Source organism: Lampetra fluviatilis, chromosome 50 (assembly GCF_964198595.1).
Source record: "Lampetra fluviatilis chromosome 50, kcLamFluv1.1, whole genome shotgun sequence".
NCBI lineage: Eukaryota > Metazoa > Chordata > Hyperoartia > Petromyzontiformes > Petromyzontidae > Lampetra > Lampetra fluviatilis.
Genome location: NC_136324.1, coordinates 7,462,033 through 7,514,113, shown reverse-complemented (window position 1 = coordinate 7,514,113; position 52,081 = coordinate 7,462,033). Strand labels below are relative to the sequence as shown.

The following is a 52,081-nucleotide window of genomic DNA, read 5'->3' as shown; positions in this document are numbered from 1 at the left end:
ATGTTCACGATAATCCAAGATCGTGTTCGGGTCCCTATCCGTACGCTGCACGGAGATTTCACTGCACGGAGATTTCACTGCACGGATATTTCACTGCACGGAGATTTCACTGCACGGAGATTTCACTGCACGGAGTTTTCACTGCACGGAGTTTTCACTGCACGGAGATTTCACTGCACGGAGATTTCACTGCACGGAGATTTCGCTGCACGGAGATTTCACTGCACGGAGATTTCACTGCACGGAGATTTCACTGCACGGAGTTTTTACTGCACGGAGATTTCGCTGCACGGAGATTTCGCTGCACGGAGATTTCACTGCACGGAGTTTTCACTGCACGGAGATTTCACTGCACGGAGTTTTCACTGCACGGAGATTTCACTGCACGGAGATTTCACTGCACGGAGATTTCACTGCACGGAGATTTCACTGCACGGAGTTTTCACTGCACGGAGATTTCGCTGCACGGAGATTTCGCTACACGGAGATTTCACTGCACGGAGATTTCGCTGCACGGAGATTTCACTGCACGGAGATTTCACTGCACGGAGATTTCACTGCACGGAGTTTTCACTGCACGGAGATTTCACTGCACGGAGATTTCACTGCACGGAGATTTCACTGCACGGAGATTTCGCTGCACGGAGATTTCGCTGCACGGAGATTTCACTGCACGGAGATTTCACTGCACGGAGTTTTCACTGCACGGAGATTTCACTGCACGGAGATTTCGCTGCACGGAGATTTCGCTGCACGGAGATTTCGCTGCACGGAGATTTCACTGCACAGAGATTTCGCTGCACGGAGATTTCACTGCACGGAGATTTCACTGCACAGAGATTTCGCTGCACGGAGATTTCACTGCACGGAGATTTCGCTGCACGGAGATTTCACTGCACGGAGTTTTCACTGCACGGAGATTTCGCTGCACGGAGATTTCGCTGCACGGAGATTTCGCTGCACGGAGATTTCACTGCACAGAGATTTCGCTGCACGGAGATTTCACTGCACGGAGATTTCACTGCACAGAGATTTCGCTGCACGGAGATTTCACTGCACGGAGATTTCGCTGCACGGAGATTTCACTGCACGGAGATTTCACTGCGTACATTTCCTGGGGAGCAGAAGACGCCCCCACTAACGTGGGTGTTTTCCTGAAGAAGAATATGTTAAACACATTAGTTTGTTGAATTTGATTTCCTCTTGGGCACGTTCCATCCTTTGGCTGCTACTCGGTTATTATTCTCGACCACCGGTTATCATCCTTGCTCGTGGTGTGTTCCTGTCCAAGCACACTCACTTTTTTTTGTTAACAGTTTGGCTCGTTTAACACGTCGGCTTTCACGACCAATATCATCCATAATAGAGGTTTTTTTTGGGTTAGATTGCGTAAATATATAAATGTGTCACTACCCGACACAGCCAACTAGTAAGGGTTGTCACGTAAACAGAACGTGCCAATTCGTCACTAGTACAGCACACCGGTGTGTTGGAGAGCCAAGCCACAACATTTACAATCTGAGCACGACGTTTCGCCAGTAATTACAACTAGCTTCATCAGGCGACAGCCAGATTTGTGGAGAAGTCCACCTGTTTCGTTCCTTATATAGAGGCGTACATGTGGTGACCACGCTTCTGCGCTCTTGAATCAACGCACATTATGCATGCGCATTATGCGGGCCCTTTGATCTTGTCTTTCAGTTCCATTGTGTGTATTAAGATTGCCCTACCAACGCTAATCCCTATTGAAGTATGGTGACCTGTATAGGCATGCATTTAAACAATGACCGCAGAAGTTTGGTCAGCACATGAAGCTAATTGTAATTACTGGCGAAACGTCGTACTCAGATTGTAAATGCTGTGGCTTGGCTCTCCAACACGCCGGTGTGGTGCTGTACTAGTACACTACACTATACACTACACTATACACTACTGTACTACTACACTACTATACACTACACTATACACTACACTACTATACACTACTATACACTTCACTACACTATACACTACACTACTATGCACTACACTACTATACACTACACTACACACTAGTGCTGTACTAGTGACGAATTGACCACGTTCTGTTTACGTGACAACCCTTACTAGTTGGCTGTGTCGTGCAGTGGCCAGTTTAACGACACTTTAATATATTTACGCGATCTAACCCGAAAAAAACCCTCTTACGGAGGAATTTGGCTCGTGTCATTAGGCCTGCGTGCGTTCTGTAATCCGTGCGTTCCTTTTGTTGTCATCTCCATGCAGTTTCCCAGCACGCGTCTCCCTTGTGGTGGCGCACGCCTGGTCGTCCGGCACACGCGGAGGCGAGGGTTGGTGGACCACGCACATCCCTGCAAAACCCGCCGTGCTGCGAGGCCGCCATCTACCGGCCTGACCAGCGCATCGCGATATAGCAATGGGTACATTTACATCCGTATGCCATCGGTACACATGATGAAGTTGTCTCCCTGGGTGTGCTGCTTTGCTGAGATCTTAGCAGTTCAACAATAACCCCCCCCCCCGGTCTGAAAGCACGAAAGCCCAAAACGTATGAACCAAAGGTCCTTTCCAGGACCAACCCACCAAGATAATCGGTTCCTAGCACTCAGTATTTATCACCGCAATTTTGAAGGCTTATCCAGAGCAAAATGTGAGGTATATGTAAAAAAATTACTTAAAATGCACCTGATGACGGACGCTTGTGTTGCGCCCGAAACGTCGTGATTTATTTTATTTTCTACCTACGTGACTTTACCGAAAGAACCAAAGAGTATGGATTCAGTCACGAAAGCTTCAAATGAAGATATAAGAATAGGGTTTACCCTTTTTGGAAATAAAATCGCCTTTTGGCGTTCTCTGGTTTAAGACCGGTTGAGACTAGGCCCAAAAGAAGGCTGTCTGGTGTAGATCAATCAGTTTCAAACACAATGCACACATTACCAGAGCATGTTTTTTTGCATGTGGTTAATGCAGACATGATTCCTTGAAAAAGGGTTCCATTTGGTGTTTGAACATCTTAACACCTGTTTTATTTCCAGAAAGTGCACAACCTATTCTTATATTACAAAACTATACGAAACTATGTTTTATTGTACCAGGTAAAGCCACTCTTTTTCAGAAGTGACCTTGCCACAAATGATAGCTCAACAAAGTGGCTCATGTGGAAATGTCTAGCAGCCAGATACTCTTAAACAATAAAAACCGGGCATCCCAAATTCGCTTCCTGTTCACGGCCAACACCACTGACGATTATCTGAACCAGTGCTGAGCCTTTCCTACGATCAACTCAGCCTTCCATGAAAACATAATCCCAGGGGATACAAAGACGGCCGGGAGTTGTGTTGGCCACCAACCCCCTTTTGTGTGCCGTGTCGGCCCTTAATATGCGCTAACAGCATTTGCACCCCCAACAGTCTATTAAGGGCTATACGGAGGGGAGGGGAAGAGGTAGGGGATGGGATATTTGACGCGTGAGGACCACCCCTGCCTGGGTTGGTCGCGTGGTTGGCTGAGCCAGGCTGAGCCAGGCTGATGAGCCAGGCTTCGCCTCGTCCCCTGTGAGCCCGGGCTCTCACTCGACCGCTGTGCTCTCTCCCAGGTAAGAACGGGGCAGTTGATGTCGCTCGCTCGCTCACTCACAGCCAATTGATAATCGAGTGACTGATTGATTGCGTGTCGGTGACGGTCAATGAATGTGTTCAGTGAATGTCAATGCATGAATTAATTCATCCATCGAGAGTCAACGCATTTCAATACACTATTGTAGTTTGATGAATGCATGCTCGTTAATATGTGAATTCATTAATGAACGAATTACTTTCATTGAATGATTGGAAACTATTAGAACATGTTTACACATCGATTGTTAATCAATGGGTATCAGTGGATAGTTACGTCAGTGATTACATGGCTATGATCGACACTGAATCCACAAGTGGCGATAATTTAATACTGAATTACCGTCAGTGAATGAATATCAATGAACACACGGATGGAAATGGAGTGAATGAAAAATGAATGTCAATGAATAAATGCATTACTCTCCCACGTGTAATGACAGTATCGTCCGTCTTGACGCAGACACACACACACACACCGTTGTCAACAGCAACAACAATAGCAACAGCGTGCCTGCCGTGTGTGTGTGTGGGGAGCGTTAGCCCAGTGGTTAGCACTGCTCTGCAAACCCGGCGACAAGATTTCGATTCCCATTAACCTGGTGCGGTGTGTAAACATCGTCACTGGGGAGACAAAGGCGGTCGGGCGTGGCCCTGGCCACGCACCCCCTCGTGTACCGTTCCGGCCTTCGTAGGTGCTCGCTAACAGCACTTGCCCCTACAGTCTGTTAAGGCTATACGGGGGATCTTTGTCTTTGTTTGAAACAGAGATGCATACATTGTGATGTATTGTTATTATTGCATTGCCTCGACCATAGCCACAGCGTAACAATACTCGTGATACATCACGAGTATTCATCTTCTTGGTTCTTTCGGTAAAGTCACGTAGAAGGGAAGTAATACAATAATAAAAATAAAACATAATAAAATAATTCTCACGACGTTTCGGCCACAACGCAAGCAGCCGTCCTCAGGCAAGCAGCCGTCCTCAGGCAAGCAGCCGTCCTCAGGTGAGGACGGCTGCTTGCGTTGTGGCCGAAACGTCGTGAGAATTATTTTATTATGTTTTATTTTTATTATTTTATTACTTCCCTTCTACGTGACTTTACCGAAAGAACCAAGAAGATGAATCCCTGCAGTCACGAAAGCTTTAAATCGAAATTCATTAGTATTGTTACTCTGTGCAATGCGAACCGTCGCCCAATGGGGACAGAACTTGCAGCGCCTTATCATATTAGTGCCTCGTGGAAATCCCACGTGCCTGCCATGGAAATGTGGGATTTCCCACCACTGGTTCCGCTCACACCGGAGGATATTGTTGTTGGAGCATTGAGAGAGAGAGAGGGAGAGAGGGCTGTTGTGGCTTTGACGTGTCCCAGAGTGAAAGCCCATCTGGTTATGGGATTGTACCAAGCTGCCTTATCGGCTTAGTCTCCCTCTGTTCTCCACGCGATTACACAGAGCCGGAACCTCGTGGCCCTGGGTGCTGCAACTTGCAACGACTGTGCGGCAGGAGTGCAGCAGGTTAGCGAACTCTAAGAAGGACGTGCAGGGACGTGTAACAGAAGTGCGGCGAGTGTGCGAGGTTACGCAATTCCGCAAAGAGCAATAGCCTCCAGCAACGATTGGTACGTCGTCTTTTCGTGCAGCCAGGCGTGCGGCAGGTTTGGCAAATGTGCAGTGTGCATCAAGTGCAGCAGGCTACCACAAATGCAGCAGTGCTTGCGCGATGCAACAGATGTGCATGGACGGGTTGCAACAGGCTGGTGTGCATGATCAGGTGCCTGCAAAGTGTGTAGCCGGGCTGCAGGATTTAAGGAGGGGTGGGGGTACATCCCATTTTGGCATGTAGGTAGGCAAGTTGTGCTGGGTGCAGTGGCAGTGCAGCAGGGTCATACTGGTAGTAGCCTCCTGGTTACACCAGCCCACAGGGGATTATTGTGTCCGACCGTCCGTCGTGCAGGGAGGGGCTGGGTGGGGAGGGAGGGGCTGGGTGGGGAGGGAAGGGTGGGGAGGGTGGTGCTGGGTGGGGAGGGTGGCGAGGGGCTGGGTGGGGAGGGGCTGGGTGGGGAGGGTGGGGCTGGGTGGGGGGTGGGGAGGGTGTGGGCTGGGTGGGGAGGGGCTGGTCACCCCGTGGTGCCCTTATAAACTCAACTCACGCCGACTTGTGCCCGCCCTCACAGTCGGGCATATTTGCGGAATACACCACGCCGCCGTTGACCCTGGCCATTGACCGAGCAACCCAACGTTCCTACCAGCTCCCTCCGCAGGAATGTGTTATTGCTGTGGTTAATGTACAGGGTACTGCAGGGCTAACGTAAAACAGCAGGGTGCAGTGGCAGTGCGACAGGGTCTACATTGCTGTGGCTGTTGTGCAGGGTGCAGCATAGCTCAGCTAAATCTGCGGGGTGCAGTGGAAATTGCTGGGTGCCGGCTGGTGAGCTTCATAATCCAATGCGTCCATCGGCAGAATAAAGCTCCTCTTTGCGTGAGCCGTAAGGGCTCACTGTGGATTTCCCACTGCCGTGGGTCAAGCGTCTATCAAGGTAATGGCCCCACTCTTGGACGTTTCCATAAATGCCCATAATTCTTCTAGACGATTGCAGACGAGCCCGGCGGTAATAAACTATTAACATAATTGACACTCGTCGATTGAAGTAAAGGCCCGTTGAAGCTTCTTTACACATTTCGTTTTTAAAAATGAATAGTGAGCATCAGCAGCAATTTTTTTTTACATCCGCTACCTCGTTGTCTGTACGGTGCTGTGCTTCTATGCTCCCGTGTCAATGCTGCTTGCATTCTGGCATTCACCAACCCGTACTGACCAGCGTGGTGAAGTATGGTCAAATGACCGGTACGGTATGGGGAGGGCCCTCATCTAGCACAGTGGCAAGATGTTAACTACCTTGCCTGGTGTACAGGAGGTTCGTGGGGTCGATCCCGATCCTGACGCCTGCTGCTGTATATGTGGAGTTTGCATGTTCTCCCTGTATTCGCGTGGATTTTTTTCTCCAGGTCCTCCGTTTAGAGCATTCGGCCAGCTGCTCTAAATTGAAACGTGATAAGCCACTTTTCTATGTATGTTGAACTTCTTTCGCACCGTACGTAGCCAACCGTGCTAATCGGAGGTGCGAGGTCGCTTTTAAAAAGAAGAGCTATTTAGCTCAGTGGGGTCTTACCGGGTAAAATAAAAAAAAAATGTTAGCAATGGATTGATGAAAGGCAGCCGTGGTGCTGCTACGCTGCTCCTTTTGCTCGCGTGGAATTTATAGCGGTTTCTCTATTTAGATCGCGCGGGGCATCTGAAACGTTAAGATTCGCGGCTTAGAGGAATACAGATTTTGTTCCCTCTCGGACGCGTTCCATTCTCTGACTGCCGCTCCGTCACAATCCTCGACCATCGGACATCACTTCCTTCGAGTCATAACGTGTGCTGCCTGATGAAGCCCACTTTACTTTTCTTAAAACGTTTTAATAATTTTTAAGTTTTAATACAATTGACCTTGCGTGTGCATAAGAAAGTTTTTGTTTGGGGGGGGGGGGGGTTAGATCGCGTAAATATAAATGTGTCGTTAATCCACCACCACCCGACACAGCCAATCAGTAAGGTTGGCCACGTTAACAAAACGTGCCAATTGGTTACTATCTTAATTTTCTCTAACCCCCCTCCCTCTCTCTGCCTCCGCCCCCCCCCCCCCTGTCTATTTAAGGCCGCCCCACAGAGACGATCACCCCTCTCTGTTACCTGTGTTGCTCTCGCTATGTATGTATCTTGGTGATATCTGTCTGCTAATATGTCTGTCTATAGTTTTCTGGTTAGATATTGTCGCTATTTCATTATACCTGATGATGATTGCTTGTGTTGCAATCGAAACGTCGTATTCTATTATTTAATTTAATTTATTATTTTATCTTTAGACGTGACTTAACCGAAAGAACCAAATAATAATTGGTTACTACTTCAGCCCACTGGTGTGTTGGAGAGTAAATCCACAACATTTACAATTTGAGTACGACGTTTCGCTGGTATTTACATCCAGCATCATCATGGGATTTTGTCTGAAAAACTATGCTGATTGGCTGTGTCGGGTGGTGGTGGGTTAACGACATTTGTATATTTACGCGATCTAACCCAAAAAAACACTTTATTATAAATAATATTGATACGCGAAAGCCGACGTGTAAATCTTGCTCATGTTCTCTGATCCACGGGTTCTTCTTCATGTCTCTCAGTGTAATTCCAAGCGTGCACCTTTCAATACTCCTGTTTTTGTTCCGTAAATTTTCATCAATGACCCTGTTTCTGAACCGCATGCCATGCAAGGTACCCCTGTCACAGTGGGTACACATGTCACAGTAGGTACACACTGATCAACAACAAACACAATGATGACATACAATGCAATTCACGACGACCGTTTAATGTCCTTCCCCCAAAGCCCCTCTTCATATCAGGCCAAACTCGCCTCCCCGGGTCAGCATGGAGGACGACCGTTGCTTCACCAATCGCTTCGACGACCACGCGGGCTCGCCGCTGCCCGGCAGCTCGCGCGAGGCCCTGCTGCCCCTCGTCACGGCCATGCTGGACTCCATCGCCGGGCAGGCCCCCCCGGGCAGCGGCGAGGGCGACGGCGGAGTCGGTGGGAAGCGCGCGGCGACGGTGTCGGTAGCGCCGGAGGGCGGGTTGTACCGCGGGCCGGCGGGCATGGCCCTGGCGCTGGCGTTTGCGACGGCGCCCGACAGCAGCCTCCTGCCCGGGCTGGACGCGGAGCGGCGGGAGAGGTACGCGGACGCGGCGCGCAGGCTCGCCGAGGCGTCCGTGGAGTACGCCGAGAAGATGGAGGGAAGAGCGACCTGCACGGGAGCGGCTGCCATCAGCAGCGGTGGGGCAGAGTGGTGTCTACGCGCGTGTGCGCGTGTGTGATTGCGTGCGGTGGTGCAACGGTTAGCGCGCTGCGGTACAAACCCGGCGACCTGGGTTCGATTCCCACTCACGGCCGAGACCAGTGACCAATATTCGAACTGGTCCTGGGCCTCCCCTAGGTCGGCTCAGCCTCAAATGAGTAGCTGGTGTGGCTTCCCACCACCTCGTGTGCCGTTCCGGGCTTCATAGGTGCTCGCTAACAGCACTTGCCCCAACAGTCTGTTAAAGGCTATATGGGGGATCTTTATCTTTGATGCGTGCGTGTGTGATCTGTGGAGTGGGACATGCTTATTTGACTTTTTAGTGTTTTTTTCTTTCTGTCGTCTTTTCCACATTTATGGTGGATGCCAGCAACATCAAATCTGTAAATGATGAATAATGAAACCCAAACTTTGGACCGTACAGTAAACCCACTGTGCTCTGCACTTCTTCAATGGAGGAGGAACAGCAAAACTACACAACTCTCTCCTGAAGCCCTCGACATTGGCATTTAGCTCCTGAAATTATTGCCAATAGCAAGAATATGACAAAAAAATGCTAACAGAAATTGGTGAATATACTCTATTGATGAATATTAATGAAAAGGCAACTGGCCTGAAGTTGTCTAACTCTTCAGTTAGACAAGTCGGCCACATTTGCTTATATTTATTTCGAGTGATGACATAAGACAACAGGACCATGATGCAGCTCTTGGGGAATTGGCGCCAACGATCCGATAGCCGCCGCTCTGCTTGTCATCCGCACCTCCGATCAGCATGGTTGGCTACGTACGGCGAGAAAGAAGTTCAACATACACACGTACATCTTCTTGGTTCTTTCGGTAAAGTCACGTAGAAGGGAAATAATAAAATAATAAAAAGAAAACATAATAAAATAAAATAATACAATAATACAATAATAATATAATAAAGTAATATATTATTATGTTTTATTTTGAATAAATTTTTTATTATTTTATTATTTCCCTTCTACGTGACTTTACCGAAAGAACCAAGAAGATGAATCCCTGCAGTCACGAAAGCTTTAAATCGAAAGATACACACGTACATTTGACTGACCGGCCCCCTCACCCTCTGACCTCTGACCCCAACACCCCCCCCAAACCCCCGACCGACCGACGGCCACCGCCCTCAGCCAGCAACGGGGAGCGCGAGAGCGGCTCTGAGACGAGCGCGTCGTTCCTGCTGGGCGGCGCGGGCGCCTTCGTGGCGGCGGCGTTGGCGAGCGGCGCAGCGGGCCGGGCGGCTGCCGCCGTGGCCTACGCGCAGAGCTTCGCGCGGCTGCACCGCGAGCTGCCGCGATCCGTCACCGTGCGGCCGCACCGCCTCGGCTCCGACGAACTCTTCGTGGGTCGCGCCGGCATCCTATGCGGCGCCCTGCTGCTCAAGCGCCGGCTCGGCATCGAGGTGAGAGCGGCGGGTCCGTCCGACCGCCTAGCTGAACATTTGGCGTCATCTGGTCCAACACCGTGTGAGACTAGGCTCTAAGAAAAGCTGTCTCGGGTGTGGATCAATTAATTTCACAAGGACAGTGCATACATTATCAGAGTTGTGTTTTTTTTGTTTGCATTCCGGCCGCAGGTATTGTGGTCAATGCAAATATGACTCGTTGTAAAGAAAAAAGGTCTCAGTTTTGTTGCCAGATAACAGGGTAAAAAAACCGAATTATCAAATGCATTTCTCTTCACTGCCCTCTGCTGCTCACTACGTGTAGCCCTTCTGCTTTCGTACGGCTGGTGATGTAGATGCAGAGCAACTACAACAGTTTCACATTCTGATGGTCAGGCCAGACAACCGCGTCAAGAGCAGCGGAGTGTAGACCAGCTATAACTATAAGCCCAGCTGTGACGATATGCATGTATGGTCGGCACCCATTCAAGCACTTTTCAGATTCAACTCATCCCTAGCTTCTGCACGTTGGTGACATCGGGCACATTTCCATGCGACATTTATCGTCACTTTCGTTATGTCCCACACTATTGAGTTGCTCTTCCCTCCAGCATCAATAGTTCACTTGTGGGAAGTCCACCGCAGTTGCCTCCGAGATTGACTCGCCCCAACCACAGGAGTGGGCAATTTCCACCACTTGCTCGTTCGAGTGTGTAAATAGAAGACGAGCAATGCCTCAGTGCGCCTATGAATGGTAACATCACTTTGGCTGTCATCGTCCGAATCAGAATCTGTATTTATAGGTACGGGAGGAATCCGATGAGCTACAGAGCTATTTTTCACAGATGTCCTAGAATTAGGGTCGCAGCCTATTCCACAGACTACACCCGAAAATGTTTCTCAGACAGCCGAGGTCAGGGGGTTGGTAACCAGAATAACAACAAGAGACATTTTCAATCTTGATTTGAAGCTTTCGTGACTGCAGGAATCCATACTCTTTGGTTCTTTCGGATAAAGTCACGTAGATAGAAATACATTAAAATGAAACAAAACACGAGGTTTCGATTGCAACACAAGCAATCATCAGGTGAGAAAACCACAACAAGAAAAAAAATTCGAATTCGAAAAAAAACGTTCAATATTTCAAGAGCCGGAATGAACTGTGTGACGAATACGAGTCGGTGGGTCCTTAATAAGATAACTGTCACGAAGCAGCCCTTCAAAGAGCCACCAACGCACGCGGCTCCAGAGCCGCAGGTTGTCAACTCCTGGCCTCGGTCTATCAACACTTGTGCAGTGTACAGCAGCAAAGTTCAACACAAAGCCAGTTGCAGATCTCGGTACAAACAAATTTCTGCCACCCAAACACAGAGCGCCACGGTGGCGAGATGTTAACTACCTCGCCTGGTATGCAGGAGGTCATGGGTCCGATCCTGACCCTGACGCCTGCTGCTGTATATTTGGATTCTAGATTTGAAGCTTTCGTGACTGCAAGTAGAAATAATAATAGAAATAAAATAATAATTATTTTATTTTATTTCCATTATAATTCATATTATTGTTATGTTTTATTATTTATTTTTACCTACGTGACTTTACCGAAAAAACCTAAGAGTATGTATATTTGGAGTTTGTATGTCTCTCCCCGTGGTCGTGTGAATTTTTGTCCGGGTTCTCTGGTTTTCCCCTCCACATTTTAGACGCAACATGCATTTAGAACATTTGGCTGGTGTAAATTTGCACGCGATAAGCCACTTCGTTGAGCTATCATTTGTGGCCAGGTCACTTCTGAAAAAGAGCTGTTTACCTCAGTAGGCCTTACCTGGTAAGAACAAAAGTTTAGTTTAGTTTCAGATACCAATTCCCGGACTGTCCAGGACTGCTTGGGTCAAACCTGGATAGCTGACAACTCTACCTATGCCTTGAATAAGTACCTGGTTGCAATGTACACGAATCAGCACTGGGAAGACAAAGGTGGCCGAGCGCTATACTTGCCACACCCACCTCCTCGGGTTGGTTATCATAGGTGCTCACAAACAGCACTTTCCACAACAATCTATGTCGCTTTAGTTATTGTCTATGCTTTCTTGTATGTGTGTACTGTATGTATGTATCCCTGTACAGTACAGCTGTTCCTCGTTATTCGCGAGGGATACATTCCGGAGATGATCGCGAATAGAACATTTCGTAGATAATGATATTGGCATTAAATAACTATAAAAAATAAGCTATTAAATACATGGGAATTATCATAAACAGGACCCTGCGGGGTGGGCTGGTAGGAATAATACTAATACCGGTACAGGGATATCGACCGCACACACACGCGCACACACACACACGCACATACGCGCACACACGCACATACACACCGCACGCACACACACACACGTGCACGCACACGTAATGAAGTTGTGTTGCTACGCTTCCAGTTCGCCGTGAATAACGATCCGAAGCCCAATAGCGCCCATTCATCACGCCGCTCGAGTGGGCCGGACACGCACACACGCACGCACACACGCACACAGTCACACATATACACGCACACACAGACACGCACACACACGCGCATACACACGCACACGCACGCACGCAAACACACACACACACACGCGCATACACACGCACACACACACACATACACACACGCACGCACGCGCACACACGCGCACACACACACACGCACCTCTCACCTGCAAGGCAGCGGTCGCCGCTTCTCCTCCCACATCTCTCGTCGCGGCAGCTGTAACGATGGTGCAAGTTTGTTTTTATCATCAATTCCTCCTCCACCCCTCCCCGCCACTGTTCACCCACCAGAATAAATGAGTTCGCCCATAGTCAGTCGATCAAAAAGTTTCGCCGTGAGGCGCCGGAAGCGACGGCCATCTTGTTTAATTCACAGATCGCAGGGGGAGCGGGCGGCCATCTTGTCGGACATACGGACGGACGGACAAACGGACGCAGACGGACGGACGGACGATATAATCTATTGGTGGTCTGGTCCACTTCGTTCCTACCAGTATAACAGTCTCTTTATCTACCATCACTTTATCTCGTCACTTTATCTCTCTCTCTGTGTCTATGCAATCGTGAAGAGTTCCAGATGCTTTTACGCGGACAGCCAAAATCGCGGATAGCACGTTCGTGAATAACGAGGGATTACCGTGTATTTATATCCCTGTGTGTGTATATCCCTGTGTGTATATCCCTGTGTGTGTATGTCCCTGTGTGTATATCCGGTCAGTCGACCCGTGGCACCTGGGTCTGCCCCGTGACCTCCTGTCAGCGGGCGTTCGACACTTCACGTGGCCTCAGGGTGCACATGGCCTGGCACAAGCGTCGTGGTGACGTCACCGCCACTTAGTGGCGAATGGCGGTTGTTGTTGTTGTTGTATATCCCTGTGTGTGTATATCCCTGTGTGTATATCCCTGTGTGTGTATATCCCTGTGTGTGTATATCCCTGTGTGTGTATGTCCCTGTGTGTGTATGTCACCGTGTGTGTATATCCCTGTGTGTGTATGTCACCGTGTGTGTATGTCACCGTGTGTATATCCCTGTGTGTGTATGTCACCGTGTGTGTATATCCCTGTGTGTATATGTCCCTGTGTGTGTATATCCCTGTGTGTGTATGTCCCTGTGTGTGTATATCCCTGTGTGTGTATATCCCTGTGTGTATGTCCCTGTATGTGTATGTCCCTGTGTGTGTATATCCCTGTGTGTATATCACTCTGTGTGTGTATGTCCCTGTGTGTATATCCCTGTGTGTATATCCCTGTCTGTGTATGTCCCTGTGTGTGTATATCCCTGTGTGTATATCCCTGTGTGTGTATATCCCTGTGTATGTATATCCCTGTGTGTGTATGTCCCTGTGTGTATACATCCCTGTGTGTATACGGCAATTGTATCCTAGAGTGGTCACGGATGAGGAACGACACCTCCAATGCCACGTGTTCCGCTGTTTGCCCGGGTTGCCGTCGCCATGGCAACCAGCGATTTGCTCCGGTTGCCGTGGCAACAGGTCCCATTCCCTAATCTTTGGTTCTTTCGGTAAAGTCACGTAGGTATTAAATAAAATAAAATAAATCACGACGTTTCGGGCGCAACACAAGCGTCCATCATCAGGTGGGAAAGCATGGCCTGCTGCTGAGGCAGACTGTTTTAAAAAGGTTTGAAATGGGGTTGAGTACACACATTTCAAACCTTTTTAAACATATTCTTGGTTCATCGTCTTGGTTCTTTCGGTAAAGTCACAACGCAAGCGTTGTGGCCGAAACGTCGTGAGAATAATTTTATTATGTTTTATTTTTATTATTTTATTATTTTCCTTCTACGTGACTTTACCGAAAGAACCAAGACGATGAATCCCTGCAGTCACGAAAGCTTTAAATCGAAATATTCTTGGTTCTTTCGGTAAAGTCACGTAGAAGGGAAATAATAAAATAATAAAAAATTTACAATAACATTTTCACGACGTTTCGATTGCAACACAAGCAATCATCATCAGGTGTGAAAACCACAGCAAGAAAATTAGCATTTTGTTTTTTTAAACATGTTCTTGCTGTGGTTTTCACACCTGATGATGATTGCTTGTGTTGCAATCGAAACGTCGTGATTTATTTTATTTTCTACCTACGTGACTTTACCGAAAGAACCAAAGAGCATGGATTCCTGCAGTCACGAAAGCTTCAAATCAAGATTAAGGTCCATTCCCTTCACGCCAGATTCGCCGGCGTGCAGGAGAAAATAAGTTCACATTACGGAGCGCATCGACCGTGGGTTTGTGATTTGTATGCCGGGATTACATCGTCACATCTCTCGAACGGGCGTATGAAACGTGTTCTTTATAAATCCTTTATATTAAGTTCACTTGCTTGCTTGCTTGCGCGCTTACGACCGTGCAAATCTTTCGGTCGTTTTTTAACCCACTTCCCGTGATCCAATCGAGCTGACATTTTGCACACAGACTCGTTGTGCGTGACAATTTATTTTCGTGAAAAAAAAATTCAAAAATTTTCCACTTTTGGGAGAAAAAAAATTTCAAATTTTATTTAAAATACCAATGTGATAAAAATGAAACTCTTGCTCAAGAAAAACAGAAATGAATAATAAAATAAAACCGATGCCACGCATATAAAGGATTTATAGTGAGAAACTTTGTTTTTACGGGTTAATTTTTTTTGCGTGATGTTTTTGGTTTCATTTTAGGCCGGTTTTTTATTCTTCTGTAAATTATACATTTTAATTCAGTGCTGTATCGCGATTTAACTGTGTCTGGGGGGAATTACATCCTCATCCGAAATGATGGACCCTGTGCCATAGTAATGTGGAATTTGCACCACTGGGTCTGGATTGTGACACTGATATCAGCGGCATTTCATTCTGCATTAGAGCAGCAAGCCACTTTCACTTGGACACATGTCATTATAAAAATGTTCATGATGTGGCTGATAAGGCACACAACTGTTCACTAACACATTCCTGCGGAGGGAGCTGGTAGGAACGTTGGGTTGCTCGGTCAATGGCCAGGGTCAACGGCGGCGTGGTGTATTCCGCAAATGTGGCCGACTGTGAGGGCGGGCACAGGCCGGCGTGAGTAGGTTAAACGTTGAGTTTTATAAGGGCACCACGGGGTGACCAGCCCCTCCGCACCCAGCCCCACCCCTCCCACCCCCCACCCAGCCCCACCCTCCCCACCCAGCCCCACCCTCCCCACCCTAACACCCAGCCCCTCCCCACCCTCCCCACCCAGCCCCTCCCCACCAGCCCCTCCCCACAATCCCCTCCCCACCCAGCCCCTCCCCAGTTTCGGGTGGTGGCGGGTTTAACGACACATTTAGATTTACGCGATCTCACTTTAAAAAAACCTCTATTGATCAAATGATGGCGTTATACAATTGCCATGCCATCAGTCATTCCGAAACACCTTTTGCAAAGCACTAATTTTGTGATTATTATATATTTACAACGTTTAATAATAGAGTTCGTTTTGTCGTAAACATTATCAAAATTGTTTTTAATATACATAAACAATTAAATTAGTGCCGATAATCATGATATAATGATATATATTTTATAAACTGACGATTAGATTATCATGGGATTTCGTATTGTACGACATCGTAGTATTGTCGTATCGCATACACTCGAGTTGCCATCTTATTTCTCGGTCAGCAATTGAGTCTGTTATCAAAACTCTGCAGTCCACTTTGACAAAGTTCAACGCAACATCGGTGCCAGATCTCGGAACAAATCAACTCCTGCCACCCGAACACAGACGCCAATCCCGGACTGTCCGAGTCAAACCCGATCAAAACTCGGATAGATTGCAACCCGAGTGGCAATCCTCATGTCCACCGCTATCCTTCGGTGCCTTGTGCGTGTGTGTCTTTTGATATTGTGCCCTAGATCCTGACGGACGAGGAGACCTCTACCGTGTGCCAGGCCATCGTGGACTCGGGCAAGGAGTACGCGGCACGCAAACGCAAGCCCGTGCCTCTCATGTACGCCTACTACGGCACCGAATACCTCGGCACGTTGCATCGCAGTCCCTTCTCACCTGAGCACCTGCGCTACCACACACGGCTAGTGCATGTATGCATGTGTGTTGACATATTAGTGGGGAGCGACACACACGTGACGATTATCTGAACCAGTCATAGGCCTACCCTAGGTCGACTCAGCCTCAAATGAGTACCTGGTTTCGTGTGTAAGCATCGCTACTGGGGAGAGAAAGGCGTCCGGGTGTAGTGTTGGCCACTCACCCCCTCGTGTGCCGTGCCGGCCTTCATAGGTGCTCGCTAAGAGCACTTGCCCTGACAGTCTGTTCAGGCTATACGGGGGATCTTTGTGTTTATTTTGTTGAACTATGACCACAACATTGCCCTGCCATCACTTCTCATCTTGCTCCACCTTTTCTTGCCTGGAGTCTTCGCCAGCCAGGAATCGTCTGTATGTATCTACGTTGAACTTCTTTCGCACCGTACATAGCCAACCGTGCTAGTCGGAGGTGCGGGGGGAAGGGCAACAAACTAAACACAAAACGCAGTTCCAAAGAAATTAGTTTTCAATCTAAGTTTAAAAGTGCATGGCTCCAGTGGCTTGGTGTCAAACTCAGTCGCTGCCCATTCAGTGTCGTGTCCATTGGACTTCACGGCCACCAGCACCTGTGATAATGATGATCATTTCGTATGGCCAAGGAAGAGCAGCTCCCTTATCTGATATTTATAGAGCTAAAATTTATATGGTGAGTACGGATGGGGTATGGGGAGGAAGGTGAGTGGGTACATGAATTACGGTGGATACCTTGGGATGGAGGGAAGGATGGGCCAGGGAAGAAGAGGTGGGTCTTGAGGGAGGAGTGGAAACGAGACAGGGAGGACGCTCACTTAATGTGGAGGGGAAGTTTGTTCCAGTACAAGGGGGCAAGTACGGAAAAGGATCGGAAACGGGGATTGTGCACAAGGATAAGGGGGGACGGTTAGGAGTATAGGAGGAGAGATTGAGAGCGGGCGGGAGGGGATATAAAAGGAGACGAGGGAATTCTAGATTTGAAGCTTTCGTGACTGCAAGAATTCATACTTTTAGGTTTTTTCGGTAAAGTTACCCACGTGACTTTACCGAAAAAACCTAAGAGTATGAGATGAGGGAAGCGTATATACGGTGGTGCCAGGCCATGGAGAGATTTATATATTACCTGTGTAAGAGATTAATTTATAAGCGATTTACCCATTCAGTGTTGTCGTTGTTGTTGGAGAGTTTGTGAATTGCAGATACACCACATTCTAGTTTATTTTTGAAGTTACATGGTCCACGAGGTGCACCCATAACACTCTTTGGTGTCTTCGGTAAAGTCACGTAGGTGAAAATAATAATAAAATAAAATAAAAAAGTTAAAACAACTAAATTGTGAAAACAACTAAATTAAAAGACAATTTAGTTGTTTGAACTTTTTTATTTCATTATTATTTTCATCGACGTGACTTTACCGAAAGAACCAAAGAGTATCGATCCTTGCTGTCACGAAAACTTCAAATCTAGAATGCATCCATAACGCCTAGGCACGCGTCCCATAAACTACCCAGTCCGTGTCTTCCACGTGTGCAGTTGCAATTCTACACATCGAGAATAGAACACCTCCTATAGCCTCATCTACAGAGCAGCGGTTTCCAGGCTCTGGTCCACAAGACCGTGGGAAGTGGAACTGCTGTAGAAACGCTTGTTTTGTTTTTGTAACAAAGCACGAACTTTTCTACTGCACGGTGGTTCTGAAGAACGATTCGAGGACTGACAGTAGCACGTGGGTCCAAAATATGTTGAGAACCACCACTCTCTGTCAGTGGTTGTCAACCTTTTTGAACCCACAAGGCCGCGGGAAGTGGACTATACGATTTGGCGTCATTTTCCATTTTGAAAAAAAACCAAAAGCTATTGGTGGCATGGTCGTCCAGGGAAACACGTTTGAGGGTTGATCGTGAGAAGAAACTCATTCAGACAGAACAATCCAGCGCAGGCTGGCAACAAATAAGAGTCACGTTCAACGCAAAAGGTGATGCGATCTTATTTGCAGACAACCGTCACGAGACACGCTTCCTCGAACAGCCTGGCATGTTTTCAACTCACAAACCAACAGCGCCAGCAATTACAATTTGCAGAGCGTATTGCGTTTAAACGCTAGGGGTCAGGGCAGGGAAAGACGCGAGAGAGGAGAGAGACCGACTTAGCCCGGGTATGGACCCGACGTATGTATTTCTAGATTTGAAGCTTTCGTGACTGCAAGGATTCATACTCTTAGGTTTTTTCGGTAAAGTCACGTAGGTAAAAAATGAAATTTTAATTAATAAAAGTAATAATATAAATAAAATAAAATAATAAATCACGACGTTTCGGAGGCAACACAAGTCTTCGTCATCAGGTGGGACCGTCACAGCTAGATTTACTGTATCAAGTGAGGCAAAGATTCCAAGATACAAGCTCTTAAATACAAGTTAAGGGGGGAGGAGGGGGGGAGGGGCTTATCTGAATGTGGTAGCCAATGAATGGAACGTATTGGGAGGGGGGGGGGGGCTACGTATGTATGTTGAACTTCTTTTGCACCGTACGTAGCCAGCCGTGCAGGCGTTCGCAGTTGAATAGGCTTCACCCTTACTGGCAATAAAACAGGAAGTGTTAAGATGTTCAAACACCAAATAGAAACCTCTTGCAAGGCATCAGATGTGCATTAGCCACACGTGCTTGTGGCAAAACATGAAAACGAACATGCTCTGATAATATACGCAGCGTCTTTGAAACGGATTCGCCTACACCTGAGACGGCCTTCTTCATGGCCTCGTCTCACCGGTGTCAGACCAAAGATTGCCAAAAGGCGGACAGTCCAAAGACAATGCAAGTATTACAACATTTGTAACTCGAGCAGGAAAATATATTTGGCACCTTTTTGGCAGTATCAAAAATGACGCCTTGCGTAGAGCTATCTATTTGGTGTTTGAACATCTTAAGACCTATATTCTTGGTTCTTTCGGTAAAGTCACGTAGAAGGGAAATAATATAAATATAAAACAATAAAAAATTATCACGACGTTTCGACTGCAACACAAGCAATCATCATCAGGTGTGATTGCTTGTGTTGCAGTCGAAACGTTGTGAGAATTTTTATTGTTTTATATTTATATTATTTTATTATTTCCCTTCTACGTGACTTTACCGAAAGAACCAAGAATATGAATCCCTGCAGTCACGAAAGCTTTAAATCAAAATTTTAATCTTAAGACCTGTTTTATTGCTAGAAAGGGTAAAGCCTATTCTTCTTTTTCAGTATTTTTTTGATAGTGGCAAAAAAGGTACCATCATGCATTACCACCTGACGATGGACGCTCGTGTTGCGCCCGAAACGTCGTGATTTATTTTATTTTCATACCTACGTGACTTTACCGAAAAAAAACAAAGAGTAAGGTACCATAGACACCATACACCCCGTTCCACATCAGACGGCAGCAGCGGCCGGCAGCGCTCGAGCCGATTTGTTCACTTCCTGATGAAGCTCCCGGCACGTGGAGCGAAACGCCGGACATCGTGACGAACAGTACGCGGTACGACCTGGCAACGCGTCGAAGAGCTGAGGAGTCGTTTTTGTTGTTGTCTTTGAACAAGTAGAATGATTTCTCCTGACATCTCACGGGAAATCCAACGAGTGTGCGCCCAAGCCTCCCAAACCACAAACACAATTCCACCCTCTGCAGTGACCCCTTATAGCAATGCAGCGGCATCAGTCTCCAATCGCCCAGGTGCAAAGAATTAAATGTTTGGGGGGGCCCCACCTGTGCCTCCTCCGGGGACCGCTGGTCCTGTGCAGTTGCACCGCCTGTACACTTCATAGCTACACTCCCCACTCCCACCCTCACCAACCCTACCCCAGGCTCAACCCAACAACAATGGGAGGTAGTTGGGGGGAAAAAAAAAAATATTTTCTGGAATTCAGCCCCTGACAGCTTCGGCTGATCTTCTTGGTTCTTTCGGTAAAGTCACGTAGAAGGGAAGTAATACAATAATAAAAATAAAACATAATAAAACAATTCTCACGGTCACACTCGACGGCGAGAATTGTTTTATTATGTTTTATTTTTTATTATTGTATTACTTCCCTTCTACGTGACTTTACCGAAAGAACCAAGAAGATGAATCCCTGCAGTCACGAAAGCTTTAAATCGAAATTTAGCTTCGGCTGAATTTAATGCTGGACTAAGCCACTGGGAAACCGAGTGAGTGTGCCCGGTGCTCCCTTACCAACCAGCGCAGCCGAGCACCGGAGCGTCCGATGCGTTAATGGGGCCGTGTGAGAGCGCGCACGTGTGCTGGCGGCGCTGTGGTTTACAGGCGCAGCTCACGGCCTCTCCTCCATCCTCCTCATGCTGCTCTCCTACCAGCAGCACCTCGACGCCGAAGACCGAGAGCTCGTGTGGAGGACCCTGGACTTCCTGGCCGAGCAGGAGCGCGACGGGAACTGGGCGGCTGAGCTCATGGAGCCCGCGGCGCACGACAAGAGCCTGGTCCACTGGTGTCACGGCGCGCCAGGTCAGAGTGCGTCGCGGGCCGATCGATCAATTGGCCGGTCGGCTCAAGCTCGCGAGTTTGACCGGCACGAGGGGCACGCTGGGTGGCGGTCGCGGTGGTGGCGGTGGCGGTGACTACGTTGCACGCGGCCTGGAATGCCAGCACTGTGGAGGCGGCAGCGAGGGTCGGTGGGTCGCGTAAATGCGGTGACACTCCCTTGCGGTGGGTCGTCAAGGATGGAGCCACCGCCTGAAGAGAGAAGGCGGCACAGGAAAGCGTGGACTCTGCATGCGTGGGTTGTTCTCCCACGCGTATGAACACCAATAGGTACATTTAAACAAAAAAATGCCTGCAAAAATCTTATTCTATACGCGCCTCGGTGTTTGTGGATTGTGTGGCGTTGCGTGATACAGTTGCATAAATTACGCTACTATATAAACGCAATGTTATCATCTGGGGCAGCGTGCGTAGGCACATTTGTAAGTATATTGACCTTTCGCACCACATGTAGACGACCGTGCTAATCGGAGGTACTAAAGTATGCGCATCTGTCGCTGCCACGGTTTATGAGGTGGCTACGTACGGTGCGAAAGAAGTTCAAAATACATAACGGAAGATCCCACGCCAGGGATCTGCTGCGTCGTCGGCTCTTTTGCGAGGAGGCGGCGGCGTTTGTTCGCGACTTCTTGTGAACCCCACTTGGGTGCTCCAAGCTTCATCATCATCGTGGTGGTCCAAGGCGTAAGCGAGGTGCGGTGGCATCAGCGCCTGTGGCCATGGTGACGCCCCGATCACGTGCAAATTATACTGGTAAGAACCTCTTGGTTACACCAGCCCGCAGGGGATTATTGTGTCTGTCCGTCCGTCGTGCAGGGAGGGGCTGGGTGGGGAGGGAGGGGAGGGGCTGGGTGGGGAGGGAGGGTGGAGAGGGGCTGGGTGGGGGGTGGAAGGGGTGGGGCTGGGTGGGGAGGGGCTGGTCACCCCGTGGTGCCCTTATAAAACTCAACGTTTAACCTACTCACGCCGGCTTGTGCCCGCCCTCACAGTCGGGCATATTTGCGGAATACACCACGCCGCCGTTGACCCTGGCCATTGACCGAGCAACCCAACGTTCCTACCAGCTCCCTCCGCAGGAATGTGTTTTTCTGCTGCAGCTGCCGCGCTGACAATGGTGCACAAGGACAAATAACAAACAAAAACCCAACAAGTTCGTCAACGATAACACTCCGTGTGTGGCCTTACAAGGTAAACGTGTATGATGGGCAACGTTTCGGAGAATGGCCTTTTTTCAGAGCACACAAAGAGACACCTGTTGTGAGGAAGAACCGTTGCCCGAAACGTCATCTATTCAACATCATCGTCATCATCATCATGACTATCCATACGCAGGGAGCCCGTAGTCGGTGTTCGTCATTTGTTTCCACTTTCCTCTCTGTCTTGTAGTGCAAATGTGCTCAAGTAGGGCCACATTTTTAGGGCACCAATCTCTTATGATGTCGTCTTTAAGCCATTCTCCGTTAGGTCTTCCTCTCTTTACGGTTCCTTACATTTTTTTCCGAACAACAACAACACCACACTTTTAATTGTACTGTTGTTGTTCATTCTACACGTGTCCGAATAGTGCCAGTTCCCTTCTCATCACCGTCTGCAATCAGGTCTTCTTCTATGTGCAACCGTTTATCTTAATTCTACCAGTCACCTATTATATTATAAATATTTTAAATTTAAGGTCACGATTTATTCCTATCGATGAATGTGTTGGGTTTTTCTTAATTGGTGCAGCATTATTCTACGGTGCAAAATCTTTCTTTTTTAAAAATCTGCCCACTGCTGGTTCAAGTATTGACTGTGGCAATACCAGTTTTCCATAATAGAGGCTTTTGGGTTAGATCGCGTAAATATAAATGTGTCGTTTAATCCGCCACCACCTGATACAGCCTATAAGTAAGGTTTGTCAAGTAAAAAAACATGCCAATTCGCTACTAGTACAGCCCACCGGTGTGTTGGAGAGTAAACCCACAACATTTACAATTATATTAATTACAAGGACAGCACACCGGCTTGTTTGAGAGTAAACCCACAACATTTACAACACCATTTCTTCTTCCCTGGCTGGACTGCATCGCATCCCCTACATTTGGGTTTCCTTCGAGTGGCAAGGGTGAGGGAGGTTGCAGTCGTGCGTTTGGATTATTTTTTGTGGTGTCGCCACAAATAGGCACGCAATTTCAATCTCGCCTACGGAAAAAAAACACACGTGCCCAAAAGGTATTGTGGGCCCTACCCGTGGAAGACACGAATGAATGAATGAAATAGCATTTGCGATCGTCCTTTACAGCTCCATCGGATGTTTACGTAGCAGGTCAGGCACTGCCCATTATAAGGTCCCATTGTAAGATGATTGGTGAAACCGTTTGTAAAAGTTACCGAACTCATGCTACCAGCGTCAATTTTAATTTGTGCATATAATTGCGATTGTGGCCACGCAACCCAAGCTAGGGACCATGTATTGAACCCACAGAGAGACGTAGATATTGATACAGATACGTAGAGACACATAGAGATGCATGGAAACTCAGAGCGATACATAGAGACATATATAGATGTATATATACTCATAGGGATACACAGGCAAACATTTAAGACAAAGCCACAGTGGACCAAATAGTAAACCCACTTTCGTCTACGCTCCTTCAACGGAGGAAGAACACCAACAAAAAACGAACTCTTCCCCAAAGCCCTCTTATCCTGGCGAGCAGATCTCCACATTGGCATTTAGCTCCTGAGCATATTGCCGTCATACGCAAGATTATAAGAGAATATAATTCACGATATTATCTCACGTGAATAATAGTGTGGCTTTAAAAGAAAAAAATATACATACAGTAGGTGATGTTTTGGGCCATAGCCCTTCTTCATATCCCAACATGAGCTTTGTAACTTTACAATCGACAATGCTTATCACGCAAATTCTGTCGGCAAATTATGACGTTATTTAACCGGCACGTTCGGCAATTCCTCCGAAAATAACGTTTCACGAAGCGTCATGCAGTTATTTATGAAATTAATTGTCACATTTGTCATTTCACATTTTTTTTATATCAGGAAATAAAATATGAAGAAGGGAGTAATGATAACCACGAAACGATGATGTTTTGCAAAACGGATGACACGATTATCGTGGGGTTTAAAATTATATCAAGTATCGTAGCATCACAGCGTCGTGTTTCCATCATTCTGAGTTGTCATTGCAGTGATTGGCGCAAACCAAAACTCTCTTAGAATGAACAAAAAAAACACTCCAACACATTCGTCAATAATGCTGTGACCTTAAAATACAAAGTTAGAATTTGTCGACGTTTCAGGCAATGGCCCTTCTTTGCCACCTGCTATTTTTTCCTTTTAAGGATGTTGTTATTGACGGAGCGTGTTGAGTTTATTTGTTGATATTTGTGCTTGTGCACCACCGCCAGTGCGGCAGCATTGACCACGCAATTTGTCGGAAGGGAACATTGCGATGGGGAAGAAGCAGCGAGGATTTCAGAAATTGATTCGCCAATCCATACCGCCGGAACGGTAATCATGCATACTGAGCGCACGAGTGTCCTTGAGAGAAAAGCCATTTGAAAGAACGACTGGCAGAAGTGGATAAGGACTTAGCGCTGACCTCAAGTGGTCTCTTGGCATTAATGAGCCAATATTGACCACGGAGATAATGATTATGACCCTGAAAGGGAATCTGAATAATTATTCCCGGAGTGACTTACTTGGGCGTGGGGGGGGGATCGTGCGCATCAACCTCCCCACACCGCTGAAGATGGTCGTGGCATCGCACGGGTGCGGTGCTCGCAATTCACCCAAACCGCGTTTCACAGCCACCAGCGCCGTTTTGCTGCCAGGTTCGTCGCGATTTAAAGCGCGGCGACTCGCCGGCACGCGCTCGCACGGTAACGGCGCGCGGCGAGCCCCGGTGACCGCGCGCGGATTAACGGGCAAGTGGATTGAGTGTGCTTTTTCGGGCCATTCAATTACTGGGCACTTTGGTCCGGCCTGATTTGGTCCATAAACGGGCGCGGCTTACCAAGGTATACATTATACATTAACGGAGAGCGGAGCAAAGTCGTGTGCTTGCCTTGTGAGTCGGACTGAACTCAAAACACCATGCTTCTGTATAAAGAATTAGGCAAATTAATATTTTTGTTTTATTTAACGACAAGCCCTCTGTTTATATTAATCATCATCCATAATAATAATCATCATCCATAAGAGGTTTTTTTGGGGTTAGATCGCGTAAATATAAAAGTGTCGTTAAACCCGCCACCACCCGACACAGCCAACTTGTAAAGTTTGTCACGTATGTAATAACACGCTGGTCCTTTTATTTCACTTCTTGCAGTTCACAAACACTCCCCGTTGCTGGCCGGCAACGGGAAGCGGGCAGACAGCCACCAGAGACACACCGCCATGTGGCACCCGGAGCCCCACTCGCGCGTGGCCTCTCTCTCTCTTCGTTCCGTGTCTGACCACGTGTCTCTCCTCTCTCCCCTTATTTAACGCCTGGGTCACGTGGTACACTCCAGCCAATCCTCAACAGCCTGCGCCGAATGTTCCAGATTCCCCATCAACTCCCGGGACCACGCCCCTGACTTGTCTTCCCATTGGCTGAGGCCAAGACCAGCAAAACCAATCACCTAACTGACATCCCGTGATCACGCCGAGGCCATGCAACCAGGCTCTCCCCCCATTGGCTGTAAAGCGGGACCGGCAAAGCCGATCACCACGTGAATCCGACATAGGCTCTTATTACACGTATACAAAACGTGCCAATTCGTTTAAATTTTAAATGTTTATAGTTTACTCTCCAATACACAGGCGGTGTGCTGTACTAGTAACGAATTGCCACTTTTGTTTACATGACAAACCTTACTAGTTGGCCATGTGATCTAACCTAAAAAACTCCCCACTATTATGGATAATATTGCTCGCGAAAATTACACTTTAAACTCAATAATAATCTTAATAATGTCGTTTAGCAGTGGCAGAGTGGTTTGTGCACTGCACTATGAACCCGGCGATCTGGGTTCGTATTGCCGGCCACGGCAAACATCAGTTGCGAGTGATTTCTGAACCATTCCTGGGCATCTGCCTTCACCAGCCCGTGCTGACCAGCAAGGCGAAGTATTATTTTATCTTTATACGTGACTTAACTGAAAGAACCAAAGAATAATTCCTGCAGTCACGAAAGCTCCAAAATTGAGATTGTGGTCAAGCAACCACTATGACCGACATGATGTGGGGAGGCCCTCATTCAGCAGTGGATTGTCAAACGCCTGTAAATGAATCATCGTAATTGTCAATTTAATTCGAATTTCATATCGCTTGAGTTGTTGCTCTGCAGACCGAGAGATTTATGATCAATGTTCAATCGTCGGGTTGATGATGGCATCACTCACCATTTCTCAATTAACGGAGTAGGTCGCGTGAAGGCTGGCATCTCCCACTCGAAAATTATAGTTGTAAAATTATAGCTGTGGCTCTACATCACCATCAGCCATGCGAAGAATAAGATGTTATATGACAATTTAGAAATGTCCTATATACAGCAGATCTCATTTGGTAAGACCAGCAGAGGTCCCAATTGTGAGTTCAATTCTTTGGCATGTGTCGTGACGGATATTTCAAGATCCGACTACGTAGGTCCAGTGCTTGCTGAGCTGCATTGGCTTCCGGTTGCCGAACAAAAACGTTCTAAGGTCGGACTCATTACACACAAAGTCATTGCCAAAAATGAACCACAATACATTGCTGATGTCTTCAAGGAGCATAAACCATCAAGCAAACTCCGGTCATCCTCGCATCGGCTTTTGGCTAACCATGTGAATGTCACGGACTGTTGTGAAGGTCACTGAACTTGTGAGGGTCACTGACTGTGTGGAGGTTACTGACCTTGTGAAGGTCACTGAACTTGTGAAGGTCATTGCACGCTTTCAGATGCGCTTCTGAAGCCGTCTGGAACGCTCATCCTTTCGATATTAGGAAGCCACTGGAGCAATGCACTTTAAACCTAGATTCAAAACTCGTTTCTTCAGAACTGCTTTTCTAGTGTTTAGTTTGTTGTCCTTTCCCCTGACCTCCGATTAGCGCGGTTGGCTATGTATGGTACCTAATAAGTTCAACATACACACATACAACATACACACATACAACATACACATATACAACATACACACATACAACATACACACATACAACATACACACATACAACATACACACATACAACATACACACATACAACATACACACAACTCCTGGCTGGGGAAGACTCAAGGTGAGGTGGACCAACATGAGAAGTGAGGCAGGGCAATGTTATGAACTATAAAACTATTTTTTTTATTTTACCAGGTAAGGCCCACTGAGCTATATAGCTCTTTTTCAGAAGCGACCTGGCCACAAATGAAAGCTCAACGAAGTGGCCTTATCACGTGGAAATGTATATCAGCCAAATAATCTAAATGCATGTTTCTAAATGTGGAGGGATAAACCGGAGCACCCGCAGAAAATCCACACGACCACGGGGAGAACACGCAAACTCCAAATACACAGCAACCGTCAGGATCGGGATCGAACCCACGACCTCCTGTTAATCGGGCGAGGTAGTTAACATCTCGCCACCGTGGTCATAGAGTCCATGCCTGAGAGCTGCTGAGACTGGAGCGTCACTGTGGCGGTGATCCGGGTGCACAGTTCCAGAACAACAACAAAAACAACTCCTGACAAACACAGAAACGTTCACCACTGGAAGTTGACCAGAGGAAACTGGAGCGTGGACTGACGTGAATGAGCAGTCTCGCGATTGGCTGTCGAAACGCCCGGAGATTAAATTGCTTCGGGTTCGGAGAAGCGTGCTCTTGTGGCGAGATCTTTCCTTACCCACGATAATTGTTGATCTATTTAGGCAAAAGCATGGGCAGATAAACAGCATTAAATTGTGAATGATAAACCTGCTCATCGAAATGTGTTCGTGACATTTTGGTGCCCGCTGTGGTGAGCACGCGCGCCGTTCTCGTATTTCTCGCCGTGCCGCTGATGCCGAATGCTGAGCAACAGCTGTAGATTGTACATTGAAGTGGTTGAGTCAGATAATTGCATCGGCAGTAGCGGAGCGCACCGCTGGGATGGTGCCGCATTCGAAAGAATTTGTGAATCGGCAATTGAGTCGTAATACGCTTCATGGTGGTGCTCTGGACGACCGATTCTTTTTTTTTTCTATTTCTTGTCCTCGTCAGCTTTTATGGCAAATGTGTTCGCGGACAAGTTTAATCGACTAACGTATTTATCGAGGCGTTTGGGCAAGGGTGTCGGTCTGAAGTGGTCGTTCGCTCGGATGCATCGGGAGGCAGACTCCAGTAGGTCCTGCGTCTCTCGCGAAGTGAAGGCAAAAGATCATTGCTCTGATTGGCTTGGCCTGCACTGCGGAATTGCGAGGCCTTTCGCTCTCCGACTTCTGCACCGGTCGGTGACGTGGGTGAGGCAGGAGTGTGTGCTCACCCCTTACACTTTTCGACGCTTGCAGTAAGCATGATGCTCAGCTCTCGGTCTGCACGGGGCCTCGTTTGGTCGAGTGAAGGTCACTGACCTTGTGAAGGTCACTGACCATGTGAAGGTCACGGACTGTTGTGAAGGTCACTGAACTTGTGAGGGTCACTGACTGTGTAAAAGTTACTGATCTTGTGAAGGTCACTGACTGTGTGGACGTTACTGACCTTGTGAAGGTCACCGAACTTGTGAAGGTCACTGACTGTGAAAGTTACTGACCTTGTAAAGGTCACTGACTGTGTGAAGGTCACTGGCCTTGTGAAGGTCACTGGCCTTGTGAAGGTCACTGACTGTGAACGTTACTGACCTTGTGAAGGTCACTGACTGTGGACGTTACTGAACTTGTGAAGGTCACTGGCCTTGTGAAGGTCACTGGCCTTGTGAAGGTCACTGACTGTGTGAAGATCACTGACTGCGTGAAGGTCACTGACCTTGTGAAGGTCACTGTGTGAAGGTCACTGGCCTTGTGAAGGTCACTGACCGTGCAAAGGTCACTTCACGCTTTGCTGCGGTGCTCCCACAGGTGTGGCGTACGTGTTTGCCAAGGCGTACCTGCTGTCGGGCGAGGCACGCTACCTGGCGGTGTGCGTGCGCTGCGCCGAGACCGCCTGGCGACGGGGCCTTCTGAAGAAGGGGCCGGGCATCTGTCACGGCGTGGCCGGGAGCGCCTACGTCTTCCTGCTGCTCCACCGGCTCACGGGAGACCCCAAGTACCTGTACCGCGCGCATAGGTAAAGTCGGCACACGCGCGTGCATGCGTGCTCTCCGGATTGTAAGAAGCGCAGCAAAACGAAAAGTGAAAACACCAATACAAACGCCGTTCGCCACTAAGTGACGGTGACGTCACCACGGCGCCTGTGCCAGGCCAAGTGCGCTTTGAGGCCACGTGACGTGTCGAAGGTTCGCTGACAGGTCAACCCAGGTGCCCTGGGCTGGCTGAGAGGACTGGCAGATGCACCAGCTGTGCCCCCTACCGTGCCAAAAATACACACACGCACTCGTGCGTACGGTGTAACCAGTGTTGGCCAAAACATCGCCAAATGCTGAAATTTTTACCCTGTACGCGTCCTCTGCAATATCGACGTTATTGTTTCGTGTTCCATGCCGGCTTTCATAGCTTCCCCGCTAGCACCATTTGCCCCAACAATCCGCTAAAGGCCATACGGGGCGACTTTGTGTTTGCTGCAGGTTTGCGGAGTTCATGTTCTCCGAGGAGTTCAAGGCGGGGTCACAGCCGTTGGACGCCCCGTTCAGCCTCTTCGAAGGCCTGGCCGGAACAGCTTGCTTCTTCCTCGATTTGCTGCAGCCGGATAAAGCCGAGTTCCCCATATTCAGTGTCTTCACGCCGTGAGGTCAAGTGCACCGTGGCCGCTACTTTGTGGCGCAGAGCGAGAAATGACGCCACGCGTAAGGAAGGTGAAAGTCTGTGCCACGCTGGGTGCCACGGTTTAAAGCTTTCGTGACTGCAGGGGTTCAGCTTCTTGGTTCTTTCGGTAAAGTCACGTAGAAGGGAAATAATAAAATAATAAAATAAAAATAAAATAAAACATAATAAAATTATTCTCACGACGTTTCGGCCACAACGCAAGCAGCCGTCCTCAGGTGAAGAACAGGTCTGTCGGATAGACAGCGTCTGAATGAGAAATACTCAAGCCAAGCTTGGTGGTGTTCATTCAGATGCTGTCTTTCCGACAGACCTGTTCTTCACCTGAGGACGGCTGCTTGCGTTGTGGCCGAAACGTCGTGAGATTTATTTTATGATGTTTTATTTTTAACATTTTATTATTTCCCTTCTACGTGACTTTACCGTAAGAACGAAGAAGAGGGTGCCACGGTGTCTCTCTCCCCGTGGTTTCTTCTCCGGTTCCTCCGGTTTTTCCCTCCACATTTAGAATCAACATGCGTGGAGAAGAGTTGGCTGGGATACATTTCCACGTGGTGCTAAGGCACTTCGTTGAGCTATCCTTCGTAGCCTGGTCGCTTCTGAACAAGAGCTGCATAGTTCAGTGGGTCTTACCTGGTCAAGTAAAAGTAGTTTTATAGAAATCTGCGGAAGCTTTACTGCTCCCCCCTTTGGGCAACAACGCCAGACTTCGGTTATCACGTGGGTTGCCATGATATGATGTTTCACGGTACGATATAAATGGTCATGTGGTGATCATGATGATGATTATCGTGATATTAGTTTCCCAAAACGTTGTGTGCTTTGCTGTACTTCCAAAACATTCTTCAACCGCAGTTCATTGAACATAACCCAGCCAAGATGGAACGTGGGACCAACGTTGTGGGAACGTTGCTCTAGTGGTTCCAACCACATGCCAATGTTGGCCTCATATTGGTGTAATAAGACTCTTTGAGACGACTTCTGGAATCCGTCTTTTATTCACTTCGTGTTACATCTACTTCACGCTGCTGGTAGACAACGCGAAGGGACAGATAGACCGAGAGAGACGCACTGCCACGTGGCAACTCGGAGCCCCGCTCTCGCGTGGCTCCTTCCTCCGTTGGTTCCCGTTCTGACCACGTGTCGTTGCTCTCTACCCCTATTTAATCCCCGGGTCACGTGGTACGCTTCAGCCAATCCTCGTTAGCCTGCATCGAATCTTCCAGGCTCCCTCTTCAGCTCCCGGGACCACGCCCCTGACTCATCTCCCCATTGGCTGAGGCCAAAGCCAGCAGAACCAATCTCCATAGCTGTCACCCTTCCATCACGTCAGGGCCATGCCCCCAGGCTTCCCCCCATTGGCTGTAAACCAGGACCGGCAGAGCCAGTCACCATGACAAGGTGTGATACGTCAGTGAGCCGGATATATTCTCATATTACATTGGCATTGGCATATTTACTGGGAAGTCTGGTGTGCATCTTCTCATCATCGAAACTTTACATTCCTTAAGCTTATAATGCCAATGCTGTCGGTTACAGAAGCACGCATCCTGCACATCCAATTAGCACGGTTGGCTACGTACGGTGCGAAAGAAGTTGAACATACATGCATGTTCAATGAGTAACATGGCTTTTGAGAATGCTGTCATAAATGTCAATTTACAAATATTTTGTCAGAAACATGAGCTGTACAAAAAAGCAGCAAGAATATGATATTTTGCAAGATAGACGATACGATTATCATAGACCTCATTTTGCTCGATGTATCGTGTCGTTATCAGCATATTGCGGCAACCCAATTATCACACCGCACTTCAACAGTAACAATGATTGGCCTCGGGCTTGTGAAAATCAAATGTGAACACACCTGGCCGTACGAAGTCCGATTGCATGTTAACTCGACGAATTCTTACCACTAACCCTACCGGGTGTAGCTCCTGTCCTTAAAGCTGTCATGCATTTTCTTGGTTCTTTCAGTAAAGTCACGTAGAATGGAAATAATAAAATAATAAAAATAAAACATAATAAAACCATTAATAATGTTTTATTTTTATTATTTTATTATGGAAATAATAAAATAATAAAAATTTAACATAATAAAGTAATTTATTATGTTTTATTTGTATTACTTTATTATTTCCATTCTACGTGACTTTACCGAAAGAACCAAGAAGATGAATCCCTGCAGTCACGAAAGCTTTAAATCGAAACTGTCATGCATTGTTCAGGACGAGGTGAATCCTGAGCTATTAAATATTTTCAATTCCACGAGGATGTGGTCTGTTACTATGCACCCTAACCCCACAGTGCTATTACCTGTAATATGCCATGGTTGCGAGATGCTAACTGCCTCGCCTGGTATATGGGAGGTCGTGGGCTTGATCCGGACCCTGACGACTGCTGTATATTTGGAGTTTGTGTGTCCCTCTCTCCGTGGTCGTGTGGATTTTTCTCCGGGTCCTCCAGTGTTTCCCTCCACATTTGTGAATCAACACCCGTTTAGAGTGAGGCTTTCGTGACTGCAGGAATCCATACTCTTTGGTTATTTCGGTAAAGTCACGTAGGTAGAACAATAAAAAAAATACGTGACTTTACCGAAAGAACCAAAGAGTACGTGTTTAGAGGATTTGGCTGCTATAAATGTCCACACGATGAGCCACTTTGGTGAGCTATCATTTGCGATAGCCAGGTCGTTTCTGAATAAAGAGCTACATAGTTCAGTGGGCTTTACCTGGTAAAATAAAAACATTGTTTAGTTTAAAATAGTTTCGTTTTTGCGATCGGATTTGTGACGTTCAATCGGCGTGCACTCTGGATCCGCAGCGTAGAATTTGACAAAACGCCTGCCTCAATGTTCCACCATGGGTCTGGTTCTTATCCTCGCATAAAAATGCAAATTAGGCCGTTTTGCATTTTACAATAAAATACCAATTGGCTTCATACTCATTTTATAATGGGACTCGGAAGAGATGCCCGAGACTTTTTTGTTGTTGTATTATCATATGCACTTAATGATTGGTGAACTGCTGACAGGCGACTGAATCTCAAACCCGATCCAGAGTTTGCTTCTGTTAAACCAATGCTGTTGAAAGAATTAACTCCCAGAAGGCCGTTTGTGTGCGCATGTGGCTGATGGGATGTAAACAAAAAAAACCTGTCCTTTTCATGTGGAGGGACAGACATGAGAAGGAGGTGTATTCACTATGAGACCTCCTTTACCAGTGGCAAAATATAGTAATAGGTTTTTACCCTTTCAACTGGTACAAAAACTGACACCTTTATACAAGGCATCATGTTTGCAATAACCACAACACAAGCAGTCAAGATGCAAACAAAAAGAAACAACTCTGATGATGATAATGATATGCACTGTCCTTGAAGTTGATTGGTCCACACCTGAGACAGCTTTTTCTGTATCGGGTGTGGACCAATCAACTTATCATCATCAGAGTTGTTTCTTTTTGTTTGCATCTTGACTGCTTGTGTTGTGGTTATTGCAAACATGATGCCTTGTATAAAGGTGTCAGTTTTTGTACCAGTTGAAAGGGGAAAAACCTATTACAAGGAGGTGTATTGTCTGCTTATTTATTTCGTCCGTTGGATATAGGGCCTGGGACAAACTGTTCCACCACTTCCGCCCTGATTGGTAAACAGGGAATCGTGGACCATGGTGGCGTGACAAGTGGTGTTAGTTTCGGGTCACTCTCCATATGTATGTTGAACTTCTTTCCCACGGTAAATAGCCAATCGTGGTAAATCGGAGGAGCGCGGGGAAGGACAACAAACTCAAAACAAGGAAGCAGATTTAAGAGTGCATAGCTCCAGTGACTTCCTAGTATCGGAAGGGAGAGCGTTCCAGACGGCCGCAGAAGCGCATCTGCAGGCGTGCGATGCGGTGACCATCTTTGTTCGATGGCTAGCAGCCAAAAGCTGCCGCTGCTGCTACTGCGAGGATGGTGGGTATGGAGCATGGCGGCACGAGAGGTTGGCATTGGTATGCACAGGGTTTCTCCACAAGGAGGATTTCTCCACAACTCTGGCTGTCGCCTGATGATGCTCGTTGTAATCACTGGCGAAACGTCGTACTCGAATTGTAAACGTTGTGGGTTTACTCTCCAACACACCGGCGTGCTGGACTAGAAACGAATGGCCACGTTTTCTTTACGTGACAAACCTGACTAATTGGCCGTGTCGGGTGATGGTGGGTTTAACGACACATTTATATTTTAGCGATTTAACACAAAAAAACCGTATTATGGATAATATTGGTTGTGAAAGCCTACGTGTTAAACTGACAGGGTAACTTTCCGTCTGTATGTATGTCGAAGATCTTTCGCATCGTACTAAACCAATGTGTGACCGCACCAGCTAAAGTGATGATACAACGTTCCACCACTGGGTGTCAGACTGCCAACGCTCGTGGACTCGCTCCCAAGTCACACGTTCAAGTATAAAAATAAGAATAGGTTTTACCCTTTATGGCAATAGAACAGGAGGTGTTATAAGATGTTCAAACACCAAATAGAAACCTTTTTCAAGGCATCAAGTCTGCATTATCTTCTTGGCTCTTTCGGTAAAGTCACGTAGAAGGGAAATAATAAGATAATAAAGATAAAACATAATAAAATACAATTCTCACGACGTTTCGGCCACAACGCAAGCAGCCGTCCTCAGGTGAAGAACAGGGCTGAGGAAGAACAGGGCTGAGGACGAAGAACAGGGCTGTCGACAGCCCTGTTCTTCACCTGAGGACGGCTGCTTGCGTTGTGGCCGAAACGTCGTGAGAATTGTATTTTATTATGTTTTATTTTTAGTATTTTATTATTTCCCTTCTACGTGACTTTACCGAAAGAACCAAGAAGATGAATCCCTGCAGTCACGAAAGCTTTAAATCGAAATTTAAGTCTGCATTAACCACACAGAGTACTTGTGGTGAACATGCAAAAACTCTGATGATATATCCATTGTCTTTGAAACTGATTGGCCGACACCACAGACAGCCTTCTTTATATTATCAGAGTTCGTTTGCATGTTCACCACTAGTACGTGTGGTTATTGCCAGAAAGCATTAAAAATATATTATTATTTTTCATACTTTGATCCTGGCAAAAAGGTCTCACAAGTTCAAGCAAGCATCTCAGCACCCGGCTCTGTCGGTGGCCCTCTGGGCTATTGGTGGAAATTCCACATTCCAATGGCAAGGGGTCGATTTTTTCAAAGAAGAAGGCCAATTTTGGCTTGATCTAAAGTGTGTTGTTAATGCTACTTAAAAAATTGTGAATTGTTTCGCGGAGAACAATTCGTGACATTTTAAGGGCAACGATTACGAATGCGGATGCGTGTGGCACTTGATCAGAAGAGTACTGCAAGATACACCGGTTGCAACTACAAAATGCTGTTTCTGTACCTATTTCCACATTTGTATTGTGGTTACGGCCAATTTGTGATGAACTCTGCCTCCCGTGTGTGATTTTTGTGTTTTAATTAGATGGGGCATCTAGCACAGAAGGATCGAAAACATTCACAAACGAATGTATTACATTCCAGAAAATTATAGTACTGTACTGAGTTCCAGCAAATGCTGTATACAGAAATATTACATTGGGGGGAGCGGTGGCACAGTGGTTAGCGCACCGTTCTAGGAACCCAGCAATCTGAGTTATTTCCTGGCGATGGCTACCATCACCAGCAAGCGGTATTCCCACCACCTCTCTGCAACCCACGCTGGTCAGTGTGGTGAAATATGGCCAAGCTCTCCCCACACGCCAAAGCAATGCTCATCCAATGGGAAATGTAAGCATTTTTAAAATTACAATCCAATTCCCAATTGGTCACAAAGTCAAAAGGGGGTTTCCCCACTCACGCTGTCACCCATCTCTGCGACCGTGAGGCAGCGATGGGAAACTCGACGTTCCTTTGGTGAGAATCAACATAAGGAAAAACGTTCGGAGTAAAAAACAACCTAATGACACTCAAATGAATCTTATTGTTTTGTGACGCTGTGTTGGCATTGAAGCACAAATAGCGAAAACACACTTGTAAGTAACACTGACTTGAAACTAAAAAAGATATATAATATAATCGACGACGTACCAGGGGAATGGCCCTTCTGCATAGCACATGAACAGAGGCAAAGTTGATGAGAAGAATTGGGGCCTGATGAGAGAATTATATTTTTGAAATATTTTCCCATGACAAGTTTTTAATTGGGCACGTAAATAGTTACCTAATAGCTTTTGAGTACCCGACAAGTCTTTTCATGATCAAAAAAGTATTCAGACTAAGCAAACGCATGCATATTGAAAGTAATAGAATAAGATGTTGCTGACACAATACATTCGTCAATAACACTCCATGCCTTTGAAGTAATAGTTGAAGTATAAATAAATATCGGCAACCCTTCGGCAAGATGAGACCACGTGGAGGAACGAAGGCTCGTGGTGGTTTCGGACACGTCACAAGATTGAGCCCGGATAAGATCCCGCACTTGGTGATGCGACCCACGCATGGGAGGAAGCGGGAGCAGAGGGAGAGCAGAAAATCCGGAGTGGAGACACAGCAGCGGTCAAGAATCTAGAAGAAGAAAAGGGATTGAGTCTGAACGAAGCAGTTATTCCGGCTAAAGTGAAAGAACCGTGGTGGAAACGTGTTCGGCCCCATCGCAGCGAACGAGCTGACCGGAGGGGAAAGATGCAGCGGTGGCTAGGAGATGTTAACTACCTCGCCCAGTATACAGGAGGACGTGGGTTCGATCCCGACCCTGACGCCTGATGTATATTTGGAGTTTCCATGCTCCCTCCATGGTCGCGTGGATTTTTCTCCAGGACATCCGTTTTTGTAGTATTTGGCTGCTATATATTTCCACGTGATAAGCCACTTCGCTGAGCTATCATTTGTGATAGCCAGGTCGCTTCTGAACAACAGAGCTGTATAGCTCAGTGGGCCTTACCTGGTAAAATAAATAAAAGGGAAATAATAAAATAATAAAAACAACAATTCTTCACAATTATTTAACTATTTCCCTTCTACGTGACTTTACCGAAAGAACCAAGAATATGAATCCCTGCAGTCACGAAAGCATTAAGTCGAAAAATAAACAGAGTTCATAGTTGAGATGATGATGGTGGTGTTCTTGGATCTTTCGGTAAAGTCACGTAGAAGGGAAGTAATAAAATAATAAAAATCAAACATAATAAAATTCTCACGACGTTTCGGCCACAACACAAGCAGCCGTCCTCAGGTGAAGAACAGAGCTGTGGGAAAGACAGCGGATGGCTGCTTGTGTTGTGGCCGAAACGTCGTGAGAATTATTTTATTATGTTTTATTTTTATAATTTTATTATTTCCCTTCTACGTGACTTTACCGAAAGATACAAGAATATGAATCCCTGCAGTCACGAAAGCTCTAAATCGAAAAATGATGGTGGTGGTAATGGTCAGCCACAGAGAGGTAGTAGTCACCTGGGAGTTGTACAGATTTTTTTTCATGAATCCGGATGAGTGTGGGAACCTCTGCTCTTATCGTCTTCTGCGCCAAGTGCTCCATCTTTAGTCTCTCTCTCTCTCTGTCTAATTTGTGTCAATACGATACGGAATAAAGTGCTACCTGCGGAGGTACGATTTATCCATTGCGACAGACGCCGTGTTATATCTCATACGAGCAAATTAACATAATTAGTTTTATATTATTACATTATTTCCGTGGTTGTGGACCATTTGACGCAAAGCACCACTTTGGGCCTCGATAAACAGCGCGCGGGTGTGACGCGCTTTTACGAGCGTCGCAAGGCCACCAAAGTCGACTTGGCGGCGGACGGAGGGCTTTTGGCCAATGCCGCCCACACGGCACCCTGCCCGTTCGCTGGTGAGACATTTTCACTGGCCCACGCGCTCTCTCTTGCTCTCTGAGCCATGCTCAGTAGTTTAGAATTTAACCCCCGAGGCGATGTTTCCTCCAGCATAGCTGGCGCCCACTCTTCAGACACGGGCAGCCCGGGTTGCGATCGTGCAGAGAATGGATGCACTATTAGGCCATACAATGCAATGCGACTTTGATGTACCGTGTATAGCCATCGGGATGCAAATGCATTTTACGATGTTGCGGAAAGGAGGTTTTTTTAAAAAAAATTCTCTATAAACTATGAAACAAATTATTTTTTAGCAGGTAAGGCCCACTGAGTTATACATCGCTTTTTTAGAAGCGACCTTGCCACAAATTATAGCTCAAAGAAGTGGCCTGATGTGGAAATCTATATCAGCCAAATACTCGAAACGCATGTTTCTACATGCGGAGGGAAAAACCGGAAGACCAGGAGAAAAATCCACACGACCACGGGGAGAAAATGCAAACTGCAAATATACAGCAGCAGGCGTCAGGGTCAAGATCTGACCCACGACCTCCTGTATACGAGGCGAGGGAGTCAACACATCGCCACCGCAACACCCCAGGACTTGCACAGGGGCTGGCAGTTGACAACACGGACGGTTGGTGGAAGAGAGTTCTAGACAATAGGAACAGCAGAGGAGAAAGCGCAGTTTATAACCGAGCTGGAGATTGACCAAGGGCCTCGACAGAAGGTTGACGTTGCTGGAGCGGAGAGTGCGTGGAGGGTGGTAGAATTAGGTAAGAGGAGAGAGGTAAGAGAGTGCTTGGAGGGTGGGAGAGCGAAATGTAAGCAGAGAGTTGGTGAATGCGTGGAGGGGAGTAGAGTGAGATGAGAGTGGAAAGCGCGTGGAGGGGAGTAGATTGAGATGAGAGGGGCGTGTTAAGCGAGGGCGGGTCTATGGAGAATCGTGAAGGTGGCGAGTGTGATCTTGAAGTTGATCTGAGATTGGACTGGGAGCAAGTGGAGGGATTGGGATTATTGGGGTCAAGGGGTCATGTCATCTGGAGTAGTAGAAGTGAGGAATTGCGGGAGATATAAAGGACAGAGTTGCACTCAATGTTTAATGACTGCTAAAGGGCCGTCCATAAATGACGTCACGCACCTGGGGGGGGGGCGGTCACACATTTGTGATGGGTGACAAGGGGGGGGGGGGGGTTGAGAAATGTGACGTCACATCAAAATGCGCAACTTTAAATAAATATAGACAACACGTTCTACTTAATTAAATAGACTTTTTAATAAATGTTTTCTCCTACAACATCATAGTGCAGCGCCACATTAAATACGCACTGCAATGACAATAGTTTAAAGCGATTTGAAGCATGTTTTTTTTTTGGGGGGGGGGCAGAGCTTTGTGACGTCATATTTGAAGGGGGGGGGGGTCTGACTTTTTGTGACGCCGTGTGACGAAGGGCGGGGGGGTCACAAATCGTTCAAAATCGCGTGACGTCATTTATGGACGGTGCCTAATGCAGCCTTACCAGAGGGACAGGTAATATTTTATAGATGTTTTTGTTATTGCTGTAAACTAACAAAAGTGTTGCTGAAAGCACAACCCCCACACCGAGTGCAACAAAACCTTCCATGATCTCTATCTCAACACTTGAGTTCGGATCGGTACATTATTATGATACTGAGCTTTTGGGAGCGTGATTTCCCCAAATCGCATTTCTAAGCATAAACCTTGACGTGTACGGTTCGACTGTCGGTTATCCGAGTGCGGTTTATCGGATTTGCGGATTAACCGCGCACCTGAGATTTTGCCGTAAATTAATAACTCATGGATTTTCCCTTGTTCAAATTAATCATCTAAAAACAGTCATACATTGTTTAACTTGGAAGTGTGTATTACGAGTCACGTGCTAAAACCAAAAAAAATCTGTGCTTCGGTTCATCTGAAATCCACGTGATCGCCTCTACAGTACAGTAGTTGCATATATTTACAACAGTGGGTGGAGTTTGATTGATTTTGATTGGCGTGGCTCTGCTATCCACTTAGTGGGCCGAGTCTTCTGCACGGGAGCAAGAAAGTGTTATCACTGAGCACGCGTATCGATCGGTCAATCGTTAGTATTCATTCTTAATGTATACCTGTATTCGTGGGTTTTGGCGTAGAAATCCGCGGAAAATGGATATTTTTGGATTATCCGCGATTTTGAATTAACCGCTTCCGTCCTGCCCGTAATTAGCGTGGATAATCGAAAGTCTACTGCATTTGGAATTTCCCCGCAACCACCGATTAGCACGGTTGGCTACGTACGGTGCGAATAAAGTACAATTTGTCATAATAATAATAAATAAAAGATCATCTCGTGCAGGTGTATCGACTGCGTGGCCCTGCTCACCTTTCCCCGCGCGGGATTCTCTCTGACCTTGGCCGCACTCGCAGGCCGTTCTCCGACGGGAACTGGCTTGACAAGCGCTCCCCCTTGTGCAGACGCCCAGTCGGAGACGTTCCACCCTTTTCGGGATGACAGGACAACGGAACGTGGTCCGGGAGACAAAGAGAGGTTTCGGGAGGGAGGGATGATGGTGGTGGTGGGGGGGGCATCAGGGACCTCTTGTCCAGCCTCTGTCCGTCATGAGCGTCCTCTCTGAGTGCGACCAAGGTCGAAGAGCCTCGCACCACGTGACGTGAGTGGGAGGCTGTTGCACTCCCAAGTTACATCTCAATTTTTATTGAGTTTTTTTTTTAACGGGGCCAATATATATTTTCCTTGCACATTAATGCTCTGCAAACGTACGACCCTGACGCCTGCTGTATATTTCGAGTTTTCAAGTCTCCCGGTGTCGGCGTGGATTTTTCTCCGGGTCCTCCGGTTTTTCCTTCCACACTTAGAATCAACAACGTGCGTTTCGAGAATTTGGCTGCTATAAATGTCAACACGATACGCCCCTTCGTTGAGGCTATCATTTGTGGCTTGGTGTACGGGAGGGCCTGGGTTCAATCCCGAAACTGACGCCCGTTTTGTACATTTAGAGTTTGCGTGTCTCTCTCCCCGTGGTCGTGTGGATTTTTCTCCGGCTCCTCCGGTTTTTCCCTCCACATTTAGAAACGTGCATTTACATTATTTGGCTGCTATAATTTTCCCCATGATCAGGCCACTTCGTTGAGATATCATTTGTGATCGCCAGGTCGCTTCTTAAAAAGAGCTTTACAGCTCAGTCGGCCTTACCTGGTCAAATAAAACATAGTTTAGTTTAGTACGTCGCTAACCACTGACATCTCGCGCATTGTTTATTTTTGGTTAATGGAAACTGCAAGCTTACGGGGCATAGAGTGTGAAGAGTAACCTTTGAACAGAACTGCTGATCCGACACAAAGGAAACATCAAATGCGCCGAACGAACGTGACCACTTTTCCTTGATGATTGCGGAATAATGAAGCATTCAACACAGCTCTAATGAGTATTAGCCTAATGGTGAACATTATTCTCTTTCTCTCGCGCCTAATTGAAGCTGTGGAAGCAGATAATACATTAGACTTGTAAATGGCCAACTCTGCGTTTGATTTTTTTTTCCATTCAATTATTTATGGTCCTCCAAATTTAACATTTTATATATATATATTTAGCGTCCCGTGTATGCATGCATATATTAGACACGGTCGACCGGCAGGTTGCGTGTGGTGTGGTAAAGTGTGGGTACATCCACCGCATTGAAGACATCTTGCCAGTGCTGAAGAGAAGAGCCAAACACTGTCTGGCAGGGACTGTGTCTCAGCCTGCCTTTAGTGGGGGGCCTTTTTGTCAGAATGGACCTGAACGAGTAATTGCAGGGCTGCAGCTTTACCGTTTACTTATACAGCACACACAGACGTCCTCAATGTAATGTATTGTGGTTGATATCGGATACCTCAGCGTGGATGAGAATTTCATGACACGGACAATCCTAGCACGAGACACTGCATCAAAGTGCTTCCCCTTTGATGTCAGAATGTGAATCTTTGATCGGCATCTGTTATTTATCCTCGCGAAATCCGATGAGCTATGAAGCTCTTTTTTCATGTCCAGCGACAAGTCACTCGGGATTGGAGTTGTTGCGTTCTGCGTGAGATCCCCATCTCCACAATTGGGGGTCATTAGGAGGTTGTACGAATGGGAACACCGCATTTGGAAAACACATTTTGCGATCTTCTTTAAAAATAAATTGTATCGGTCGGTAAACTCCATTGTCGGCAGCGTTGAGCCCCAGCCTCTTTGGGGCTCATGTGAAATTCTCCACGCGGCACAAATGTCCGTGTTTTCGAGAGCAAGATTCCCAACCTTGCTTTTCAACATTCCGGTTTTTGCTGATACGCCAAAATCAATTCTATATCTTCCCGTGACGTGACAACTGGAGTTTGAGCGGCTCCGCGGGTTTGTCACTGCTTCAACAGCACCACGGAGAGATGTGTTGTTGGAGAGCGATCCATAACACATTTGTAATAAAGGACTCTTTCACTGTGTCTGTCTCCGTTGTCCTTTATTCGGGTTTTTACAACTTGTCCCGCACGGCCCTCGCTCAGAGCCTCCCCGCTTGGCAGCTCGACAGCTGCCGTCGCTCCCGTAGCCTTTCCCCACTCCGATGCAGCTCCGCTGCAGGCTTCCTTGTGCAGTCCTTCAGCTACTCTCGCTGCAGCTCCACCGCTGCTCTCCGTTCCACCTGTGCCCGGTCACCGCTGGCCGACGGTGCCGAGTCTCACCGCGTGGCGATCTCGCCACTCTCCACCCTCTGCCCTGCGTGGCCTCTCCCTGTCTTTATTCCCACACTCTCCCCTCGTCTCTTCCGGTTCTCTCCCTTAAGAGCTTACCCCTCTCTCTCACGTGACCTAACCCCTCCCCCCCTGACGTCATATCCGCGAGGCCGTTTACGCCCGCATTACACATTGAACAAATGGGTGCGGGATTCCCCCCCCCCCTTGACAATTACAACCGGCATCATCAGGCAGTTGTGAAAAAAAAAATTCAAGCAGCATTTGTTTAAGCGGGTAGACTCTGTACCGACTTTTGTTTTCCTTTCATGAGGCTCAGCAGTAGTGTGACCCACTAAGGAATTGCCGTACTCGCATTGTAAATGTTGTAGTGGATTTGCTCTCCAACACACAACGGGTGTGCTGTACTAGTAACGAATTGACACGTTTTGTTTACGTGACAAAGCTTACTAATTGGCTGTGTTGGGTGGTCGCGGGTTTAACGACACATTTAGATTTACGCGATGTCACCTAAAAAAAAACTCTATTATGGATCAAATGATGGCGTTATACAATTGCCATGCCATCAGTCATTCCGATACACCTTTTGCAAAGCACTAATTTTGTGATTATTAGATATTTACAACGTTTAATAATCGAGTTCGTTTTGTCGTAAACATTATCAAAATTGTTTTTAATATACATACAAAAATTAATTAGTGCCGATAATCATGATATAATGATATATGTTTTATAAACTGACGATTAGATTATTATGGGATTTCGTATTGTACGACATCGTAGTATTGTCGTATCGCATACACTCGAGTTGTCATCTTATTTCTCGGTCAGCAATTGAGTCTGTTATCAAAACTCTGCAGTCCACTGACAAAAAAAAATCTGGATTTGAAACTTTCGTGACTGCAGGAATCCAAACTCTTTGGTTCTTTCGGTAAAGTCACGTAGGTAGAAAATAATAGATCACGACGTTTCGATCGCAACACAAGCAACCGTCATCAGGTGAGAGCAACACAGCATGGGAACTCCCCCAAAACAACCTTTACTACGGATAACCAATTTGGTTGCCTGGGGTAACAGGCGAGACCTTTCTAAGAATACCGTGGGACCCAAATCAGCACATCGCTTGTACAAATACTTTTCTGCACAATTTCCAACCCCATGGTTTTAAGCGGCAGGCTGACGAATTTTAAACCGCGATGACGATATTGAAAGCAAAAATTTGCTAAATTCGTGTTTCGCATCGAACAAAAAAAATGTGCAAAAGTAAAAATCGATCTGATTATAGCTTTGAAAATCGATACGCGGTAATAGGATTTCAAACTCTGCAGCCGACTGCTTACATCTCCAGGGCTGGCAAACATGATACTGCAAGGCCCTTAATCACCATATCAATATAACAAAATTCGATGTCATATTTTTTGCACATGAATAACATGCTAATGACATACGTGCCGTAACGGCCGTCCATCCCCCCCCTCCCCCACCCCGGTCACTGATGCCCGTGACCTGGCAATTTCCACATGCAACGGCACCCTCTCTCTCTGTATTCGCATGGAAATCGGCGGGGGCCCCGATTGATATGTGAAGTGCGTTGGATGCGAACTGGGTTACGTGCGTGGTATGCATACTGCGAGCTCACTGCTGCTGGCCCCCGTGATTTGCACGATTTGCCAACGCCAACTCGGAATTAGGATTCATATTCTTAGGTTTTTTCGGTAAAGTCACGTAGGTAAAACATCAAAATTAATAAAAATAAAATAAAAATCACGACGTTTCGGAGGCAACACGTCGAGATCTTTATTTTATTTTTATTAATTTTGATGTTTTACCTACGTGACTTTACCGAAAAAACCTAAGAATATGAATCCTCGCAGTCACGAAAGCTTCAAATCTAGAATCGGAATTAGGAGTTATCAGCAGAGACAACCTCCACCCACCGAGGTCCGCTGGGGCCTCTTGCTGCAAAAGAGCAGCATGCAGTTCGGAAGATGAAGCGGAGTTTGTCCACGCGAGCGCCCTTTGGTGCCTTGGCTTTTCCGATTCTCTCCGCGCGTCCGATTTGCGCGGTTGGCTACGTACGGTGCGAAAGAAGTTCGAGGTTACATCCGTGCATTGCACGGCGGCCGTTGCGTACCACCGGTGTCCGTTGGACACGGCAGACTCAGAAATAAATAACGAAAAAAGCCACTCCCATTAAGTGAAAGAATTGCAGGGGCGTGGGCGGGTGACGTTATTGCAAATGAAATGCGTTGACAACTAAAATGTCGAGCAATTATCAATGTTGGGTATGAGTTTTTTTTAAAGAACAATTGTGAATAATTGCCCCCCCTCCCCCAAGGCGTTCTGATCGTGTACATCTACAGGAAATCCGTGAAAATAGCTTGAAAGCTCATTGGATTCCTCCAGTATATATATAAAAAAAATCTGATTCAAGCGGTCTTTGGACGAACAAGCACGACGTCTCTTTTTGTGAAGTCGTTCTTTCGGATCAGTCCAAAACATCAGTAACAACAACAATAATAATAATAACGACAACTAAATGTCCTCTCTAGGTCCGATTCTTTTTTTTTCGAATTAAATAAAAGTTGGGAACACGTCCCCTATATCTTCTTGGTTTTTTCGGTAAAGTCACGTAGAATGTAAATAATAAAATAATAAAATGAAACATAACAGACGGTGTCTGTCTTCTCGACAGACCTGTTCTCTACCTGAGGACGGCTGCTTGCGTTGTGGCCGAAACGTCTTGAGAATTGTATTTTATTATGTTTTATTTTTATTATTTTATTATTTCCATTCTACGTGACTTTACCGAAAGAACCAAAAAGATGAATCCCTACAGTCACGAAAGCTTTAAATCGAAACGTCCCCTATAGTTTACGAGACGCAGTGTGTTGTCATTTAATGTATCCGGGCGTGGTGGCTCCCAAGCGCAAACCAAACCAGCTCTCTGGAGGCAAGGGTCGGAGGATCGCACAGATGTGTGAGATCCCCTGAGGTACGAGGTGGCCCGGGAGGTGGCAGCACAGCAAGTGGTTTCGTGAAGCTGCCTTGTGAGTGTACTTTGCAGTGGAAATGATCACCTTTGGTCCGTACACAACGGGGTTACTCCAAATGATGTGGTTGTCTTCCACGTGTGCACAAATGGCTGTTTAAAAGGAATTGTCCAAACATTCCCATGCAGGTCCCTCCTTGAAAAGTCTCGAGACTCGTTGAGGTTTTGCAGGATAAGTAAATTAAATGACTATCATATATTGACTATAGGGGTGTCGCGGTGGCGAGATGTTAACTCCGTCACCTCGTATGCTGGAGGACGTGGGTTCGATCCCGACCCTGACGCCTGATGTATATTTGGAGTTTGCATGTTCTCTCCGTGGTCGTGTGGATTTTTCTCCAGGTCCTCTGCTTCTTCCCTCTACATTTAGAAACGTGCGTTTAGAGTATTTGGCTGCTATGCATTTCCACGTGATAAGCCACTTTATTGAGCTATCATTTGTGGTCAGGTGGCTGCTGAAAGAGAGCTACTGTAGTTCAGTGGGGGCCTTGCCTGGCAAAAAAAAGTAGAGTTCATGCACTGTTTCATTTAGTTAAGAGGTATGCACCATGTTCTGTTTTATTTGTTCCATATGCTCATTAGGTCCAGTTGGTATGCACAACGTAGGAATAAATAGCGAAGCTATGCAAACTCTCTCCTGAAGCCCTCTCGTAGCTGGCAGACCTTGACATTGGCATTTAGCTCCCGAACATTTCTGCCATACACAAGAATACAAATGAACCCCAGTGCATCTCAATGTCCCTCATTTGGCGTGACTATAATGAGTAGTCCAGTTCATTATAATAGCCTCTAAATGCTTTATTTATGTTTTCCGTGAATTGTGGGTCTACATATATTTCCGAGCACCCATTAATTAATTAGTGATATTGCCGGTTTCCCATGAATTTGTAATTGCATTTCCCATGTGTTCATTGCATTGTGTTGGTGCTTTCGTGTACCCCAATTCTTGCACAGATCATGGTTACTTTACATGATGTGATATTCTATCCGGTCAGGTGGTTTAGCGGTTGAGATAGTGGCTCGCACTCGGAAGGCGGCGAGTTCAACTCCTGTTTGTTTGAGGGTGGGGGTGGGGGGTGGCGGGTGGGGGGTGGGGTGTTCACTCAGCTCATCATCCCTCCGGAGTTCGATTAAGTAAAATCAGTGCCACTTTGTGGAATAGTCAACAGTCGTTGTCCGGATACTCGTGCCGGTCATAGCAACTGGGAATTACGATCATTGACTGAGGGCTGTTAACAATAGATGAGCATCTTCTTGGTTCTTTCGGTAAAGTCACGTAGAAGGGAAATAATAAAATAATAAAAATAAAACATAATAACATAATTCTCACGACGTTATTTTTATTATTTTATTACTTCCCTTCTACGTGACTTTACCGAAAGAACCAAGAAGATGAATCCCTGCAGTCACGAAAGCTTTAAATCGAAATAGATGAGCACTGACTCAATTACTTTTTGGTTCTTTCGGTAAAGTCACGTATAAAGAGAAAATAATGAATGAAATACTTTTTATTTTCTCTTTATACGTGACTTTACCGAAATAACCAAAGAGTAATCCCTGCAGTCACGACAGCTCCAAATTAAGTATGACACTGACTCAATGTTGAGTTTAATATCAAATCAAATATAGCATTTCCTTATAGCTGAATGTAAGCGATGTCAATTCTAACTATTCCCATCATTGGTTAGAGCCACCAATCGATCCGTTTAAGACACTGTTATGGTCAAGGGGTCCACAGAAAGTAAACTTGGTTTTGCATTTCAGTCCATTATTAGTCCAGTGACTTGGACATTCTAGTTTAAAATGTTCTTCTTTTCCGTACAGCTAATGTTGATAGAGAACATCAAATATATTTTACATTGAGGTGGTGGAGCCAAATGATTGCATCAGGAATAGCAGAGTGGTGTGTCGCTGTGATGATACCTCATTCGTATTTGTAAATCGGGAGTTGAGTCGGTATATGTTCCATGGTTCTGTTCCGGGTAACCACAGTTTCACACTGTCGGAGCGTTTTTAATTGTCCATATGTGCATGATCATCGTCAAAAATCAGCATCCGCTGCCATGGTTTGTGCAGTGGGAGTCATTAAGAGTTTTGGCCCAGAATCTTCGCGGAAGATCTGTGTTTTTAACTTCTTGTGAACTCTATGTGACTTTCCAAGCATCATCAGAGTTTAATTTGCATTGTTGAAGGTGACAGTTTTCGATAACATAAGAACATAAAAGGGAGACAAACCAGAGGGGGCCATTCGGTCCATCCAGCTCGTTTGGTTGTCAGTACAGAATTCCCTCGTTATTCGCGAGGGACACGTTCTGGAGATGGTCGTGAATAGCACATTTCGCGGATAATGAGAATGGCTACAAACATCGTACGTGCAACGTCTGCAGATGCTTCTAAAATATCGGTAAGTTCTCTCTCTCATATCCTTCCTCTCATCACTTTGTCTCGGATCACTTTATCTCAATACTTTCTCACATCGCATTCTCTTTCATCACTTTATCTCGGATCACTTTATATCTGATCACTTTATCTCTAATCACTTTATCTCGCGTTACTTTATCTCCCATCACTTTATCTCTCATCACTTTATCTCGCGTAACTTTATCTCTCATCACTTTATCTCTCTCGATGCAGTCCGTGTAGAGTTACAGATGCGATTCGCGGATAGCCACAATCGCGAATAACGAGGGAATACTGTAGCAGATCGATTCCAGAATCCCATTGAGGCGTTTTTCAAAGGGTCTCAGCCAATCTGCGTCCACCACGTGTTGTGTGGGCAGCCGGTTCCAGAATCGACCGCCACCCTCTGCTTCACAAAATATACTGCATTCTCCAGATTATAAGATGCTCCGGAAAGTAACACGCGCTCCTAAAACTATGTCCAGTGTCAATACATTTACACGAATATGGTCACATACATACACGCACACACGGCTACGGGATTACAGGACTCACACCTCCAACGTTTGCTTTAAAATACGGGGGGGGGGATGGGGGTGGGGGGGAAGTTGAGTCTCGTGATGTGGAGAATGCGGTGCAGCACCACGTATGGCAAATGACTCGCCTCAATGTTGAGTGGCTGTTTTAAGTCGAGGTCACAAATCCTCCAAGCACACGTATCACCCGTCGGGTTTTAATGCAGTGTTAGGTGCGTGTTGTTTCCTTACTCATGGATTTAATTGCTGAGAATTTGCTTTTACATCGACCACTAATGTATAGTTTTAACCCCAAAAGAGACCCTTGCGATATTTTGTGCTGCCTTTAAAAACACGTTCCTTCGGAGTGGGCAGGTAGGAACTTGGTTGGACAGCGCATTCGTGCACGACAGAAAGCTCGCGGTCACGTGACGCACTTCAACCAATCCGGAAGCGTACTACATGTTTGGGAGGGGCTATGCACGACAGACAAATAATCCCTGGTGGGCAGTGTGGAACTGTTGTTCCTACCTGTAATACACGTATTGAACTTTCCAACACTGTTTTGAGCGGTAACGTTTGTCAATTGCTGACTAGATTCGCGCACTTGAGTAATATACCCTGTGTGTGTAATAACACTTTTTGTAATCTTGACCAGTGGCTATTAAACACTCATATTCGTGGCTCTTCTTCGATGTTTCGTAATGTCCATACATGTTGCCTGTGCGTCGTCAGTGCGGTGGTTTTAAGAGAAAATAAATCTTCGTACAGAAATATATTGAAGAGAGAAAAATAGTAAGAATATGCACAATATAGATTAAAGCACGACCATTCTTCATCATTAGACCTCCTTCGCCATTACCAAAATATAATAATAGGGTTTTCCTCTTTTCGTATTTGAGCTGTACGCCTTTTGGCGTCATCTGGTCCAACACCATGTGAGACTAGGCTCTAACAAAAGTTGTCTCGGGTGTGGACCAATCAATTTCAAGGAGAGTGCATACATTATCAGAGTTGTGTTTTTTTGTTTGCATTCCGACCGCAGGTATTGTGGTCAATGCAAACATAACTCCTTGTACAAAAAGGTGTCAGTTTTTATGCCAGATAAAAGGGTAAAAAAGCAATTATCATATTTTGCTACTGGCAAAGGAGGTTCCAAAGGTGTAAATGATCATAGTGTGTTTTTTGTTTGCATTTTGACTGCGAGCATTGTGGTTAATGCAGACATGAATTTTTGTAAGAAGGTGTCAGTTTTGTTGCCAGAAAAAAGGGGAAAACCCCTATTATTATCACGAACAATCTCTTCAGACAAAAGGCATCGCTCATAATGACAGACAAGCAGACTTGGAACTTTTCTAAGCCACGGAGGACGGCGATTCGATTGCCAAAACTTGGGGACGCGTTGGCAAGGAGGAAGAGCACGGACAGACAACGAACATATTGTAGCGATTAAATGAGGGCTTACGTTGAAACACACCGCTGTGCTTCGTGCTCACGGCTGCCAGATCGAAAGCTTTTGTGTAACATTGGGCATTGCTTTAAGCTGCTATTCTAATCTGGCGTATGGCGGCAATGCATTTGGGAGCAAAATACCAAAGTCGAGGTCTGCTAGCCACGACGAGAGGGCTTCAGGAGAGAGAGTTCTTCTAGCTTTGCTATTCGTCCGATGAAGGCGCACAGACTACAGTGGTTTACTATACAATCCAAAGTTCTGGTCGCATGGTCACAATTGCACTGGGAATTAATTTTAAATTCACGAAGTAGATGTGCACATTGGCCTGTTGATGTTCTTTTGTGAAGAAATGCGATTCATAATTATTATTTATTTTCCTTAAAATGTATTTCTCTTTTCTTGGGCACCACTCTTACAAATGAGGGCACCCTTCTGCTCAGATACTGGGCTCTTCTGGCCAAATGCTTAGGTGCGGTTTACATGAGAAACCTGGAAGCTGCGTTATTACTGAAAGTGTAGTGAAACACAATCCTTTTGAAGACATTGCCTCACGTACAAAGAGATCGAGAGGCTATATGATTAAGGGATGTGGCACCACAATGAAGAACTGCAGGGACGAGACTACAAACTCGTGGTGCGGAATGTTGACAGCACCACTGAGTGGACAGCGCACCACTCCTACAGCTCGTGGGTGTGACGTGGAGTGCGATGGGCGGACACGGGCAGTTAACGGACAGCCACAAGGCTACCAGTTGAAGCAATAAAGGGAGTTTAAGAACAAACAAAAAGGGGTGAAATTGCAGTTGAAGTTAAGTCTGGAGAGGAGAGGGAGTGGCGGGGTTGCGAGAGCTGTATGTGAAGTTATTGAATACATATGAAGTATAAGAGTGAAAGTAACCACGTTACTAATTAATATTCTTGGATCTTTCGGTAAAGTTACGTAGAAGACTTTACCGAAAGATCCAAGAATATGAATCCCTGCAGTCACGAAAGCTTTAAATCGATATTTAACGTTACTAATTGTTCCAATTATGGAGCAGTATATTTTTTATTAAATTGTGTTATCCATTTGGGGGTCAAACATACATAATTGCCAGAGTATTTTCTTACTGTTCATGTAGTCAAATTTAGGGACGCTACATTTGGTGGCAAAACTGGCTTGGAGAGGAACTGTGTGGATAAGAAATGAAAATGATATTTTCAAAAGATTGGATGTAGCGCATATCCATTTACCGTTTAGGAAATTCCACATTTCTAATACAGAGACTAAGTTCGCAACAACAAACACCCACTTTGTGAATGTGTACTAATGCAGAGACACGCATAGGAGGCGTTATCCCTCTTGTACGGGTAGGAACCTCCTGGTTACACCAGCCCACAGGGGATTATTGTGTCCGTCGTGCAAGGAGGGGCTGAGTGGGGAGGGGAGGGGCTGGTCACCCCGTGGTGCCCTTATAAAACTCAACGTTTAACCTACTCACGCCGGCTTGTGCTCGCCCTCAGTCGGCCATATTTGCGGAATACACCACGCCGCCGTTGACCCTGGCCATTGACCGAGTAACCCAACGTTCCTACCAGCTCCCTCTGCAGGAATGTGTTTCCGGCTCTCACAGCAATAGGGGATAACTCCATACCAGGTCAGGACAGCCAACATGCTTCCAGACCCAAAGCTTGAAGAGATGAAGACCACAACGCCAGCAGCATGCCGAGTTCCATTCCCGATGGTAGCAGGCCCGGACTGTGAGTCGGAACTCGCCTTTTATTCTCCCCAGTGTGGCCAGGCTCCGCCCTCGGCCACGCCCCCTTCTGGATCTCCCAGAAGGCTCCGGGCTTGGCCCACGGGTCCAACTGGGAGAGCGGGCTGCTACCCATAATCCCATTGTCTACCAATCTCCCAGCGCCATGCGCTGGGAGATTGGTAGACAATGTTGTGGAGTGACTCATGCAGCCAGCTATGGCTGCAGGGTTTTGGTAGTACATGTTGTTTATGTCATTTATTTGTGAAAATTCCGTCACAGTTCTTATGATCACTGTTCCATTGCTTTCATGGCTTTATTTTGGTGATTTCGAAAAGTGTATTGATTTAGCCATGTTTGTTTGTTTTAGTACAGAGTTAGACTGATG

The 52,081-nt window shown here is 46.5% G+C and overlaps 1 protein-coding gene across 1 annotated transcript; it reads left to right on the top strand.

The window, feature by feature from the left end:
- Window positions 1–8,097: 8,097 nt before the first annotated feature.
- LANCL3 (LanC like family member 3) lies at window positions 8,098–30,006 on the top strand. The gene is made up of 6 exons (XM_078878124.1): window positions 8,098–8,500; window positions 9,676–9,947; window positions 16,336–16,459; window positions 20,800–20,997; window positions 29,098–29,305; window positions 29,763–30,006. Exons 1-6 carry the CDS (start codon window positions 8,098–8,100, stop codon window positions 29,923–29,925), a joined length of 1,368 nt encoding a protein of 455 aa, XP_078734250.1. The 3' UTR covers window positions 29,926–30,006.
- The last annotated feature ends 22,075 nt before the right edge of the window (window positions 30,007–52,081 follow it).

What these genes read in the sequence shown, in the direction of transcription:
- LANCL3 (XM_078878124.1), top strand. Translation starts at nt 8,098, where the DNA reads ATGGAGGACGACCGTTGCTTCACCAATCGCTTCGACGACCACGCGGGC. An exon ending in AGCGCCGGCTCGGCATCGAG is followed by an intron (nt 9,948 to 16,335) that starts GTGAGAGCGGCG and finishes ATTGTGCCCTAG; the next exon opens with ATCCTGACGGACGAGGAGAC. An exon ending in TACCTGTACCGCGCGCATAG is followed by an intron (nt 29,306 to 29,762) that starts GTAAAGTCGGCA and finishes TGTTTGCTGCAG; the next exon opens with GTTTGCGGAGTTCATGTTCT.